Below are 60948 nucleotides of genomic sequence, written 5' to 3' on the forward strand. Positions count from 1 at the left end.
CATTCTACGGGCTAGCACAAACCTTATTTCCGAGTATGAAATGTACGGTGCTCCCGCAGTCCATACTACGACTCACCATACCTTTCATTTCCAGGCCACCTATTACAGAATCTAATCTAACAGTTCACATGGCATGCATTTGATTCATCAATTATTTTATCAACATGTTCATAACCATAGTCCACAGTTACATTTGTAATTCCAATGTCCAAAAGCAAATAAACAATAATATATCATAGATATTAATAATAAAAGTAATTTCGTTATCTTTGATATGTTCACAAGGTTACACCAACAATGATGATCCAATATCCACTCACTTTGACTATACTCTACTGGATCCAAAGACTGCTAGTCCATAAAAGTGCACGGATGCGCATCGCCAGGCAGACAATCAAAGCCTAGGTAAATAAATTAGAAAAATCACAATAATACACACCAAATTACCCTAGGATACTAAAGGTGACCTTGGTCTAGCCTTCAGACCAAAGTAAGACACAAACCTGCCATGACAGCAGTAGTAGTGGATTGGCACTGATCTATCCAATGGGCCAGTGGCAATGGACCAGTAGGCTGCTGTGGCTCAAAATCAAAAGGGGTTTGAGGATTTAGACCCAAAGGGTGCCTAGGTACTATTTTAGGTAATTGCAGAGGTTTGGATCATGTTACCCCACCAAGAGCTGCATTGGTTGATTGGTACTGGTCCATCCAATGGACCAGAGGGGGTTACAGTCACAGAATTGGAAAGGGTTCACACCAAGGGTTTTAGATGGCACTGCAGTAGTCCCCTCAGTGATTTGAGTTATGGTTCCATACCAAATTTGAGTTTGGTTGCCTGAAACATGTTTCGGGATGTCATATTGGCTCTAAACAGAGGTACAGTGCATTTTTTTCAGCTGGGATTTCATGCAAGACCCTATGCAGGGTATCACACACACCTAAAAGTAGGCCAGAGGCAGCACAGATCTCAATTTTTTGCGGTGGTCGATTCACAGTGGTTGACCCAATCGACCATTGCAATCAACTAGTGCATCAACAACTCAAAAATTTAAAAGTTTAAGCTGTTTTGGCCTGGATTTTTGGATCTATAGGTTGCATGGATGATCAGGACACATCATTGGGTTCCATGCATGCTAACCAACATATACATGGTGGAAATCCAAACATGCATGGAGGTTTGGAGCTTTCAACTCATATGGACATCATACATGAACACAATACAAAGATCTACAGTTTTATACATGTTTAAGAAGGCCCTAACAGTTCTGTTATTGTAGGTAGGCCATGAACTCATCATATAATTAAGTACAGAAATTCCTACACCTAGAATACTAATCTAAAGTTAGCTATGGGTGTGAGGATCAGCCATCCAAGGCTAGCAATGGCAGTAACAATGTGTGTTCCTCATAAGAATGATAGATAATAAGCCAGACATAGAAAATCCATGCATGCATGCAAAGATCCAAGCATATAAAGTTAGCAAAGCATGGTTTTCATTGTAAATCTCATGAGAATTAAGGCTGTACAGTAGGTTTCATAGTTCACAGCAGGGTTACAGCCATGGAAATTGGCAAGAAACAGTGGGGAAAGGCTGGGTTTGGGCTTACCTTGAAGGGTCCAAGTTTAAGGATGAGTTCTACTTCTTCCCTCCCTCTTCTTCCCTTCTCTTTCTCCTTCTCCTTCTCTTCCTTCTCTCCAACGAACTAAGCAAGGGAGGTTTTTGGCTGAGGGCTGGTTTATATATATACCCAGCTACTAAGGCCTGTTTGTCAATGGTGTTTTACGAAAAACACATTCTTGAAACCCATTCTCCCATGCAAATGGCTTCAAAGTGGGCCCCACATGATCACATTATTAGGGCAATATTTCCTCGGGTCATTCTAAGTACGGAGAGGTGATCCAGGATGTAAAACACTGGGCCCCACTCATCTGAAATGCATTCTGTGCAATATAGCAGTACTGATCGATCCAACTGGTTGATCCAATAGACCAGTAGGGATGGACCAGTAGGTAAAACCCTTCTATTTTTGAATTGGAGTCCCATCGAGGCCTGTGCCATGCCTAGGGCATTGCCCTCGTACAATTTGTGGCCATTAAACCTCGTTTAAACATTTAAACATGAATTTATTCCTGTTTTGGTCAAGTAGGGGTTGTACCTTAGGTTGTCCATCAATTTGTGTATGGAACAGCAACACAGGTCTGGTAGCTGCCTCCGGATCGGTAGGTATGATATGACTGGAGATTCCCCTTAAAAAATGATCACCGGGTCGGTGCACCATAGGTCGCTGGTGGGTAAGACCCAGGATCCATCCAGTTCCAGACCTACATTCGGAGTTCGGGTGAGGGTCCGGGCACAGATGTAACAAGAAAAATCCTACAATGTTTATTCCTATAGCAGAAAGACTACTTTGGTTCATTATTTTTGTAGATTTAACCAAAGAGTGCCTTATCTACTGCTAAAGAATACGTTTTCTATTCTTTAGGATTTTTGGACTTTGCCAAACAATTCTTAGATAGTCTAAATTGGCAAAAGTTCTTTCTTAATAACAATAATTTGACTCCGTATAAATAAAGATCAAGAAAGTCTCTTTATTATGTGAAACGTATTCTTTAGCAGTAGATAAGGCACTCTTCGGTTAAATCTACAAAAATAATGAACCAAAAAAGCACTCCTAGATGAAGTCCAAAAATTCTGAAAGAATAGGAAAAACACTCTTTGGCAAATCATAGAGATAAATAAGGCACTTTTTGATCAAATTCACCAGAATATGTGATTGTATTCACATAAGAGAGACATTATTGTGATCGTTATTCATTCTAGGGTTGACCACAAACACTATCTTAGGAATTTACATAGTATACATTCTGGGACAACTTTGTTCACTTCATATGGATGAGGTTGTGGCGACCTGTATGGGTATTTTTTTATTTTTTTATTTTTTATCAAAAACCTACACAGATCCTTCATTCGCAGCCTACTTTTTTTCGATTTAAATATTTGACATTTTCCATAACATTGGATTATATTGTCTATGTATAAAAAATCTAACCATGCATTGATTTGAGATTTGGTTTGATTTTATTTATTTATTTTATTGTTTTTTTTTTAATAATTTTATATCATTTTCTTACCGTTGGTTAATACATCCGTTAATTGCATTGACAAGGTTGTGATCCTCCATGTTTACCCTATCTTTCTTCGTCTTAAATATTTGACTATTCTCATAATGTGGATTTATAATGTTCATATATTTTAGAAATATCTAATCATGGGCTGATTAGATATCCGGTTCAATTTGTTTATTTGTTTTATTATTTTCCATTTATACAAAATTTTACCATTTTTTTACCATTGACAAGGTTGTGGCAATCGATGTTAGTTTTTTTATCTAAAACTCAGATCCTCCATACTTACCCTACCTTTACTTGTTTTAAATATTACACCATTTCCACAACGTTGGATTTATAATGTTCATATATCTTGAAAAAAAAATCTAATCATGAACTTATTGGAGATCTGAATTGATTTTGTATATTTATTTCATTCTTTTCCTTTCCTACAAATTTTTTTTACCATTGATTTAAAACACATGTGACATGTGTGGATATGGCTATGGCAATCAGTGTGGGTCTTTGATAAAAAAAATCAGTTCCTCCATGCTTACGCTACCTTTCCTTGTTTTAAATATTTGATCATTTTCATAATGCTGGATTTATTGTGTCCACATATATTGAAAAATATAATCATGCAACGATTGGAATTCTGGTTTGATTTTTTTATTTGTTTTATTCTTTTCCTTTCATATAATTTTTTACTGTTGGTTTAAAACACATGTTAATTGCATAGACACGCTTGTGGCAATCAATGTGGGTGTTTGATCTAAAACCCATATCCTCTATGTTTACCCTAGCTACCTTTCCTCATTTTAAATATTTGACCATTGCTATAAATTTAGATTTTAATGTCCATATAACTTGAAAAAATCTTATCATCCACTAATTGAAGATCTGGTTTGATTTTTTTAATTCATTTATTCTTTTCATTTCATATAATTTTTTATCGTTGGTTTAAAACACATGTTAATTTCATGGACAAGGTTGTAGCAATCAGTATGCATCTTTGATCTAAAACCCATATCCTTCATGCTTACATGGCCTACCTTTCCTCGTTTCAAATATTTGACCATTTTCGTAACATTAGATTTATAATGTCCATATATAGTGAAAAAATGTAATCATGCAATTATTGGAGATCGGATTTGATTTTTCTATTCGTTTTATTCTTTTCCTTCCATATAATTTTTAATCTTTTTCTTACCGTTGGTTTAAAAGACATGTTACTTGTATGGACAAGCTTGTGGCAATTGGTGTGGATCTTTTATCCAAAACCCAAATCCTCTATGCTTTCTCGGCCTACTTTTCCTCGTTTCAAATATTTGACCATTTTCATAACATTGGACTTAATGTCCATATATAGTGAAAAAATCTAATCGTTTAATGATTGGAGATCTGCTTTGAGAATTTTATTTGTTTTCTTATTTTTTCATATAATTTTTTATCATTGATTTAAAACATGTTTACACAAAATTATTTTGTTTAATATTTGTTTTTGGAAAGTTCTATTCATGTATTGGTTGAAGATTTTTTTTATTTGATCTCATTCAATGTATATCTGAAGGTTCTCTATATAAATAGGGATAAACTGCAACATTCTTCTCAGCTTCTCTTTTACTATTATTTTGAATAGTACTTTGTATTCTCAACATGCTGAATTTCTGGCGCATGTTGAAAGGCATTGCCATTGCATGTTATTTCACCTCTCCTAGTACACTTTAATTGGAGCGATCAACAAGCTTCTTTGTACACTACTCCTGGTAGCATATAGGGAAAGGCTGGTAATGGCTACCTTTTAGAATCCTGGAGCAGTGTAATGCTGAGAAACTTATTTATACCACTAGAGGAAAAATAACATGCAAGGGACAGTGCCTTTCCACATGTGTTAGCAACTTCCAATCATTATTTTCTACATTGGTTGTCAATAATGTCATCTCTATTTGTCACATGGTTTGATGAGTATATTTGTTTCATTCAAATATTGATCAGTGTATTTCCATCACATGGACCTTAGCTTTGACTAGTTGCTTGGTGTTCACTTCCACAGCTCCACTATGTGTGATACAATGGCAAAGCAAAAGTTTTTATAAGTGGGTTGAGTCCTGATTGAGTCAGGGTTTATTCCTTCCATTATTGGAAATTAGGAATTTTGGGCGCTTGAACTAAAGCTTGCATCCTTTTTTGTTAATTTACTAATGGGCAAGAGATCTCTTCTTGTTGTCACCTAGCCCTGCACTAGTGCAGAGCCAATGAGAGCTCATAGAGCAGCAACATAAAATGGAATCTTTGATTTTACAGGGGTGCGGTGGTAATTTAACATGTCCTTGTGTCTTGGCTTAGGAGCCACGCGATCGGGCAACTTTCTTTTCTCCTTAACTAATATATTGTTATTGTTTCATGCACTTTTTCATTTTTTTTTGATTGTTCAAGATTTATAACAAGATTTGATAAGACTGTGAACCAAACAAGAAGGTGACACTCGGAGGAATCAACAAAAAAATCCGTAACCTCAGATAATCGTTTGTACATGTATGGCGGATTTGTGTGTTTTACCCATTAGTGGAGTTATACCTAAAGTGGACAGCTCTTCAAAGCTTTCTTGATGTTACATATTCGAAAATTACTCACTATTATAGAGGGAAGAGAGGCAAATCCTATGGTTGACTTCCTTGTTAAATCAACTGCTAAATTTGAAGTCTCATCTCATCTTCCTTCTTGGCCTAAAACGGTTGAAGAGGATTTCAGATAAAAAGGCGCTAGGGACACCTAGTTTTTGGTCGTTTTAATCTATATTTCTGTTTTTGAGATCTCTATCTGTCAGCTAGTTGATCCCTTGTTGATGGCATAGCCGTAGGTGGGGCTTTGATCTAGTCAGTGTTCTTGTTTATGGATTTTCCAGGTTGTTTGTATTTATCATTTTTCTTTTTAATATATACAATCTTTTAGTAAAAAGAAAAAGAGTTCTACCTAAAGTTACTTGTTTTGTTTCATAGGATGATGGAAAACCTTTTTTATTTTTTGAACATGGGATCTCCTAGACCCGACCATGGTTTGTAATCTCGGGATAGGATCAGTTGATTCGCCCAGATCGAATCGGGATTTGTATGTTTTACCCATTAAAGGAGTTGTACATGAAGTTACTTGTGCTGTTTTATAGGATGAAGCAAATATTTTATTTTTTGAACATGGGATCTCCTAGACTCGACCATGTAATCTCAGAATCAGATCGATCAATTTACTCAAATTGGATCAGTATCGGCCGAGGCTGATCCTGGATATTGACCGATTTGATACCAATCCACTAATACAACCCAAGGATAAAGAGTAATAAAACAATAACAAAGACCAATACACACGCAAAAGGAGAGAGAGGCACATGGTGGAATATAGAATACTAACACTACCACCACATTTACTTTGCACCAATCCGTCTCTCTCACAAACCTTCTAAACTAAGATTGATTCCTTAAAAGAAATATTGTTACACTACTAAGGTTGGTTGAACGGTGGCCTAAGGACGTTTTAGTTATGAGTAGTGATTTGATTCCGATTTAAGGAGCTAAAAGAGCAAGGGGCAGGCCTAAATTGACCATAGGAGAAGTTGTGAGGAAGGACATGCATAGTCTAGGTCTTTCCTCTTTTATGTTTCACTTTTCTTTTGTTTTACATCATTCATTTGTCATTTCCCAATTTTCACGTCTCATCTCATTTCCCTCCCCTCTCTATCCTTATTAGATTGTTAAGCTAATATAGAAAGTTAAAATTAGTTCATATTTGGTTACCCTTTGATTCTTGAACAATACATAACGTATTATATATTGCAAACCGATATACCTATCTCCTTGTGGACATGGTGAATCAAAGGTTCGAGATTTTATCGGTGTAATATATCAACTGGTACAAGATCAAAGGGTGTGGTGTCACTATGAGCCAGCCCAAATCTTCATAAGGGGCCTCAAAGTTGTACCACAGGGTAAGAGAAACCATGAATATGCATATGCAATGCGGAAAGTGATTTTCAATTTGTGACTATTGACTGAGAACTTTATTCAAATAACTACTCTGGATCTTTGACTATTGACTTAGAACTTTTAATATCTTCATGTCTTTTTCAACTTGAATTTTTTATTCTCTACAAAACGAAATTGAGAGAGAATGAGAAATAGAGAGAGAAGCTCTTGAACCTTCAATTCTTTTTGAGATAGATAAAGCCTTACCCTAGTAGTCCAATAGTACAAACTATCTATCAAAATTTGGTGGTGCCAACCCACCAACAGCTCTTGAGAAAACTCATTCAATTGATGAGTACAAGCAAATTTCTCATTTCAGTCAATAGTTGCAGTGAAATTGACTCGTACAAAAGTCCTTAAAGACATAGTCAGTAACTATATCTATCCCAAGATATTATCATTAATTACCAAGGTTGTTAAAAACTCAAGTTGAAGAAGACACAAAAAGAGGGGGGGAGTGCAGAGACGCAATGAAGAATAGGAGGTGATTGGGAGAAGAAGAGGCATCTAAAGTTCTACTCACTTAACTTAAGGTCTTGGCGATCTCAAAATTGGGCTGCTATAGTTTATAGAAGCACTGGCTACTCTACCTTCAATAATGAAAACCACCCATATGATGATATAGTGGGGTTGGGTAGTAGGGGAGGGTGGGGACGCAACGAAGAAGAAGAAGAGGTGAGATGGGGTTTTACTCGTTCATTTACATGTTTAATTCCTATTTGTTTGTTTACTTGTTTAATTCATATTTTTTCCCAACCAAATTGGTATAATTGGAATTAAAAATGAATTGACTATAAGGGGAATGGAAACGATTCTGTTATATTGGATTTCAGAATTAAATAATAGAATTCTAATTGTTGCTTTTTGTGGCATTGCCACATACATGTAGCAATTACATTCCTACTATGGGTAGTGCAGCGAAATTCTGTCCATGGGATCCCATTCACCACAGGGCAGGAGAAAGAGGGCGAGGGCATCAAAGGGTATTTTGGGAACATACTAATTATAGGGGTTTGTGAATCCTTGGATGGTGGGTGAATCATATCCGGTCCGATAGATAGGTGTGACCACACGTTCCCTAACCACTTTTTGATGATTTCAAGCGTTGATTAGGGATAACACAAGAACTAGGAGACTCAAAACAGAATCCATATTGTTGCGTCAAGAAATCGTCGAGCGGTCCTGCGAGTGCCGTCACCTGCAAGTGGACCAAAGGGGTCAACAGAGAGAACCGGTGTGGTCCCGGCCTAGGGCTCTCCGATGCCAAAGTTAGATCTCCTGGCGCAAATAGATGAATAGTGATTATTCAGATGAGTTTTGATGTCCCCCGATGAGGTTGCGTACCTTGCCTTTTATAGTAGCATATGGCGGTGTATGGCGGTGTGGAGAGTCCCGTTTGATGGCGATTGTGCCGTTGAGTGGATAGAGGCCCTGGGTAGCGGGCTCCATCCACGATTGGCCATCTCCCGTGGGAGGGAGTGTCTGGTGGCATCGGATCCTTGGTGGATAGATACCGCGTGTGGTGATAACATCCTTGGTGCTTGAATCCATCCGGATGACGTGACCTCTAGCGGCGGTCTAGAGTCCTGGTAGTGACATGAGTCTTAACGATACGATCGGATCGTAGATGGGTGGCCCCCACCTCACGTGCCCACGATGTTGTGCTTGGGTGCAGCCGCGCTGGGTGAGGCTGCGCTGGATGTGTGGGCGCCTAGGTGAGGCCGCGCCAAGTGGTGGCCTCGCCGAGTGAGGCCGCGCCGGTGAGGAGGCCGCGGCTCGGGTGAGGCCGCTCCTCGGTGAGGAGGCGGCGCTCGGGTGAGGAGGCCGCGCTCGGGTGAGGCCGCGCCGGAGAGGAGGCCGCGCGGGTGAGGAGGCCGCGCTCGGGTGAGGCCGGCTGGTGAGGAGGCGCGCTGGGTGAGGCCGCGCCGGGAGAGGAGGCCGCGCCGGGAGAGGAGGCGCGCTCGGGTGAGGAGGCGGGCCCTGGTGAGGAGGCGGCGCGGGTGAGGAGCGCGCTGGGTGAGGCCGCGCCCGGAGAGGAGGCCGCGCGGGTGAGGAGGCCGCGCTGGGTGAGGCCGCGCCCGTGAGGAGGCGCGCTGGGTGAGGAGGCCACGCCGGGTGAGAGGCCGCGCTCGGGTGAGGAGGCCGCTCCGGGTGAGGCTGCGCTCGGTGAGGAGGCGCGCCGGTGAGGAGGCTGCGCTGGGTGAGGAGGTCGCGCCCGATGAGGGGCCATGCCCGAGTGGTGGCCGCGCCCGAGTGGTGCGGGACCCCGGTTCGTTCCCCTTAGCTATGGAGCGGGTCGCTCGTGACACGTGGCGGTCGTTGATTGGCCCGGTGAATATTTGATGTATCATTTGCCCCCACTCTCTTGGGATAGGATGTCCAAGAGAGTAGGTGTCTTGCATAGTGAGGGGTCCGCTGCGAATAGACTTTCCTGTGGGGTTTGCCTTAAATCCACTAATGAGGTAGGAGAGGTTGGGGTTCAAACCTTACCTCCTACACTTTTTCTTTTTATTTTTTGTAGGTATATGTTCCTTCCTCTCCCTTCTTCTTTCACTTCTCATTTCTCTTTCTTACTTTTTGTCTCCCCTTTTGCTCTCCTTTAATTCCCCCTTTTTGTCTTTGGTCTTCTCTTTGGTGCCCACCATGTGCTTGTTTTTGGGTCACCTCCACTAGTATCCATTTTACTTGATTTTGGGTCCTTGTGGTGGGGTTGTGTTATCTTGGTGCCTTGGTTTGCTTGGGAGGCTTGAGTGGTGCTTGGCTTGAGTACCTTGCCTCTTGTGACCTCTATCCCTTGATTGTGCCTCGTGGTGTGGCTACGCCATCGCCGTGTGCTTGCCCTTCCGCGCGGTCACCTTTTTTCTGAGGTAAATCGATCCCCACCTTTTTTTTTTTTGTATGGTGTCTCCTCGGTCTCGGTGAGGCCGCGCCTGCGGGGTGTGGCCGCGGTGAGGCCGCGCCCTGCGGATGTAGCCGCGGTGAGGCCACGCTGTTGGTGTGGCGCGCCGCTGGTGTGGCCGCGGTGAGGTCGCGCCCGCGGTGTAGCCGCGGTGAGGCAGCGCCGCGGGTGTGGCCGCGGTGAGGCCGCACCACGCGGATGTGGCTGCGGTGAGGCAACGCCGCCGGTGTGGCCGAGGTGAGGCCACGCCGCTGGTGTGGCCGAGGTGAGGCCACGCCGCGGTGTGGCCGCGGTGAGGCCGCGCCGCGGGTGTAGCCACGGCGAGGCCGCGCCTGCGGGTGTGGCCGCGGTGAGGCCGCGCCCTGCGGATGTGGCCGCGCAGGGGTGGCCGCACCCAGCTGGCCGCGCCTAGGTGTGGTTGCGCTCTGCCGGTGATGCCCGCCTATGGTGGCCGTGGCGTGGGTGTGATGGACCTCGCTCTTCTTCCCTGTTCTTCCTCTTGTATGTGATGGATCTGCTGTTTATATTTCGCGGTGGCATTCTTTTCATTTTTCTTGCCGACTTCGGGAGATTGCTTTCTCGAGTAAGTAGTTCGCTCCCCTCTTGTCCTTCATGTCATTCCGGGTGACCTTGGCCCCTGCTTGATCGGGGTTGGATCTTCGAGGAGCGTTCCCGGACGCCTTCTTCGTGGGTACTCCCTCCTCTATACCCTCCCCTAGTGATCGATGGAGGAGTGGGACCTTCTAGTGTCTCCGGTCCCCGTAGGGATCGCCAGCCCTCTGGGCGGCATCTCGCCGCCGGTCCTCGCTGATAGGTTAGGCCCGTTGCTAGCATCTTGTCACCTTCGACTTGGTTTCCCTCGGTGAGGAGTTCCATATTCGCCTTGAGGTCATGTTGCGTGCTCCTGGGCCTAGCAAGTATGCCTTCTCTCATCATGCGGGGAGATCTGTCTCTCACTGTTCATTTTTCCTCCAGGGCCTTCGCCTTCCTATCCCTCGCTTCGTCGAGGTTAGTGTTAGAGCATTAGCACCTCACCCCCTGGGCAGGTGTTGCCCAACTCTTGGAGGGTGATCTTGGGTTTCTATGTCTTCTTCGCACTTTGGGCGTGCCGCCACTATTCCCCTTTTCTCCCACTTTTATCGTTGAAGAAGGGGAACCATGGATGCTATCACTTTGCTCGCCGCGTGCTCAAGGGGTCCTATGCCTCGTGGAGCTTCTCACGGGGATCACTAGTCACGTGAAGTATTGAAGGGATCGCTTCTTTTTTGCCACGGTCCCCGATGCCCATTACGGATGTTAGGGAAGTTATCGACCTCAAGAGGGTCAATCGGGGCTTGAGCTGAGTGATTTTGAGGGTGACTCCCTCTGCCGTGCCTGGGTCGCGATCCGTTCCACGTCCAGGAGTTGGACTCGGAGGCCTTCTGTCTCTCTGGAAGTGAGTCCTGGTAAGAGTATTGTCTTTTGTACTTGATTGGCATGTTGGTATTTGAATGTATGTGTCATCCGATTGGTCGGTCGATCTATGTAGTGGATATACGTCCGGACTTCGAGGCGCTGTGGGTGTGGCGCTTCCGGGTGTAGCCGTGGTGGAGAGCGCTCGGTGTTAGAGGTGGAGGCTGCCTACGCTCGAGGGGTCCGCTGCGCGTCCTCTGAGGCGGACATGATGTCTTTAGTGGTCCGAGGTGACCCACCACTCTGTGATCCCTTGACCTTACGGTCGTCCCGATCCTGTAGACGTCTTAACCTTTTTTTTTTTTTTTTTTTTGAACTTGAGTTGTAACTACTATGACTTTTCTATGTGATCGCTTTTGCTTTTCTTTGATTGCCTTGTCTCTTGGTGATTGTTTGCGCTTTGATGCTCTCTCGACCCTTGATAGTCCTCGGATTTTGTAGTGACGTCGTGCCTTGGTGATCCTCCGACCTTGGGGTTAACGCCTTAGGCGTAGAGCCTCGGCGGTGGCATGGCGCCTTAGGCATGAAGCCTCGGTGTTGGCATGTTGCCTTAGGCTTGACGCCTCGGTGTTGGCATGTCGCCTTAGGGATGAAGCCTCAATGTTGGCATGTCGCCTTAGGCATAAAGCCTCGGTGTTGGCATGTTGCCTTAGGCATAAAGCCTCAATGTTGGCATATCGCCTTAGGCATGAAGCCTCGTGTTGGCATATCGCCTTAGGCATAAAGCCTCAATATTGGCATGTCGCCTTAGGCACGAAGCCTCGGTGTTGGCATATCGCCTTAGGCACGAAGCCTCGGTGTTGGCATATCGCCTTAGGCATGAAGCCTCGGTGTTGGCATATCGCCTTAGGCATAAAGCCTCAATATTGGCATGTCGCCTTAGGCACGAAGCCTCGATGTTGGCATATCGCCTTAGGCATGAAGCCTCGGTGTTGGCATATCGCCTTAGGCATAAAGCCTCGGTGTTGGCATATCGCCTTAGGCATAAAGCCTCAATATTGGCATGTCGCCTTAGGCACGAAGCCTCAATGTTGGCATATCGCCTTAGGCATGAAGCCTCAGTGTTGGCATATCGCCTTAGGCATAAAGCCTCAATATTGGCATGTCGCCTCGTGCACGAAGCCTCGGTGTTGGCATATCGCCTTAGGCACGAAGCCTCGGTGTTGGCATATCGCTTTAGGCATAAAGCCTCGGTGTTGGCATATCGCCATAGGCACGAAGCCTCCGTGTTGGCATATCGCCTTAGGCATGAAGCCTCGGTGTTGGCATATCGCCTTAGGCATGAAGCCTCGGTGGTGGCATGACGCCTCGGGCCTGAAGCCTCAATTGAGTAGTAGAAGAAGCCGAGTATTCCCGAATTTTTTCAATTCATCTTTGAAAGCGTAATGCCATCTCACTCTTTGTTGGTGGTGCCAAACTCATTTGTTGTTACTTCTGCGATAGTACTTCTTCAAGTATAGTGAGTTCCGGTATGGTCTACCTTCTTTCCCCGGAGTCTTCAAGCGATAAGTCCCTGGCGTATCCGCTTGGAGACTATGGTAGGGTCCTTCCCGATTGGGTGACAGCTTCCCGCCTTCGTGGCTGCGATACACTTGCCCTCCGTAGTACTAAATCTCCCTGGTGGAATAGCCTTTCCTTGACCCTGGCGTTATAGTACCTGGCGATGCGTTCTTGGTAGGCGGCGTTCCTTAGTAGTGCTCTTTCGCGGACCTCATCTATAAAGTCTAGGTTCGCCCCGAGTCCGTCGACATAAGTGCGTTCATTGAAGTGCGAGAACCCTATGGGACATATAGCGCAGACCTCTACCGGCGCCAATGCTTGATTGCCATATGCTAGGCGGAATGGGCTCTCTCCGTGGGCGTCCGTCTTGTAGTTCGGTATGCCCACAGACGCTTGGTAGCTCTTTCTACCCACTTGCCTTTGGCTCCTTCTAGCCTTTTCTTGACTCCTTCCGATAGCGTTACGTTGGTGACCTCCACACGACCATTGGCTTGTGGGTATGCTACCGCACAGCGATAGTCGATGTTGTAGCGGTGACAGAATGCTTGGAATTTAGGGTTGTTGAATTGTTTTCCATTATGCGAGACGAGGATCCGTGGTACCGAACTGTAGATGACGCCGTCGCGGACGAACTTCTCCATCTCTGTCTCTGTTATCTTGGCCAAGGGTTTAGCTTCAACCCACTTGGTGAAGTAGTCGATCGCGACGACCAGGTACTTTGCTTTCCGTGCTGCGGTGAAGTTGCCTAAGATGTCTAGTCCCCACATGGCAAAAGGTATGGGGTTGAGGATTGATGTCGGCTTGGTGGCGGGTAGATGGAGTCTTGGGCGAACAACGACATTGCTCGCACTTCTTGGCATATTGGATGGCCTCCTCTTGCATTCGTGGCCGATATAGTCCCCTGGCGGAGGATTTTGTAGGCTAGGGCTCGTCCCCCATGTGGCTTCCACATATCCCTCATGGACTTCGGCTAGGGCGTACTCCGCCCCCTTGGGTCCTAGGCACCGGAGTAGTGGTGCTGTTGCCCCGCTTGTACGAGTGCCACGTCTGGGACGATTGTACTTTGCAGCTCTCATCCCGATCTTCCTTGCTTCGGCCTTGTCTTACGGTAAGACATCGTTCGGGAGGTAGTTGAGTAGAGGGTCCATCCACTAGGTCCCTCCGTGATCTCGTTAACTGCTTTTCCTTATACGTTGGCTCATGCGAGATCTCAACATAGGATCGCGCTAGCCAAATTTGGAGTTCCTCATTGGCTAGGCTGGATAGGAGTCGGCGGTGGCGTTCTCCTCCCTGGGAACTCGAACCATCTCAAACTTCTCGAAACCCTCGATCAATGCTTGAGCGCGTGCTAGGTATGATGCCATTCTCTCATCTTTTGCGTCATACTCTCCATTCACACGATTCACCACAGTGGGAGTCGCTCCGGGTGGATAGGTGTGTGACTTGGATGGCTTTGGCCACCGGAGTCCAGCTAGTAATGCCTCGTACTCGCTTCATTATTGGATGCTTGGAAGGTGAACCGAAGAGCATATTGGATCTGAAATCCCTCGGGGCTGGTTAATATGAGCCGCGCCGCTTCACTGCCGCATTGCTCGACCGTCCAAGAACATGTCCCACGATCCGTGATCCTTCTCTTCGGGCTCCCCTGTTTGTGACTCGATCTCGGATGGGTACACTCGCAATGAAATGCAAGAGCCTGGCCTTTGATGGCTATCCTTGGTTGGAACCTGATGTCATGCTCACTTAACTCCACCGCCCATGCTATCAATCGTCAGGAGGCGTCCGGCTTGTGCAATATCTTCTTCAAGGGTAGGTGCAGAGGAATTTGTGATGGTATGGGCTTGGAAGTATGGTCGTAGCTTCCTGGCTGCCATTACCAATGCATAGGCTACCTTCTCGATCCTAGTGTACCTGGTCTCTGCATCGATCGGGACATGGCGCGTAGTAGATGGGCCTCTGGACTTTGTCTTCTTCCTTCAAAGGCGATCCGCCGACCGCGACAGGGGTGGCGGCTAGAGTGAGCTGCAACTCTTCGTTAGGTTCCGGTCGCCCAAGCAAGGGTGGGCTCTCTAGGTACTCCTTCAATTCTCCGAACGCCTTTTGGCACTCTTCCGTCCATGTGAAGTCCTTAGGGCTTGGAGGGTTCTTCAATGTTTTGAAGAATGGTAAGCACTTATCACCCGATCGTGACACGAACACGGAAAGGGCGGCAACCCTTCCATTCAACCTCTGCACTTCCTAACCGTTCGAGGAGGTGCCATCTCTTGGATGGCCTTGATCTTGGATGGGTTGGCTTCTATTCCACGGATTTGAGACCATGAACCCCAGGAATTTTCCGACGTTACACCGAAGGCGCACTGGGGGTTTAGCTTCATCTGGTTCCTCCTCGATCTTGTGAATGCTTCCTCTAGGTCGGTCAGGTGTTGGTTAGTGTGGACGCTTTTCACGAGCATGTCATCCACATATACTTCCATGTTGCGCCCGATCTGCTCCTCGAACATCTTGTTGACCATTCTCTCGATAGGTGGCCCCTGCGTTCTTTAACCCGAACGGCATGACGTTGTAGCAATAGTTCTCTTTGTCCGTCCGGAATGCGGTGTAAGACTCATCATCCTCATACATGAGGATCTGGTTGTATCCGGAGTAGCGTCCATGAAACTCGGCATCTCATGGCCGGCGGTGGCGTCGATCGATAGGTCGATCCGGGCGTGGGTACTCATCTTTTGGGCATGCCTTGTTCAGGTCGGTGTAGTCGACACACATCCTCCACTTCCCACTTGGCTTTGGTACCATGACCACGTTGGCGAGCCAGGTTGGGAACTTCTCCTTTCGATGAACCCTGATCGACTTAACTTCTCGACCTCCTCCTTGATTGCCGCTTGTCGGTCGAGGGTGAAGTTATGCCGCTGTTGAACGGGCTTCTGGTAGGGTCGACATGTAGTCGGTGTTCCGCTATGGAGCGTGGTATTCTGGCATGTCGGAGGTTGACCTTGCGAAGACATCCATGTTCGCTTGGAGGAGGTGTCAAGCCCTTCTTCTGCTCCTCGCTTAGGGCGAGCCGACTGAACGACCTTGGGAGGGTCGTCCGGGCTGAGGACCATGGGATGAGGTCTTCCACGGCTTTCCCCTTCTCTCGTCAGTTCATCTCTCAGTCAGCGATCATGCTCTCTAGGCGAGTGCCATTCCACGGGTGTTGCCATTATTCTTTTTCATGAAGGTGGCGTAGCACTCCCTTGCTTTCTTCGATCTCCTCGGACTTCGCCTACCCCGTTCTCGGTGGGGAACTTCATCTTGGTGAAGTGGTGATATGACTCCTCTAAGGATTGGTCGGTGATGGTCGCCCTAAGAGGCCGTTGAAGGACACCACGGACTTGACTACCATGAAATTTACCATGATGGTTACTTGTTGAGGGTGTATCCAGAAGGTGACGGGTAGCTCTATGGTACCTCGATGGAGGCGGTGGCACGAGAATCCATGGAGATAAGTGGGCTCCAGTTTGAGCTGGTCGTCCCCGAACCCGAATTGTCGATAGGCGTCCAAGGAGAGTACGTCAACGGACGCCTGTGTCTATCGATGCCACATGTACATGTCGATTGGCTACCTCCACTGTACTACCAGGGCATCTTCATGCGGGAAGTTTAGTCCTTCCGGTCTTCATCCGAGAAGGAGATCACCGCCTCGATCTTGGCTATCTTCTTTGGGCTTCTCGCCACTCCCACGAACCTGGCATGGGCTTTAGCTTTTACGGTGGACTCTTGCCCTGGTCCTCCAAGTATGGTGAGGATAGGAGGTCCCTTGGTGCCACTAGGTTACGTGGCATCTCTCCGCTCTTACAGGCGGTCTCTCTCTCGATCTGTTCTTCTTTCTTCTCGTCTCGGCTCCACTCTGTCTCGTCGCGACCTCTATCTCCTTGGCTCGAGCGGTTGTCACGTCTCCCCTTCACATACTTGTTCAAGCTTCGCTTTACGGTTGTTCTATCTCTGTCTTCAATTGATAGCACTCCTCACGTGTCGTGCCCATTCTCTTTGTGGAAGAGACAATATTTGTTAGGGTTTCGCTTCTCTGGCGCTGCTAGCATGGGTTGTGGCCAATGGAGTAGGTCACGTCTGGATCTGCATGAGTATCCCGGGACCTGGTGGTGTTCGATGGTGTGAACTCGGGGGTGCTTGCCCTCTCGCTTCTCTGCAGGCGCGTCTGTCCTCCTAGATGGGTGGTCGTTCTTCTCTTATCGGCGCTCTGTCCTCGACCTCTTACTCTTGTTGCGGTCATCGGTGCGACCTCTTATTGTCCTGTGGCTTGGCCTCGATTATTTTGTTCTAGCTTGTAGTACCTCGGCCATATTTGCAAACTCGTTGCACCGCTCCAGGAGTTCTTTCATAGTCCTGGTCTCGTGACGTGCGGTCCTTGATCAAGTCCGGTCCCTAATACCTCCTGCTAGGGCTGCATGTTGTGTCTGGTCATCCAGTCTCGAACCTCCGAGGGACTCCTTGGTGAACTGGTAACGTATTCCCGAGAGATTCCCAGGGTTCGTACCACGTTTAGTAGATTGACGGTGGTCTTCTTACGCTTGTGTTGCTTTGGAAACGGGTGACGGCTGCGCATAGCTCTGCGACGAGCATATAGATCTCGGTCGTGGCACGGAGAACCATGATGTGGCTACTCCCTTGAGGGACAGGGAATGCCCGAGGATACCACGTCCGACCCCATACAGGCGTCATCATGCCATTAAAGTAGTTGATGTGGTCATTAGGGTCGGTGGTACCCACAGAGTTCAAAGGTGGGTAGTCGAAACCTGGAAGGTAGTGTGGGTGACATGATCTTTGCCGAGAAGGGGTGTTGTCCAGGTATGGAATGTGTCTCGCCTTTGGTCTCGCTTCTTCAACCCTTCCAGCTTCTCATCCAGGTCGCGGAGTCTTTGATCGAGCTCCTCGTCCTTATCGCCCCCACGCCTAGCCGGACGTTCGGCTGCGACCCCGTTCACGCTCTCTCCCGGATGTCCCCTCTCGCCTTGAGTGTTGACGGGATGGTGAATGGTCATGCCGTGATGAACCTGTCGTGAAGGTGAGGGGCTTTCTTCTCTGTGGGTCCGGCCGTCGTGGTATGTGACTTTCTTCCGGTCGTCGTCAAACACGGACCTCCGGACCGATCTTTGCGGGCTAGACACCCTCGCCCTGGGTGTTGGCGTCCTCCCACGTTGGCGACCGTGGCGAGAGGTCTCTTGTTCTCTGGGATGCCGAGAAGGCTCCCCGCTGCGGAGTGGGGGTTGCTGTCGCGCAAGTCTCTCCGATCTCGCCCCGGGAGATGATCTCCTAGGGTTTGGCTCTGTTGAGGTATGGACTCCACCCTTGCTTTGGTGAAGTCCTCCAGACGGTGAGATGTTGCACGCTGCGTCGGTATTCTCGAAAGAGTCGTTGTTCATCGAGGATTTGTCGTTGCGGTCGTTGATCGACCCACGGTGGCGGAGCATTGGGGTCGGTGTCACCTCCACCACCACATCGTTGGCCTCGTCATTGTTGGGGTCGGCGATCACGAACTGGTCATTAAGGGGGATCTCCTCCTCCGGAGGACATGGTCCTGGTCGTTGGCTCTGCGGCGAGAGCACTCGGGGTGGTGATCCATTCCTTGCTCCGTTGTTGGTGGTGGTAGTCTTTCTTCGTGCCATTGAATGGATATGGAAGCGAGCTAGTAGCTGTAATGGCTAGCGTCGTTCCCACGACGGCGCCAATTTGTTGCGTCAAGAAATCGTCGAGCGGTCCTGCGAGTGCCGTCACCGCAAGTGGACCAAAGGGGTCAACAGAGAGAACCGGTGTGGTCCCGGCCTAGGGCTCTCCGATGCCAAAGTTAGATCTCCTAGCGCAACAGGATGAATAGTGATTATTCAAGATGAGTTTTGATGTCCCAGATGGGGTTGCGTACCTTGCCTTTTATAGTAGCATATGGCGGTGTATGGCGGTGTGGAGAGTCCCGTTTGATGGCGATTGTGCCGTTGATTGGATAGAGGCCCTGGGTAGCGGGCTCCATCCACGATTGGCCATCTCCCAGTGGGAGGGAGTGTCTGGTGGCATCGAGGATCTTTGGTGGATAGATACCCGCGTGTGGTGATAACATCTTTGGTGCTTGAATCCATCCGGATGACGTGACCTCTAAGCGGCGGTCTAGAGTCTGGTAGTGACATGAGTCTTAACGATACGATCGGATCGTAGATGGGTGACCCCACCTCACGTGCCCACGATGTTGTGCTCAGGTGCGGCCGCGCTGGGTGAGGCTGCGCTGGATGTGTGGCGGCGCCTAGGTGAGGCCGCGCCCAAGTGGTGGCCGCGCTGAGTGAGGCCGCGCGCTGGTGAGGAGGCGGCTCGGGTGAGGCCGCTCCTGGTGAGGAGGCGGCGCTGGTGAGGAGGCCGCACACAGGTGAGCCAGCGCGGGAGAGGAGGCCGCGCGCTGGTGAGGCCGCGCCTTGTGAGGAGGCGGCGCTGGGTGAGGAGGCCAGGAGGCGCGCTGGGTGAGGCCATGCACAGGTGAGGAGGCCGCACTGGGTGAGGCAGCGCTGGGTGAGGAGGCCGCGCTCGGGTGAGGCGCGCTGGGGTGAGGAGGCAGCGCTGGGTGAGGCCGCGCCGGGAGAGGAGGCCGGGCCCTGGTGAGGAGGCGCGCACGGGTGAGGAGGCAGCGCCGGGTGAGGCAGCGCCGGGAGAGGAGGCCGCGCTCGGGTGACGAGGCCGCGCCACGGTGAGGAGGCCGCGCTGGGTGAGGCCGCGCCACTGGAGAGGAGGTCGCGCTGGGTGAGGCGCGCGCCTGAGTGAGGAGGCCGCTTGGGTGAGGAGGCCACGCTCTGGGTGAGGAGGCGCGCTGGGTGAGGCGCGCCACAGTGAGGAGGCCGCGCTGGGTGAGGAGGCGCGCTGGGTGAGGAGGTCGCGCCCGATGTGGGGCCGCGCCCGAGTGGTGGCCGCGCCCGAGTGGTTGGGACCCCGGTTCGTTCCCCTTAGCTATGGAGCGGGTCGTCTATGACACGTGGCGGTCATTGATTGGCCCGGTGAATATTGGATGTATCACATATCCTATCTTAGCGCATCCATGTATCGTGGTTGTATACAATTTTACGCCAACAATTTGAGGTATCTATAGAAAACTACTCTTTGACTGAGATTGCATAACAAGCGAAAGTCAAGGAAGTGACTCTTCATTTTTTTTCCTAAGATGAGTAAAATATTATAAGAAGCTTGTTTAGGGTATTAAAGGAAAAAATCCTGTGATTTTTATTCACATAAGAGAAAGACTTCCTTGATTCTTATTTACATGGATCCAAAAAAACATCAATAAGATCTTATGATCCTTATTCACACAATAAAGAGTGTTTCGTGATCTTTATTTACACAGAGTCAGATTATTGTTATTAAAAAAGAACTTTTGGTAATTCTAGACTATCTAAGCATTCTTTAACAAAGTCCAAAAATCCTGAAAGAACGGGAAGCATACTTTTTGGCAATTCCAACAGTAAATAAGGTATTCTTTGGTTCAGTCAATAAAAATAATGAACCAAAAAAGCACTTCTTCGAAAAGTCTAAAATTTTGAAAGAATGGAAAAAACATTCCTTGGCAAATCATAGTGATAAATAAGGCACATTTTGTTCAAATTCACTAGAACAATCATAAATTGGAAAAGAACTCATTGACATTTTTTAGAGCAAAAATCTTGTGGTCCTTATTCACAAAAGAAAGAGACTATTTAAATCCTCATTTACTTAAAGTCAATCAAAACACTATCTTAAGAAGTTACATAGTAAACATTCTAGGGCAACTTTGTTCACTTCACGTCGACGAGGTTGTGGTGATAGGTGTGGGTATTTGATCAAAACCTCAGATCCTCCATGCTTAGCCTACTTTTTCCTGTTTTAAATATTTGACCTTTTCTTTTTCTTTTTTTTTGGGTAGAGACCTTTTCCATAACATTGAATTTATATTGTTCATATATCTTGAAAAATCTAATCATACATTGATTTGAGACCTGGTTTGATTTTATTTATTTGTTTTATTGTTTTGCTTTTAACAATTTTATACCATTTTCTTATCGTTGGTTAAAACATATGTTAATTGCATTGACAAGGTTGTGACAATTGATGTGGGTCTTTGATCCAAAATCCAGATCCTCCATGCTTACCCTATTGTAGGTACAACGTGCATTGATCGTAGGGCAACACCTTACGAGTGTCGCCTCTCTTTGGCATTAGTCCTTGTTAGCGACTCAAATGATGAAGTTGTGACGTGATATGATGTCATGTCTGTCTGGGGTGAGGGGAAGCACAATTTAATATAAAATGAAGGGAGTCGCCACCTAGGTTGTGAAGGGCCTAAAACCCCTGAAGAAGTAGCCAAATTCCTGGTTAAAGGATAAAGCTATGATTGATTCCATCTGATCTGGCCAGAGTATGGATAAGAGGTCAGATTACGAAGATAGGAAGGTTTTACGCACCCCACTCCGTCTGGATGAGCCAGTCTTTGTGCTAGATGCTAGAGTTTAAAGATTCTCTCAAAATAAAGTTTCTTGTAACAACATGCAAAGTTAATATACCATCATAATATCATGTATCATAAGAAATAAAAAATGCAAAGAAGCATATAGTGGTAAAAATTACCAAAATGTCCCTAGAGGGTAGAAATGCAGAAAATGCATATAAAGTCACATTTAAACATCACCACTGATTAAAACATGACTAAATACATTAAGAGCATGTATATGAGATATTCCAGATATTTAAAATACAAACAAACATAAAATGGTTATAATTACTAAAATGTCCCTAGAGGGTAAAAATGCACAAAATACATTTAAAGTCATATTTAAACATCACCAATGACTAAAACATGACTAAATACATTAACATCAAGTATGTGAGATATTACAAATATCTATAACGCAAACAAGCATAAAATGATAATAATTATCAAAGTACCCCTAGAGGGCAGAAATGCAGAAAATGCATGGAAATGATGTCTTATGCCTAAAAACATGTTTATTAATGTTAAAAACATGTGGCATAAGTGTTAGGGTCCCTCCGGGGTCCTAAACAATTTTTGGCCGCCAAATAACAAAAATGCCCCATGGGTAATATGGTAAAAAATGTCAAAACAAACACCGGGTGTTGCAGTCATCAAAAGTGATGTTAATCAACTTAAAGTGATAATAAATACCAAATAGTATTACTGTAATGAAGTTTCAGGCCTATAATTGATAAATTATCAAAATACCCCTAGAGGATAAAAATGACATTTTATGTGCAATTATGATGCATGATGGACATATATATGCATGAAAACTTCATAAAACACCTTAACAAATGTTAATATGTACAATAAAAAAGGCTACTTTGATGGCCTATATTATGCCAAATGCAAAAATGAAGTGAGGAGGTGAAATACTTGGATACAACCTTCAATGAGGATTAGAAAGAGAAGAACTTTCACCAACAGTGGCCAAACTCCTACTAACTGCTCTTATATTATATGAACTTCTAGTACTTGCCCCAATTGGATCTAAGTTTGATATGATGCATGCACAGGTAGGCCATAGGGCAAAAAAGATCACCCTTGATAAGGACTGTCAGATTGTCTATCACCTGCATACGCATAGTGAGTCAGAGGCTGTTGACAAGTCCCTTTGCTATACTTGTAAAAGCCAAGTGGTTTGACAAGTAAATATAATGTGCCTTCAGGCGAACCCAAAGGACAACGTCAGTGATTTCTCTCACCGGTGACTCCACAATGTACTAGATCAAAGGTTGTGGTTTTGTTGTGGCCTTGTGGGTTGTCCAAGCATACACAAGGGTCCAGACAACCACGCCACGAGAGTTAAGCTAACCATGCTGTGATCCATTCCCCCAGTATGTGTGGATGAGAAAATAACATAGCAAATATAAACAAACCCTAATCAAACAAGTGTATGCAACAAAAGTCCAAAGTCAAGAGTCTGATGTCCCCAGCGGAGTCGCCACTGTAAGAATACATATGAAAAAAATTGAAAAGATGGAAGTCGCCACCTAAGTGAGGGCCTAGGACCCAAAAAATTTATCTCTCCCTTTTCCATGCTCGGAGCAAAAACTCTATTCCCCCTCCCCTCTTTTGGCCATTCAATACCCTTTCTCTTTTATATGAAACCATTTTTTTTAAAGAAACTCAAAACCCCTCTTGCTATCAAAACTATCCTTTTGCCCACGTGAATCCTTTTTTTTGTTTTGCAAGAATTCGAGATTCTTTATTTATTTATTTATTAGGCAAACAGGTCGCAATACGTGGGTAAAAATAGGTTTGCAATACGTTGATGAAATTCAACCATTGATTAAATCAATTAAATCTCAACCGTCGAAAATTTTTATCTTAATTAACCGAGATTGCCTGTTACCATTTTTTTTTTATTATCTCAAATCTCAATATTTGCCACTGCAACTCCCCCTTCCGTCGGCTTCCTCCCCACTCCAGTCCACCCAATATCTCCGTTTGGCCATTTTTTCTACTTTCATACCCAAATAGATTAACAAGGCCAGCTTTTCTCTTTCTCAAGTGGTTGTAAGAAAAGAACTTCACCTTCTGATTCTAATTCGGAGATGAACTCCATTGAGACGCCATGGTTGATCACCTTGAGGAGCCCTAATTCTTCATAGGTCTTGACTAAGAGGGTCTTGACATCTAGTTTTGAGAACACAAATTCCAGACACAAAAGCAGTAAGTTTGCAGTCATTTATTAGAGAGAGGTTTTGAGTAGATCACCATAACGGAATAACTAAAAGTAGGGCAGCAGAGGAAAAATGAGGAAACCTCTGATGAAAGTGGGAATTGGAAGCTGGAGTTGGATTTAGGGGAGTGTTAAAGTTGAGATTGGTTTCCTCATGAGCGAAACCTCTGATGAAAGTGGGAATTGGAAGTTCATCTCCGGATATCATCTGCATATCAAATTGTGAATTTTAAGAAATTTAATTCCTAACAATGAACTGGTATGATGTGTTTCTTAACAATCTTTAGTTGCGACTGACACAATGAATCAAGAGTTTCTTCAAAAGCCAGTTAGGACTGTATAAACCCAAAACAAGAGCTTTATTATTATTAACTAGGAGCACGATATCTTCAACTTTTGATTCTGCCAAAAAGACAAGAAAAACCCCAAAACTCAAGCTGTAATCCAACAAATTAAAACCCCCTACAAATTCCTTCTTAGTTCTTTCAAAGATCGACTTCACTCTGTTTGAATCTCAGAAGAAAAAAAATACCCCCATAAAACATAAAGAGAATACTTCATCTTTATTTTTCTCTCCTTCATCCAAACTTATGATTTACAAAGGAGATCTAAAAGGGGAGAGAAATGAAAGAAATTAACTGCCGAAGAATCACAGAGATGTGAATGATGTACAATTTCGATGAAACAACATACATGGTTGGAGCGGCGTAGCATGTGGTGGGGGATGGGGTATTATGGAGGATGGGGAGACGGAGTGGGGGAGGGGTTTGCTACAGAGGAGGAAGACGAGGGGAGAGAGACTCTTACCGCAACAGCTGGGAACCGGTTATTAATTGGAAATTGAATGAATGGTTCAGATTAACTTAATGTAACATCGATGGCTATAATCAAAAGACGTGGGAATAAGTTTGCAATGCGTACGTTCCGCGACCACTCACCCTATTTATTATTATTATTTTTTATCTTTATTATTTATACCCTTGTAACCGAATTCTCTTTGCATCATTAATTTTTATTAAAGGAATAAGCCCAAGTGGGCCCCCACTTATGTGCTTGATTAACCAATCATAGAAGGTTTTAGAAAAATCATATTTTTTATTCAAAAAGGTTTAAGATTGACAAAAAGAGGACCTTAATTATGAGGAAATTCCCAATATATCCTCATTTAGAATGGTGAGGGATTTTAAACTTCGAAAATGTCATGCGGGTCCCTTGAGGTCCTGAGGGGTAGGGGTGTAAATGAATAGCCGAAATTCGTTTCCGTATCCGTGTCCGTATCCGTTTAGCACTATCCGAATCTGTCCAAAAGCTAAACGAATGCGGATACGAATAGGCTATAGCTATCCAAAAAACTATATTTACATGGAAATGGATAAAATATCTGATCCGTATTCGTGTCCGTATCCGTTTAGCACTATCCGAATCCGTCCGATAGCTAATCGGATGCGGATGCGGATATAGCACTATCCGAACCGAATCCGATCCGTTTACAGTCCTACTGAGGGGTTTGGTCATTTTAAGGTAGTGGGGTCAGAGTACAATGACTCAAATGCCCTTAAAAGGAAATGGGGTTGCTAAACTAGGTAAAGTCTTCTAAAATTGTGCCCAGTAGAGGACTAGAGGGTGACAAAGTTTAGGTGTCTACATCACCATAGTTAACTGTAAACTACTAATGGGGTGCGACTGATAGTAACTACAACAACAACAAACTCAGCCTTATTCCAACTTAATGGGGTCGACTACATGCATCCAACAGAACAAAGTGAAAATAGAGGTCTAAACAAAGAGGCGGAAATGAGAGATGGGGGTTAAGGTAAGTAATGAAAAAAAAGAAAAAGACAAATAAAAGGTGGAAAGTAAAAGAAAGATAAAAGATGAGAATACGACAAAAGAGGCACAACCTAGCAAGTTAGGTGAATCTTAACTAAATGGGATCTACTACATGGATCCTTTCCCTCTCTCTATTAGACTCCATCTGAGTTCATACTAAGTTAAAGACCAAAACTATACATGAGGCTAATAGTAGCTAGTTTTTCGAATTAGGGTAATGAAAAATAATTTTCAACAACACAGAGGAAGTTTGTGTAATTAGGTCAAAATACAAGGTGGCTCTGAAAATCCTTTTTACTGTTTTACGGGTAGGATTTTCAACTCTTCCCACTTCAACTGGAGGTCAAAATTATTGGCCGAAATTGGTCAGAATTAGCCGGAAATTAACAGAAATCGGTGGGAATCAATGTCAATAGACTGTATGGTCAGTGCCGATTTCGACCGATCCGACATCCGATTCCCATTTTCTAAACCCTGCATTGATCAACACACATTATGTTCAACCTTAGGACTCGGCTCGAGGGAGGACTACGAGAACAACCGTGATCGGAGAACCTGCCGCCCCGTCGGATTCCGTTCACCACTGCAACTGCAATCCGGCGCTCAGGTAAACCTCTGTTGCGCACTCTTTCTCTCAGTCTCGAGTCTCGACCGAAACAGTTAACAGAAACAGGGCCTCTGCAACAGCAAATGGCGTTGTCTTCTTACCCAGCTCTTCTCACTTTCAGAAGCCCAAAACTGTTACTGATCCTCGATACCAAACCTGTTGCAACTTGCAAACGGTGTGGGAAATTTGGGGATTACTCTGTCAAGAGTTTCCTCAAGCATATGGATCAAGTATTCAGTTTTGGGGACAATAAGATTATCCAGATTTCTGGATTCACCAAAAAAGTACTGGTGTTAAAAGGACTTGGCAAACCAAAGTCATTGAAGCAATGAAATCTGGTTGGAATGTCGGATTGCTTGGACTGTCATCCTTTTCCTCCGGGCGGGTGCCAAAAATGAAAAGAGAGAACTGATATGGGTTCATCTGTGTTAGAGGTTGATATGAGAGGCAGGATGGACAGTTGATCAAAACCCAACTTAGATGTAGCCGAACAACAACTGATTAGTCATACCTAAGTTATTCTTTTTTAATTTTTTTAAACAAAAAATAATTTAATTCCCACCATTGTGCACTCACAAACTAGTCTTAAGAAGGAGAATTTTCACCAAATTTATTCCCTATTTGCTCTAGGAAATAAATATATCATTCATCTCGTATTATCAAAGGACATGTTTAAACTCATAAATTACAGGTTGAAAAGATTTCTTCCAAAGAGGAAACAAGCAGTTGGCTTGAAACTATCTCATCAAAATTCCAGAAGAGATCATCTCCAACTCTTCCTTAGACACATTATTTGAACTTCCGTTGATAATTTGGATTGTATATCCAACACCATCATGATTCACTTCTAGAAAATTCATAATAGATCCACTAAAATGCTTAGACCATGACCCTGTTATGAATTAGAAGTGCCGAAGTGAAAATGTTTAGACGATGGAGTGACTTCTATTATGTTTATTCTCTTTCCTGTATATTCTTTGATCAAGAGCTGCATGATTGAGATTGAGAAGTGGAGGTTTTTCACACATAATGGCTTTCTCCAGTTCCTTTTACGTAAGTCCGCCCCCCCCCCCCCCCTTCCTTTTTTCTTCTGGCCTTTTGGATCCACCTCTTCATGTTGAGAGGTCTAGAACTGGTGATTGAATTCTTATTCATAGTCTAAATGAATACTCTCTTTGGAAGTTAATGATTTCAAAAGTGAAACAGGGGGTTCATTTTTCCCCGTCACACTTTACACTCCACGGAAGGTAATAATTCTAGGTTTTGAGGAATTACCATACTGATAGCAGTTTCATTTACTTGATTTGTTCTCTTTTATTAGTGTTTGGTTTAGCCATATTACTTGTAAAAATGGGGAGGAATTGCTTCAACCCTTTGCCTCCTAATGCCTCTAGTTGGATCCTCCTTAATGGCTGAATTGATGGGAGATGGCACTGGGTAGACATTATGGCATTAGGGGACTAATTCCATCTGGTGCATCATGAATAAGCATTCTTATGTTATAAGATAGATGTTCTAAGGTTAGTGAATCTGAAGATAACCATTTAGTTTATGTTGCTGCTTCATTGATTCAAATTTACTTTGTCATGAGAGAATTGATTGCTATGATTTATCCATTGTTGCATAAGTGAAAGCCAGCTTGTTGCTTCAGTTATGGCATAATTGAAAGCTATATCTACCTATAAACAAAGGTAGGAAGCTGATTAAAGCAAGCTAGGTACTGTATTCTTGATGCAAAAGGCTAGCCCTTCCTAGGTTCTTCCGGTTCCTAAAACTGTCAACTATTCTGCTTCATTCATCAATGGAGTAAGTATTCACTGATATGGGTTCATCTATGTTAGGTTGATATGGGGCAGGAATGCAGTTGATTAAAATCCAACTTAGATAGAGCTGAACAACAACTGATTATTCATACTGAAGTTATTATGCTTTGCGATTAATGAAAATTTTTTATTATAATTTCTATATCACTTACATGTTATGCACATATGCTAATTGATTTAAAACAATTACTACAAATATTAAAAATAACTCCCGAATTTATTTTTGGTAAACGAATAATTCCTGAATCTGTATCCAAACCCAAATTTTATTTTGCCTGCTTTTTTGATGGAATCCTTGAATTAACCCAACTAATTATCAAATAATTCTTATCCAAATAATTCCCAAATCTGAATTTACTAACTATATACAAGAGAGAAGGCATTCTGGGTGTCATCTGAATCGGATAGTCCATATCAGTTCCTGAATCAGAATAAAACCAAATTGACGCACTACCGCTGGCATATCTGAATATGCTTTGTTGCAGAAAGGGAAGAAGAAGATGGGAGACGTGGTGGAAGAACGACTCATGGAGTCCGTACACTCCACAGTCTTTAAAGAATCAGAAACCTTAGAAGGAACTTGTGTGAAAATTGAGGGTTACGACTTCAATAAGGGTGTAGACTACGCTGAGCTCCTCAAGTCCATGGTCTCTACTGGGTTTCAGGCCTCAAATCTTGGAGATGCCATTAAAGTTGTCAACCAGATGGTGAGTTTCAGCTTGTAGCTCCATTAAATCCCATCAAGATTGAGTCTTTTTCATTTTGTTTCTTTTTCTCATCTACCCTATTTTCTGCTTTCTATCTCTCAAATTTTATGCTACTTTTATCTAAAATTTTAAGCTGGCTTGAAGCTAGACTGGAGGCTCTCCGATGAGGTCCCTGCCGAAGGTTGCACTGAGGAGGAGAGGGACCCAGTATACAGAAAGTCTGTGAGATGCAAAGTCTTCTTGGGTTTTACTTCTAATCTCATTTCTTCAGGTGTTCGAGACACGGTTCGGTATCTCGTGGAGCATCACATGGTGAGTGATGTAAATGTGCTCTCTGTCTTTCTTTTACTGCTTCAATTGTGATTTTGTGGCTATAGAGAATTGATAGTTTAACCCAATTTACTGCTATACTGTTTGTTTAATGTTCTTTAAGTACATATAATAAAAACATATGATTAATCATGAAACTGGAAGCTGGAGTATTCATTGCATGAATAAGTGTTAAGTGGAAAGATCAATTTCTGAATTGGGACTAGAATTTGTGTTCCGAGACTATGAATTGGTTTGTGAGTGTAGTTAAATGCACTCTGAAACCAGATTGCAGAGTTTTGGTGATCCGGGATTTGTACACAAATTATTTGTACATTTCTGGGATGTGATAGTATTGGGTATCCGCAAACAGTGCTGTTTACTTTCACTTACAGACTGCTTAAATGGACGAGTTTCGTTTTTTTCTTTCAGTTACACTGTTGGGCTTGCTCCTTAACAATTGAAAGTAGGTGTCGACGCTAACACCCCCCCCCCCCCAACACACAAAAATCCTTGTGTCTGGATTTTTGTTTTTCCTTTTTTGGGGTTGGGGAGGAGTTTTGTCATTTTTGAAATCCTTTATCCAACTTTTACATCTATGCTGATTGTCCTAACTGTCAAATTGACCCAGTGGGTGTCAAATTATTGAATTTAGCTTCCGGTTCCATTAGGACCCATTAACCGCTGAGGTTAGAGTTTGTTAGGACAATTCTATATCGTCATGTCAACAAATGACATGGTCCTGGCCATGCCCCACTTCCCTAAAGAAATTCCCCTTAGAGACAGAAAATGGGATGAAATAAAAAAAAATCCAGGTGGACTTAAGATGAACTCTCTAGGAAACCAACAAAAGCTTTGAGAATCTAATCCGGACAGCACCAAGCAAAGCCAACCCAGTAGAAAAAACCCTCATGTACCAGCACAACAGCCAACTATCCAAGATCACCAAAACTTTGAAAAATAATCGTGGGAACTCCCAATATTCATTCACATGTGTCCAAATACTTAACACTGAAGGGAAACAGGGAATGGGGAATTAATTATAAGATCCATCTGATGCAGTTATGCATAGGAATTAGGACTCGTCTTTTTTGTAATTTTCTTTTATTATTTTATCTTTTGGTAGAGTCGTAGATGGAGTTAGAGTAGAGTTTGTTTCACTTTGAGTTCAAGATAGAATCAAACTCTATTTCATTTTCAAAATAGGAATAGGATTTCTTTTTTGTTTAATTCTATAAAAGAGCATGTACTCCCATGATTGGGATTAGAGTTTTTTGGAATAAAATTATATTTAGTTACCTGCTGTAGTGTTGCGTCATTGCAAGCTTTCTCTTCCTCAATAATTCTGGACTTCATCTTTTCCGTATCTCTTCTTCTAGTCATTTATTCTAATCTTTTCCTTTTTCTTCTAATCTTCTATCTTTTCATTGCAAGTAATCTGAGTTATATTACATTACAACTTCATAAACTTTCCTGCAACTGGCGACAATACCACATCTGAAAGAGACTCTTGCTAACCCAGTAGCCCCAGTTGATTGCCCTTGAGTTTTGGAGCATTGAATCACCACCCTAGGGCCATCCATACCTGAGAGATTCATACCCAAAAGCTTCCCTTGCTATGAGATTCAAACCTTTGAAGAAACCTGTAACTAAGAAGTTTGCCAGGTTTGATTTCAGGGATTAAATACTCCTTTTGGAGTTTACTATTTTTCCCCTTAAAGGATCTTGAACTTTGCAAGATTTACAGTTTTGCCACTAAACTCTTAATTTGAGTTATTTAATATTCGTATGGGTCCACAGCGATCCCAAGGTAGGGTTTCATGACCCAGGATTGCATAAGATGGAGCCTTGAAGAAAAAACTTGTTAGTTATCGTAGTTGTAATTGTATCATCAAGGACATAAGAGAAGTGCTAATTCTAAAATTGATTGCAGGTAGATGTGGTGGTTACTACAACTGGTGGTATAGAAGAGGACCTTATAAAATGTCTTGCACCCACTTATAAAGGTGATTTCTCTCTGCCTGGAGCTTACTTACGCTCAAAAGGATTGAACCGTATTGGTAATTTGTTGGTGCCTAACGATAACTACTGCAAATTTGAGGATTGGATTTTACCAATTTTTGACCGGATGTTAGAAGAACAGTCTACAAAGGTATTTATCCATACTGTTACTTCATTCATATTCAGTGGTTATTAGTCATTCATGATTGTTTGTCGCTTCTTTTTCCTGCCCCTTTAGTCACCTTGACATTTACCTGATTATATAAATTGTTTGCGGTGCCTATTTGTTCAGTAACAGAAATGCCGTTAAAAAGATCCCATTATGATTAATAACTTGTATAACAGTTGTTTTATTTTATAAATGCAACACATTTATCGCTCTAAGGGAACAAGAAAGGTGTCAACTAGCACAGGTGGTGAGGGAAGTGGCCTGTTGTTGCCATGCCCTAGGATCGAATGCTCCTTTGCTAGGGGAGGGTTTTGGTGGGTGGGGAGGGGGGGGGGGGTCAAGGGTGGGGAGATTTTCCTTGTAATTGCCATAATGGTTGTAATAAAAAGGAAAAATCATGTTAGCTAGGTTCAGTCATTCCATGTCAGGACAATTCACAATTTCATGACTTTTACTAATCAGGTCAGGGATCAACAACAACAACAACAAACTCTGCTTTATCCCAACTTAATGGGGTCGGCTACATGGATCCAAATCAAACAAAGTAGGTAAAAGTGAGGTCCAGACAAAATAAGGGAATGAAGAGATGTACAAGAGTGATGGGAAATGAGAAGTGAAAAATGAAAAATGACATATGACAATTGAACGGTGGAAAATAAAAGAAAAGTGACAGATTACTAATCGAATGCTCCTTTGCTAGGGAGGGTTTTGGTGGGTGGGGAAAGGGGGTGTCAAGGGTTGGGGAGATTTTCCTTGTAATTGCCATAATGGTTGTAACAAAAAGGAAAAATCATGTTAGCTAGGTTCAGTCATTCCATGTCAGGACAATTCACAATTTCATGACTTTTACTAATCAGGTCAGGGATCAACAACAACAACAACAAACTCTGCTTTATCCCAACTTAATGGGGTCGGCTACATGGATCCAAATCAAACAAAGTAGGTAAAAGTGAGGTCCAGACAAAATAAGGGAATGAAGAGATGTACAAGAGTGATGGGAAATGAGAAGTGAAAAATGAAAAATGACAAATGACAATTGAACGGTGGAAAATAAAAGAAAAGTGACAGATTACTAATCGAATGCTCCTTTGCTAGGGGAGGGTTTTGGTGGGTGGGGAAAGGGGGGGGTGTCAAGGGTTGGGGAGATTTTCCTTGTAATTGCCATAATGGTTGTAACAAAAAGGAAAAATCATGTTAGCTAGGTTCAGTCATTCCATGTCAGGACAATTCACAATTTCATGACTTTTACTAATCAGGTCAGGGATCAACAACAACATCAACAAACTCAGCCTTATCCCAACTTAATGGGGTCGGCTACATGGATCCAAATCAAACAAAGTAGGTAAAAGTGAGGTCCAGACAAAATAAGGGAATGAAGAGAGGTACAAGAGTGATGGGAAATGAGAAGTGAAAAATGAAAAATGACAAATGAATGGTGGAAAATAAAAGAAAAGTGACAGATTACTAATCAAGTCAGAGATCATCAGTACATAATAGTCCATTAAATGTTAGTGGCAATCATATATGCAGAAAGGAACACGTTAATTTTTCTATACTTTCACAATTTTTATTCTATATTCTGCATTCAGGGTGCACACCCACAAATACCATTCTGGCAAATGCCCACATCAAGTTTGAAAGTGGCTTATAGCTACCTCATTTGTTTTGTGATGAAAAGGCCATACTTCCCTTGCTGATAAAGCCTCCTTTCATTGCTCTCATTTTCTAATTTTGAAAAGAGTTAGCAAGTGATTGTACTTAAGTGGATTGTGGTACAAAAAATTAGAAGTAGGATGCTTTAACCATTTTTACTTGGGATGATAGGATTTCTAGATTCAACTCGTTTTGACGTTGCAACGGTCTATTTTATCATTGAGTGTTTAGCTATAAAATGACCAGCCTTTTCTTACCCCCCTCCCTTTCAACAGAATATACTCTGGACACCATCAAAGGTGATTGCTCGCCTAGGGAAAGAAATAAATGATCAAAGTTCATACCTATACTGGGCTTACAAGGTAAATAATCAAATTCAAATAAGTGTGTAAGCACCTGCTGAAGTATTTATGGTTCCATTTTTTTTCCTAGTGATCCTATGTTATCATCTTTTTTATTTAGTTTAAATTTCTCTGCACTTTTGAGTCCAAGTTTTCTTTGTTTATCTTCATTCTTCCTAAGTATATTGTGATGGAAAAATGATATATCTTAAATGGTTTAAATAATGGGCTATTTTCTTAAATTCTTTTTCCTTTTCTTCTGGAGGGAATGATTTTGGAGAAGATGTGAGATCCAATGTTTCCAGTATTTGGAAGTAATTCAAAAAGACTCAACTTTGTAAGTGCTTCGTAATGTGGTCCTAGATTTGAATTGTCAAACTAGGAACCAAACCAAGATCTGCTATCCAAAGGTGAACCTGTTTAGGGTTCAAACAGATGAAAATTGGCTAATTAAGGTTTTGGGTTTATGGAAGTTAGGGTTAAGGTTAGGTACTAGATTGGAGTTTTCCAGTGATGATTTAAACTGGGAAAAAAAAAAAACAATCCAGGAAGGTCTAGCTTGAATTGGCAGCAAGATATGGTGGATTAATGGAGTTTAGGGTTAGGGTTTGAAAAAGAGAGAAGAGTGGAAATACTAGGGTTTGGCTGGGCAGAAGGGGACCAGGTTTGGATCGAGTTCTCGATGCGGCCAGAGGAACACTCAATCAGCTTTTAGTAGGGTTTTGTTGGTTTAGGCTATATGCTGGTTGTGGGTGGTCTAGAAGAGAAGAAGAGAATGGCTATGGTTTGTGATTTGGGTTGAACTTACTTGTTTAATGAAGAACAAACTTGAAACAGATTTGTTGATGTAGAACGATCCTTGAAACCAGAACTTGAATGTAGGCAGCAATGGAGAAGACAAAGTAACCAAATCGAATCCACCGGCTTCCCACTTCAAGGTGTAAATCGGATCAAACACCAATTCCGTCAGCCTTGATCAAACACAAGACAAAATCTTATTGGAGAAGTCAAGTTGCAGTAGCAGCTTTGAGAGTTAAAATTTTCAAATTGTGAGGTAAGAAGATCCCCATGGTTTTCCTTGATTTAAAGGGCCAATAGGCCAATTCCTATTCAGCCTAGGAGTGGGGAAAAACCCCTAGCTGACTCTATTACAATTCACGTCCTCCCTATTAACCATGGGGAGGAGTGGATGACTTAAAGAGTTATGTGACCTACTTAAGTAGTCACATGACCACTAAACCAAATTAAAAGAAAATTTTCTAATTCCACTTAAATTGAACCATTGGTTCAAAAGGTTCAATGTAAAACACAAAACATTAAGAATGTACTTCCGTTGTGATAAACTGAGCCCTTCTTGCTTTGAGTGACCTCAATACCAAGAAAATAGCTAAGAACGCCCTAATCTTTAATCCAAAAATACTGCTGTAAATAAGTCTTAACATGTACAATCCCAAACAGGTCTTTACCAGAAACAATGATGTCATCAACATAAACAACTAGCAATAATTTTAGAGTCTTGACACCGAACAAAAACTGAGTGATGCGAGCATGGTTTAAAGTATCGACCGATACGATACTGACCGATATGTATCTTTTTTTTTATAGAAAATAGTATATCTTGATTGGTATCGTATTGTGTCGGCCGATACGGACTGATACAATACAATACAGACCGATATGTACCAATACTTACGATTTGTACGTTAAAGGTTCTGTGAGAGTTTCGATATGTATCGGCCGATATGGCTCGATATAGACCGATACATACCAATACAGTCAATACCAACCGATACACGTTGATACATCCATTAAAGGCCCATGTGACTATTAGACTATGATTTTGTTTTTGAGATCAGAGATTGAAGGAGATTTTAGAAAAAGGTAAGTTTCAGAAAAACTTGATCTTTGTGTTTAATTCATGGCTTTTAATCCTATAGTTTGCTATAAAACGATAGATTTGGATAAAACTAAGTTTATTGATGCATCAAACTTGATCATTTACAAGGATTTGTACTCAAATCGATGAAAGTCTCTTGTCTCGTTATACGTTGTTCTCCATTTTAGTGTTTTTGTATATTATACGTGTTATATATTAAAAGGGAGTACCCAGTGGACGAGGTTCCCGCCATTGCGGGGTCTGGGGAGGGTCATAATGTACGCAGCCTTCCCCCTGCTTTCGCAGAGAGGCTGTTTCCAAACTCGAACCCGTGACCACTTGGTCACAATGGAGCAACCATACTGTTGCACCAAGGCCCACCCTCTATACATGTTAGATATTGCTTATTTATATTGTGTTTTGCTCCAAAATTGTATTTCCATGTGTGTCTTGACCATTTCCATGCATATATGTAGCGTATGATACGTATCCCTTATACGATATGATACGATACGATACGATACGATACTATACAATATGTCTCTTAATATCACCCTTCCGATACCCGATACCGATACTTTAAACCTTGGATCCGAGTAACACTGAGAAAAGCCATATGCTGCAACAATACTAAATTTATCAAACCAAGCATGTAGGGGCTGTTTCAGCCCTTAAATGGCTTTGTGCAGCCTACAAACTTTCCGAGTACTTTCCCACTAAGCAACTTACCTTGGAGGTTGCTCCATATATACTTCTTCCTGTAGATTGCCATACAAAAAGGCATTCTTGATGTCTAACTGGTAAAGAGGCCAATTAAGATTAATAACCAAAAGATATAAGAATTCGTTGAGAAAAGAGAGAATGATTTGGCTTGTCAATGAGACAGAGGCCACCACTTTATTTATAATCTTGAGAATATTATAAATATGGTATGATTGCACAATCACACAATCACACAACTAGCACATTAAACATGTGCATAATGAATCTAGACACTACCTAGTTACATTACACACTTTACCAAGAGAACCAAACTAGAAGAGAACTGGACCGAACCAATCTTCAACACTTCAACACTCCCCCTCAAGTTGGTGCATAGATATCACACATGCCCAAGTTGGAAACAATAGGATTGAAGGTTTTAACTGTTAAGCCTTTGGTAAACACATTGACCAGTTGGTTCTCAGTAGTACAAATGGAGTGCAAATCAGACCATCTTCAATCTTCTCCTTGATGAAATGACGGTCAATTTCAACATGTTTTATTCTATCATACTGATCATGGTTATGAGTTATACTAATTGCTGCCTTGTTGTCACAGTAGAGTCTCATAGGTTCTTCAGGAGCTATTTTTAGATCTTGGAGGAGTTTCTTCAACCACACGAGTTCACAAACTCCTTGTGCCATCGTCTGGTATTCTGCGTCAACACTGGATCTAGAAACTACAGATTGTTTTGTTGCTCCTCCATGTCACCAATTCCCTCCAAGGAATGTACAGTAACATGAAGTAGGTTACTGAAGTAGATTGTCGGTCATCAACAAAGCCAGCCCAGTCAGCATCAGTAAAGGAATCCAACTTTAGACTTCCATTGTTGGAGAACAGGATTCCTTTCCCCTGGGGCTGATTTTAAGTTTCGAAGAATCTAATATATTGCTTCAAGGTGAATGGTCTTAGGATCATGAAGAAATTTGTTAACCACCCCACAACATAGGGAATGTCTGGTCTGATGGGGGAGAGATAGATAAGTCTTCCAATGAGGCGTTGGTACTTCTCTTCATCGATAGAGTCACCACCTGGGCTGCCTAGTTGGTGATTGACTTCGATGGGAGAGTCAATAGGTTAACACCCAAGCATCCTTGTTTCTTTCAGAAAGTCTAAGACATATTTTCGTTGGGAGATGAAGATCCCTTTGTTGGATCGGGCTACTTCAATCCCTAAGAAGTACTTTAGATGTCCTAGATCTTTAGTTTCAAATTCAACTACCAACTGAGTTTTCAGGGATGAAATTTCTGCTTCGTCATCTCCGGTAATTATTGTCATTCACATATACAATCAGTGAAGTGACTTTCCCATTTTTGTGTTTGTCAAATAAGGTATGATCAGGATTACTCTGTTTGTAGCCAAACTTGATCATGGCTTTCTGAAATCTACCAAACCATGCACGAAGAGATTGCTTCAGCCCATAGAATGACTTTCTAAGTCAACAGACTTTGCTAGTTGTAGTAGGTGAGTCAAAACCAGGAGGGATATCCATGTAGACCTCCTCAAGATCACCATTCAAGAAGGCATTCTTTACATGAAGCTGCTGGAGACTCCATCCAAGATTTGCAGCGCAGGATAACAAGGCTTGAACAGAGTTCATTTTTGCAACTGGAGTGAAGGTCTCCGGGTAATCGATGCCATAGGTTTGTGTGAATCCCTTGGCAACTAATCTAGCCGTATAACGAGCATTGCTCCGATCTGCATTTTGTTTTACTGTGAACACCCATTTGCATCCAACTGGTTTCTTCCCATTAAGAGAAGGTACAAACTCCCAAGTATCATTCTTCTTCAAGGCCTACATTTCTTCTATCATAGCATTCTTCCATTTTGGGTCAGCAATAGCCTCTTTCCAACCCTGTGGAATAGGCACAGAAGACAATGCAGAAACAAAGGCACGATAGGAGGGAGATAAAGATTCATAGGAGACAAAGTTAGAAATAGGGTGTTTGGTACAAGTTCTGACTCCTTTCCTTAGGGTAATAGGATGATCATCAGTGAAAGATGTATTACCTGGTGCTTGAGTTGGGGGACCGGCTCAGGGAGCGTAGGTGGACATGGTATGTTAGGGATAGCCTTTTCCTTTCTGTGGTAGGTGATAAGATCCTTGTGTTTAGTTGCAGGCTGGTAGCATTGATCTCATTAGTTTGCTCCCCTGAAGTCAAACAGTGTCTATGATGAAAGGAGATGAAGGATTCTCTTCTTCAAGAGTTTCCTCCTGAAGAGAAGACTGGTAATAGGGTTCATCCTCATGAAAAGTGACATCCATGGTATTAAAAAGCTTGCGAGAGGGAGGATAATAACACTTATAACCCTTTTGAGAAGTAGAATACCCAAGGAAGATGCATTTGAAGGCCCGAGGGTCAAGTTTTGATCCGGAGGGAGTTGAATTATGAGCAAAGCGGATGAACGCACGAGGAGGAAGGTGAGAGACAATAGTGGAATCAGGAAGCTCACTCACGGGAGTCTTAAAGTCGAGAACACTAGAAGGAACCCGATTTATAAGAAAGGCAGCAGTGAGAATAACGTCACCCCAATAATACTTTGGGACATGCATGGTAAACATTAGAGAGCGCGTGGCCTCCAAGAGATGGTGGTTCTTGTGTTCTTGAATACCATTCTATTCCGGTGTGCGAACACAAGAGGTTTGAGAGAGGATGCCATGAGTATAAAGGTACACTGGAGGAAAGGACCATCAAGGTACTCTGTCCCATTGTTACTTCGGAGAACCTTAACCTGTACATTGAACTGTGTCGGGATCATTTTATGGAAAGACTGAAAGCAGGAAAAAGCCTCAAAATTGGTACGAAGAAGGTAGACCCAGGTTATTCTAGTACAATTATCAATAAAAGTAATAAACCATTTATACCCATCCCGAGCAATTGTCCAAGAAGGACCCCATAGATTAGAGTGAATAGAGAAAATGGAATCAAACTTTTATTATCACTTGGAAAATAGGAAGAGCGTGTGTGCTTGGCAAGGTCACAAACATCATAATTAAAATGATCCAAGTTACATTATTTAACCAAAGAAGGAAACAAACGACACAAAATATAAACGGAGGGATGACCAAGATGACGGTGTCCATGATGCAACTATCAGAGAGTACTGGCTTCTCGAGTAATATGAGTTGAAACTAGTGAGGGAGCTGTAGTGAGACCAGGATCCGAATAGTAAAGACCATCCCGCATTCTACCAAATCCAATCGTTCCCCCCTTCGCTAGGTCCTGTAAAATATAATGGGTAGAAAAAAAGTGAACAAAACAATTAAGATCAGCGGTAAGATGATGTATAGAAAGCAAGTTGGCACAGAGATTAGCTATATGCAAAATAGAGGACTGGGAAATGGTTGTGGTGCAAGAAATAGAGCCTTTACTATAAATAGCTGAGAGAGAACCATCAGCCACTTGGACCTTGTCCTTACCCGAACAAGGGAGGCCCTCATCATACTAGGGAGACTTGCTGAAAATTACATGGCTGTCCCAAGGGGACGGAAAGGGAGGGAAAGCTGGTTCTGCTCGTCCTCAGGCTCAGGTTAACTTGACCGAAACTCCTGAGGTTACTGGTACTTCATCTATGTCTGCAGAACAACTTGCGACTCAGCTTAATGTAGTCCTAGATAGACAAGGGTCTACTAGGAGCCAATTGGATCAGGACCTTCTAAACAGCTAGCCGAATAGGGCAAAATTGAAGAAATTGGGTCAGATTTAGGTTTAGGGTTAGGGTATGGACAAGTGTGATAGATGATAAAGCTAGGCAGGCCTAGGAGAGTATAATGAGCTAGGTTAAGTTAGGTTTGAATGAGATTTTAAATTCCAGAAAATTAGGGTTTCGGGTTTTGGGGAAGAAGAAGACAATGGATTTAGGGTTTAGAGTAGAAATTTGGACTAGGGTTTCTGGCCGAGTGTTAGGGACAGTAGTAGGGTAGTTCGGCTGTGTTTAGAGTGAATTCTGATGACTGGAAGTGATGGATCTGTAATTAGGGTTTTGGGGAAATTAATGGAGAATGGGGGAATTAGGGTTTGAATGATGGTTTAAGGAAGACACTAAAGTCGAGTGGAAGGGTTATTGTGATGATGTTATGTCAGAAATTTGAGTGGATTTGAATGATAGAATAGGGTTGGACAGAGTTTAGATGATCTAGGGTTTATGGGGATCGATTGGGATGAAGTAGGTTTAGGTTGGAGGATTAGGAGAAGAAGGGTAGTTGCAGAAAACTGTCAATAACTTACTGGATATGCAGGTTCTTTAATGGCAGCTTGAGGAAGAGCTAGAGCAGGACCTCCCGATCTACAAGATGCAAAGAGTTGATTGGAGTCCACCAATCCCTTCCACCTTGATATGACTCACAAGGTCTCCTTGATATTACCCACAAGGCATACTCACATGGAGCTAAACAGCAGCAGCAAACAGAGTCGGTTTTTTTAGTCTGACTAATGTGGGGGAGCCTTCCCACTGTTTTTTTAATATAATAGGCCTAAGGGCTTGATTCCTAAAACTATTACAAGTCCTCCTCCTTCAGAAATCATGGAGGGGTCTGATTAAACACTTTAAAACAATTAATACACCTGAACTTAAAAGATTCCTAAGTAACCAATAGGATATAAGACCCTATCAGCCAATAGGATCATTTCACTTAAATTGAACCAAGTATGAACTGGTTCAATTTAAGTTTACAATTGAACTGAAAAAAACTAAGTATAGAAAGCAGAAAATAAACTAAGGCTAAAATAACTAAGGCTCCTAGCTATGGCCCTATGATTAGGGTGGCTTCTTCAGCTCATGGAGGCTTGGATCTGCATCAACTCTCCTCGACTTATAAACATTTATCTCCAATGAATGGGTGAAGTCCATGCGACGCTCCTGCAACTCGGGGCTAAGCTTCTTGACATTATCAGTATGACCTCCAAGTACTATTTTGGCTTGAAGAAACTCGTCCTCAAATTTTGTGGTGATGAGGGGGAAGCAACATGTGAGTAGCAGCTTTAACACTTCTCGAACAAAATTCTGGTGAAGCTAGAACATTAGGAATGAAATCTTCAAGGCGTGGAGACTTCTCTTCAAAGAACCAAGGTGGCATGACAAACTCTATATGTTCAACTTCCATAGAGTCTTCAGTGTTAGCAGCCTTCTCATCGAGCTCCACCTCTTCTAGAACAACATCTTGAATGTTATTGTCTTCTTGTGGAATGCTCTCAACCTCTTCTTCATCTTTTGCCACTTCATCCATCAATACTTGAGTAATAACATGAACACCTCGAGAATCACCACCCAAGTCTTCATAGTAACCAGCTAAGGCATCATCATCGGATGGGGGATAAGCAGAGAAACCAGGTTCACTGTTATCATCAGGGGTTTCATCTGCTTTTGCAGACACATTGACAGGTTTATGCTTTTGTGGGCATTCCCTGGCATAGTGTCCAATCTCATTGCAGTGGAAACACTTTTGAGGATCATTATTGTCCATGGGGGCTTTACCCTTACGATCAGCACATGGAGGAGCTGTAGGGCGAGTAGAACCAACAGCAGAATTTCCAGCTCGAGTGTAACTATTGTTAGTAGACTTGAATGCTGGAAAAGCTTTGTTGGTGTCGGCAGTAGAGGAATCAAACTTTCTATTGGCAGCCAATAATTCTTCAGCCTTCAATGCCTTCTCAAAACAGTCCCGAACATCTTTGACATCAGCTACTCCAATACCTTTGATAATATTAGCCCTCAATCCCAGTCGAAACCGAGATAACATCTAAGTAGTACTCTCTCTCGTGCCAGTGTGAGAAGAAAGACCATCAAACTTTTGCATGTTATCAGATACAGTCATAGTCCCTTGGCGTAGGGAGTTGAATTGATCTTGTACCTGTGCTCTATAATGCCTGGGCAGATATTTCTCCCTCAAATCATATCTCATATCAGCCCATGTAGTGGGGGCATGACCATCAAGTTCCATGTCCCTTCCTGCAGTTCGCCACCATTCCCGGGCAGGGCCAACCGGTTTGGTACGCGCCAATCTCATCTTCTTGTCTTTAGGCAAGTCATACCAATCAAAATAATCATCAAGAGCAGCAAGCCAGTCATAGAATACCTGAGGATCATGGTTCCCATCAAACTCCTTCAGCTCGAGCTTCACCTTCTGGGTGTCATACCTTCGATTGGGAACTTCTTCACTAGTGAAATAGGATCTCATGTACTCTTCAAAATTAGGTCTTCTAGGCTCTTCTCTGTTTCTGTCCCTGTCTTCTCTATGCCCATCTCTGTCATACCTGCGCCTGTCTCTGTGATCTCTGGAATGATCTCTATGATTTCTGGAGTGATCTCTGTGAGCTCTAGATTGATCTCTATGATCTCTGAATTGATCTCTGTGATCTCTGGAGTGATCTCTGTGAACTCTGGATTGATCTTTGTGATCTCCGGAGTGATCCCTGTGATCTCTGTGATTCCTCTCTCTTCCCAGAGTTCCATGTACTTTGGATTGAACTTGAAATCTGTCCTCTTCAAGGGGATCATTGCTGCCCATAATAGGTGCAAGCTGCCTTTGCTCTATAACTTGCAATCGGTCATGGATAGATTGCTGGTCTGCAGATAGTTTTGGAACATCTCTAGTACAGCAGCCATGGGGTTGATTGGGGGTGGCAGATTTGTATTGAGCACTGGATTGCCATGTTCATCCATGGCTCTGATTCCACTTAATGTAGTCCTAGATAGACAAGGGTCTACTAGGAGCCAATTAGATCAGGACCTTCTGAACAACTTTTGCTCTATAACTTGCAATCGGTCATGGATAGATTGCTGGTCTGCAGATAGTTTTTGGAACATCTCTAGTATAGCAGCCATGGGGTCGATTGGGGGTGGCAGATTTGTATTGAGCACTGGATTGCCATGTTCATCCATGGCTCTAATACCACTTAATGTAGTCCTAGATAGACAATACAATCGATCCCTACCATCAAATCTGGAATGGAACTATACCATCTCGAAGACATCGAATGCCCCTTTAGCCCGGGATGAGAGTAAGAGCCCTTGGTTTAATCTTTTTGTGTTATCTGGCTAGCTGTCCCTCACTCTGGCTCTTGGTCTATTGGTTGACCTTTTCATCCGCTTCCTACCCGGCTCAGCCACAAAGAATTTCATATATATAGGATCTCGTATGCGACTGTTCAATGTGACATACGAAATCAAAGCCAGTCACTTTCATGATCAATAGTGCGACAAAATGATTCCCTTTCTCGCTTAATTTGCATACTAGGAGCCAATTAGATCAGGACCTTCTGAACAGCTAGCCGAATAGGGCAGAATTGAAGAAATTGGGTCAGTTTTAGGGTTAGGGTTTGGGTATGGAAAGTGTGATAGATGATAAAGCTAGGCAGGCTTAGGGGAGTATAATGAGCTAGGTTAAGTTAGGTTTGAATGAGATTTTAAATTCCAGAAAATTAGGGTTTCAGGTTTCGGGTTTTGGGGAAGAAGAAGATAATGGATTTAGGGTTTAGAGTAGAAATTTGGGCTAGGGCTTCTGGCCAAGTGTTAGGGACAATAGTAGGGTAGTTCGGCTGTGTTTAGAGTGAATTCTGATGGCTGGAAGTGATGGATCTGTAATTATGGTTTTGGGGGAATTAATGGAGAATGAGGGAATTAGGGTTTGACGGTTTAGGGCAGACACTAAAGTCGAGTGGAAGGGTTATTGTGAGGATGTTATGTCTGAAATTTGAGTGGATTTGAATGATAGAATAGGGCTGGACAGAGTTTAGATGATCTAGGGTTTATGGGGATCGATTGGGATGAAGTAGGTTTAGGTTGGAGGATTAGAAGAAGAAGGGTAGTTGCAGAAAACTGTAAATAACTTACTGGATTTGCAGGTTCTTCAATGGCAACTTGAAGAAGAGCTAGAGCAGGACCTCCCGATCTACAAGATGCAAGGAGTCGATCGGAGTCCACCAATCCCTTCCACCTTGATATGACTCACAAGGTCTCCTTGATATTACCCACAAGGCATACTCACATGGAGCTAAACAGCAGCAGCAAACAGAGTCGATTGTTTTAGTCTGAATAATGTGGGGGAGCCTTCCCGTGGTTTTATTAATATAATAGGCATAAGGGCCTGATTCCTAAAACTATTACAAGTCGTCCTTCAGAAATCATGGAGGGGTCTGATTTAAAAACTTTAAAACAATTAAAACACCTGAACTTAAAAAATTCCTAAGTAACCAAAAGGATATAAGACCCTATCAGCCAATAGGATCATTTCACTTAAATTGAACCAAGTATGAACCGATTCAATTTAAGTTTACAATTGAACTAAAAAAACTAAGTATAGAAAGCAGAAAATAAACTAAGGCTAAAATAACTAAGGTTCCTAGCTATGACCCTATGATGAGGGTGGCTTCTTCAGCTCGTGGAGGTTTGGATCTGCATCATAGCTCCAAAGTATGATGTCTCAAATGGGTACTGCATCTTCTACCGTGGCACCTTCCACTTCACCTACCTCTAATCTTGCCTAGTCAAGTATATTTTTGGCCTCCCAATATTGTTAGAAGTTATGTAATAAGGGTAGATAGGAACTAGACTTATTTCTAATTGTGTATTTCCTCTTCTTTATCCTTTTTTACCTATTATTACCTCCCTAGGGAGGTGGATGTAATACTTTTCCTCATTATCATTGAAGTAATATAGATGTGTGGAGTGCTCTCTCTAACACAACACACATTACAACCGAAATATCCTTCTTCCCTTCCTCTTGTCTCCTTCTTCTCTTACTTGTTTATCTAATCTAAAATCCAACTTGGTATCAGAGCACTAGGGTTTGAGAGTCGTATTTAGCCCCTTTCTCTTATCTTTTCTTCTCTTTGAAACCCTAGGACACAAAGGGGTTCAAGGAGAAGATCTCTATGTAAAGAGTTGTTGAAGGAGCATGGAATAGGTTCGGTATAACCTATTTATGTAGTTGAAGATGCTGTTTGAACTCTGTTGAAGCTCCCTTGAGGTTTTGAAGCCCTTCCAGCCACTGCAGGAATTTCCGCCAGGCTCACCTTGCAGTCCTTGTTTCTCTTTCCCTTGGCATGGGTTTCAGCCTTAGAATGGGTCTTTAGAATCGCCCAAGGATGTTTATCAAGCCCCATAAATCCCTTCTTGCTGCTTGAAGGATCTATTAGAGCTTTTTCAGTTTTTTATGGCACCTCTGTTTCTGCCCAGGTAAAACCGAGACTACATATTTTCTGTGCTTCTTGTATTTGGACTGCAATATGCTGCTATCTTGCTGAGAAATGAATGGAACACCTTTTGTGAAGTTTTTAAGCTTGTTTCAGCTTGTGTTCCTCCATGGAAAATGTTAGGGTGATGTCTTGTAGAGATTATATGGTCTTTCTTCCTTGCTAAAATTTGATTCTTGTGTTGGATTCCACATTTGGGTTGAGTGTGTACTGCCCACTTCTTGTTGGTACACTTGTTTATGGTCAAGTGCTTTTTTCCTTACACTATGGGTGATTCCGAAACATCTGGACTTGGTTTGGCTGACTCACAGCCAACTCCAACGGTTCTTCCGCTTGTTTATGAGACTTCATACCTATAGATTTCTATTGTGAAGCTTGATGGTACTAATTACTTGAACTGGTCACATTCAGTGAAGCTTTCCCTTAGGAGCAAAGGGAAACTTGGATACATTACAGGGGCTATTAAAGTCCCAGAGCAAGGTTCTCCTGGCTATGATAAATGGGAGACCGAAAATTCCACAGTCATGACATGACTAATCTTCTCCATGAAGCCCGAGATTGGTAGAAGGTTTATGCGAAAGGAAACTGCCAAGGCAATATGAGACAATGTCTCTCAGACCTATGATAGGGTAGGTGACTCTGCCAAGGTCTATTAGCTTCACCAAAAGATTAATTTAATGAGGCAGGGTGACAGGACCATTTCTGAGTCCTACAGTGCTTATATTAGTCTCTTGGAGGAGTATGATCACTACAGGGACCTTTAGTTGACCAATCCAGAGGATGAATCAAAGTTGTACAACACTCTTGAAAAGGAGTGTGTCTTTACCTTACTTGGTGGCCTGAACCCTGATTATGTGCCAATCAGACTCCAGATTTTAGGCCGGTCCCCTCTTCCATCTCTTGATGAGGTTTGTAGCTATTTACAGAGTGAGGAGACTCGGCATGTGGCTATGGCACCAGCTCCAGCATCATCTCTTGAGAGATCAACCCTCAATTCTTCCTCTTTCCGGGACACTCGTGGTGGTGGTAGAGGCCAGGGGCCTAACTATGGGGAAGACAGAGCAGTAGAGACAGGTGGTGCTAGTGGAGGTGGCAGAGACAGGTTTAAATGTGATCATTGTGAGACATCTGGGCACACCAAGGATAGATGTTGGACTTTTTCATGGCCGTCCTCCTAGGACACGAGGTGGTGCTCGTGGTGGTCGTAGAAGGGGAGCTCGAGGTGCACACTCTGTTATGACTGAGAAAGATGCTACACAGGATGACTCTACTTTGGCCGATGCAGTTCGCAGGGTCATGTCACAGCTAAGCACATCTCCTACACCCACAGTGGCTAGCTCCTCTTCATCCTCAGCTTTGTAGGTTTCCACCTCAGCTTCTACTGCTGCCCAGTCTTGGGTCATTGACTTTGGTGCCACTGACCACATGATTGGTATGTCTCATTATTATGATTCCTATACCATTTTCTCTGGTAAGGATAAGGTTTGGGTAGCCGATGGCTCCCTTTCCTCCATCTCTGGTAAGGGCAGTATCCTTGTTATATCATCTATTTCTCTTACATCTGTTTTTCATGTCCCTAACTTACCCTTAATCTTCTCTCTTTGAGTCATTTGACAAAATCTTTAAACTGTTGTGTCACTTTTTTGCTTCTCATTGTCTTTTTTCAGGATTTGGTGACGAGGAGGATTATTGGTAGTGGACGTGAGGAGCAAGGCCTTTACCTTTTTGAGCCTTTTTTGCCCACAGCTCAGTCCTATGTGTGTGGAAGTAATGATAGTAGTTCTGTGGAGTCTGTTATGTTATGGCATCATCGTCTTGGTTATCCATCTTTTGTTGTAATGAGGAAACAATTACCTCACTTATTTTCTTCTATTGCTTCTCCTCATGTTTTTCAATGTGAGCCATGTATTTTTGCCAAGCACTGTCGTTCTTCTTATCCATATCATGGTAATAGAACTTATGCTCCTTTCCATATTGTGCATACTGATGTTTGGGGACCTTCCCCTTCTACTTCTTTATTTGGATATCGTTACTTTGTGTCCTTTGTTGATGACTTTTCTCGAGCTACTTGGACTGTTATTATGAAACATAAAAGTGATGTTTGTGATGCATTTAAGAATTTTTATCAAATGATTCTTATTCAGTTTGATACTCGAATCAAAGTTGTTCGGTCTGATAAAGGGGGAGAATACATGTTTGGTGGCCTCCAAACCTTCTTTACTAATAATGGTATTATCCATCAGCTAGCGTGTGTTGACACACCCCAACAAAATGGGGTTACTGAGAGGAAAAATCGCCATTTATTAGAGGTCACCCGTAGTCTCTTGTTTGGCATGCATGTTCCCAAGACCTTCTGGCCTGCAACTCTTCTCACTGCTTCCTTTCTCATCAATCGCATGCCTACCAAACTTCTTGATTTCAGATCTCCCTTAGACATCTTATCTCCACAGGCTTCTACTTTCTTTCTTCCTCCCAAAGTCTCCCTGTGTTTGTTATGTACATGTTAACAAATCTACTCGCACTAAACTTGATCTCAAAGCTCTTAAGTGTCTCTTTCTTGGGTATTCTTCTACTACCAAGGGTTACAAGTGCTATCATCCCTCTTCTCGAAGGTGCATTATCTCCAAAGATGTCACCTTCCTTGAATCTGTCCCTTTCTTTGCCCCTTCTCAGCATCCTCTTTAGGGGGAGAATTGTGGTGGAAATGAACAGACTGCTGAGGATTTCCTTCATTTCCTTCATTCTCCTCTACCTATCTCTCCTTTCATGCTTGATATTGGCAAACACAAGATTGTGGATGTGGTTGAACCTGATGATCAATCAGGTGGTGAAACAGAATTGGTTGTTGAAAGTGGTTTTGGTAATGAGAAGGGTAAGGAGAAGGATTACCACATTGGGTACAAAAGAGGTGAAAGCTTGAAGAGTAGGAAGAAGACCTACCAAGAATCCTATTTGGATCCACATCCTGAGATTCATTCTCCTCCATCAGGTGACATCCCTTCTACTCCATCTGATTTAGACCTTCCTATTGCTGTTAGAAAAGGGAAATGAGCTTGTACTAATCCTATAGCCCAGTTTGTCTCCTATGATGCTCTTTCTCCTACAGGTCTTGCGTTTATTGCTGCTCTCTCTACTGCTTCTATTCCCAAGAATGTTACAAATGCTATGTCTGACCCAAAGTGGAGACAAGCTATAACTGAGGAGATGATGGCACTTGAGAAGAATGGTACTTGGCAATTGGTGGACCTTCCCAGGGGACGTGTCCTAGTTGGATGCAGATGGGTCTACCCAATCAAGTATAAATCTGATGGTATTGTTGAGAGATATAAAGCAAGGTTGGTGACCAAGGGGTACATTAAAGTCTATGGAATTAACTATCAGGAGACATTTGCTCCTGTGGCTAAGCATAACTCTATAAGAGTTCTTTTATCATTGGCTGCCAATAAAGATTGACCATTATATCAGTTAGATGTGAAGAATGCCTTTCTTCATGGTGACTTGGAAGAGGAAGTGTACATGCAAACCCCACCAGGCTTCAAAATACTTTCAGTTGAAGGGAAAGTGTGCCTCCTTAAAAGGCATTATATGGCCTCAAATAGTCACCAAAGGCATGGTTTGAGCGCTTTTGGCAAGCCATTTTGAAGAATGGATATTCCCAGAGCCAAGCTGATCACACTCTCTTTACCAAGCGAGGCAATGGTACCATCACAACCCTCATTGTCTATGTTGATGATATTATGGTCAATGGGGATGATACTACTGAGATAGATAACTTGGCTCAACAGTTTAAAATCAAAGACCTATGTCCCTTGAAGTACTTCTTAGGAATTGAAGTATCAAGGACCAAGAGAGGAATCAACATATGTCAACGGAAGTTTGTTCTTGATCTGCTAAAAGAAACAGGGATGTTAGGTTGCAAACCAGCAAATTCTCTTATTGAGCAGAATCACAAATTAGGAGAAGATTGTGGTCCTTCTCTTGTTGATGCAGGAAAGTACTAAAGGCTAGTGGGGAAGCTTATTTACCTCTCTATAACATGCCTACAAATCTCTTATGTCGTGGGAGTGGTGAGCCAATTCATGCATGGCCCCAAGAGTGGCCACTTGGATGTTGTGTATCGCATTCTCAGATATTTGAAGTCTTTTCCAGGGAAAGGACTGTTGTATGCAAGGCATAATCACTTGAGAGTGGAAGGTTTCACTGATGCCGATTGGGCTGGATCCATTACAGAAAGGAGATCTACCTCAGGCTATTGTATCTTTGTGGGAGGTCATTTAGTTACATGGAGAAGCAAAAAGCAGCATGTTGTAGCCAGATCCAGTGTAGAGGCAGAATTTAGAGCTATGGCTCATGGAGTGTGTGACCTCATTTGGCTAGAGAGACTAGTTCAAGACTTGGGGTTTGACACTGAAGGGCCTATGAGACTCTATTGTAATAACAAGGCAGCCATCAGTATTGCTCACAATCCAGTGCAACATGATAGAACAAAGCATATTGAAGTGGATCGACACTTTATCAAGGAGAAGATTGAATCTGGCTACATTTGTACCCCTTTCGTGAAGACTGGTGATCAACTGGCAGACGTCTTCACCAAAGGGCTTACCTCCCTTCAGTTTAGTACTCTCTTATGCAAGCTGGGAATGCACGACATTTATTCTCCAGCTTGAAGGGGAGTGTTAGAAGTTATTTAATAAGGGTAGTATAGGAACCAGACTTATTTCTAGTTGCCTTATTATGTATTTTCTCTTCTTTATCCTTTTTAACCTATTACTTCCCTAGGGAGGTGGATGTAATACTTTTCCTTATTATCATTGAAGTAATATAGATGTGTGGACTACTGTCTCTAACACAACTGACATTACAACCGAAATATCCTCCTTCCCTTCCTCTTGTCTCCTTCTTCTCTTTCTCTCTTCTTCTTCCTCCTCCAACTCCTCCTTCTTCTCTTACTTGTTTATCTAATCTAAAATCCAACTAATATAGCTCTTCATGGCTTCTTGATTCTGGAGCCTCTGACCATAAGACTGGCTCCTCGGACTTGTTCTCTTAGGGTTTCAAAAAAGGAGCAAATACAGCATTGGTTGCTGTGGACCACAATGGAGAACCCAAAGAGAACTCTCAAGATAAAATAAATAAAAAACTGTGATAAACACTGGATCTTAGTTCTCTGATATCATGTGACAATACCAAAGCACTAATAACCAGCAATGCAAGAGAAGAAGAGAGAAAGAATGGAAGGAGGAGAGAAGTCAAAGAAGAGAAGGAAGTAATTCTGCCCTCGGCTTTGAGTTGTTATCCCAATCCATGGGGGAAAGCTATATTTATATAGAAATCAATCAGCTACAACTGATTCCAAAGACCTACTTAAGCTACACAAAACAATATCCAAAATAACCTTCACAAGCATAAAACAATACTACCCACATTAACATAAACCAAGACCACTATTCTAAACAAGTGTAATAGAGATAATAAGAATATTGTACTTGAAATTTTGACCATTTGATTCACCTTTGTTGACAGGCCAGTTATAATGTTGTGTGTAATGGCAAATCAAAGTCCGACCATTCGCAGGTGCAGACTACTGACAAGAAACCTAATGATCAATGATAATAGGGGGACGAAGATTGGGATTGGTTTCCTGGCCACCTACAATAGCCGAGGAAATGGGAGTCAGTGTAAAGGACTGGTCCCAAGCCTTGACCCCATCTAAAAAGAATATAAGCGATGTGGCTGAGGGCAAAGAAAAGAGGTTACATCAGTGAGTTGTAACCAACTTTGTTACAAACAGATTTACCAGCCCCTCCCCCCCCCCCCCCAAAAAAAAAATAAAAAATCATGTCAATCCATTTATAGGTTGTGAACTGCAATACAATTAGTCCGGCCAGACTTACAGTGGTACTTAAGGTAGAGTTCCAAAAATGATAGGTGTAGTGATGCTGGCATTGGAGGATATTTACAACTTGCAAGGCTTGGAGTACTAATGCAAGTTTTCTTTTCTTAAATTTATTGAAAAGATAAGGAAAACTTGTATTAGATATTACACAAAAGAGGTTGATATTCCCCAGGATGTGGAAACATAATGAACTGGGTAATACACACTAGGTTTCTACTGTTGGTTAATGCTGTTTTATTTATAGTTTACTGTTAAAGCAAAGTGTTTGTTAGATGAAGCCATGCAGATAATAGTGGAAGTTGTGCTGTCAGGCCTTTAGCACTTCGAAATTTTAAAAGATGAAACCATGTAAATGTCTGAGCAAGTGATTTGAGGTTAAACACCCCCATCTAATGGTTATGAATGTATAGATATCAAGGCAGGAATAAGTGTGCCAAGTACAAGACCCTTTGGGCCTACTTTCTGGAGTAATACATGCAGCTAGGGAGATAAATGATTTCTATTTAAATTTCTCCAAAATATCCATGCCATTTTGGTTTCTATGTGTGACATTGTTGACATTCCTTCTCAATGCTTTCACAGAACAGTGTTCCTGTCTTCTGTCCAGGCTTAACAGATGGTTCCCTAGGGGACATGTTATACTTCCATTCCTTCCGGAATCCTGGGTTAGTTATTGATGTTGTGCAAGGTAGGTCTACCCATCTTCATTTTTGCTTAATGCAAGTCTTTTGTATCATGGAAATTAATCCTCATCTGTTTAACAGATATAAGAGCCATGAATGGGGAAGCAGTTCATGCAAGCCCTAGGAAGACAGGCATGATAATTCTTGGTGGTGGGCTGCCCAAGCATCACATATGTAATGCCAATATGATGCGTAATGGTGCAGATTATGCTGCTTTCATCAATACAGCCCAAGAGTTTGATGGTAGTGATTCTGGAGCATGTCCTGATGAGGCTGTATCATGGGGAAAGATACGGGGTTCTGCTAAGACTGTTAAAGTATAATCTCATTCATGTTCTATTATTTCTGTTTCTCATTACTAGAATTAGCGATACTTGATCCAGGCAGACTCTGATCTTCATTCAGTCATTCCATTTCATCTTTTGATATTTCCCTTTATGCTTGTGTTTTTCAGTTTTCATTGATGGTTGTGACTATTTGCTCTTATATCTGGTGATGGAGTCTGGGGAGGGTCATAATGTACGCAGCCTTACCCCTGCTTTCACATTAGAGGGAGGGCCTTGGTGCAACGGTAAAGCTTGCTCCATTGTGACCAAGTGGTCACGGGTTCCAGTCTGGAAACAGCCTCTCTGCGAAAGCAGGGGTAAGGCTGCGGACATTATGACCCTCCGCAGACCCCGCAGTGGCGGGAGCCTCGTGTACTGGGTACACCCTTTTGATGGAGTCTCCACATGGCCTAATGCCACATTTGATTGGTTTTTGGCATTGATTGTATTGCTCTGGTTTAGTGATTGCAACCCCACTCTAACCAGATTGAGCCTGTCTCAAAGTGCACTTTAGGTTTTTCAAATTTGAATTCTCTGCCAAGTATTGTCATTATGATTCTTATTGTCTTGTCTGCTATATTGAGCAGGTACACTGTGATGCAACAATTGCATTTCCTCTACTGGTAGCTGAAACATTTGCTAAGGCGGCAAAAGAATTTCATGAGACAGATATCTAAGGAGCACTTGCCTGTCACCAGATGCATTATAAAATACCAGATAACTATCCAAGAAGTTCACAGAAAGTAGATGATATTATTTCTGCTTCCAATGGGCCCAAATTGGATTATGGGTTGGGAGAAAGTACCTCAAGTCTTGAAAGGTGTCAAATATATATTTTAGCCATATTTTATGTAAGTTTGTATTCGGATTGGTCACATGTATATGCAACAGACATGGTGCATAAGCACTTGGGAGTCTTCAACATGGAATTATCAGTGAACTGGATGTCAACGTTATTGCCTTTGGTAGAGTTTTGTTTTGGAGGTTTTGTTGTTGACAGGGTTTTAATTCAACAAACTGTTCATGTTCGTTTTAGGGAGGGGGTTGGGATAGGGGAGCGCACCAATGAGGGGATTTGGATCCTCTACAACTACTTGGGCGTACAGCTCCTCTCTAACCAGCCATCCAATAGCTGGGATGACTTGTATACGCATGCCACACCTGCCAACATCTGGGGATGCATGTCGAAGTTCTCCCCGCCATTGGGGAGGAGGGAGTGATATCATTTCATGTGAGAGATACATTAAAGTGACAGTGTACTCTGCCATGGTGTCGGAAAACCATTTCCCTTCATTTTATTCAATAAGGCAGGAAATAGTGAGTGGGTAACACCTGGACCTTAGAGGTGTCAATAAGTCGGTTTGGTCCGGTTTTGGTCGGGCTAAATCGGTTTTGGGCTAATAATGAGTGAATCTGAAGCTGAATCTGTAAGGTAACTTTGGTTTTGGAATTCATCTGGTTCGGCTTGGTTTCAGATTAGTACAGTTTCATGATGTCAGGTTAATACCGGTTTGAATTGGTTTGTGTTTTGTGTTTAAACCGATGTGAGCCCGTTACAAGGCTAATAGTACACTGGCCTCTCAAATGGGCTGGGCTTTGTGATCTACTCTTCTATTTTCTCAAATTGACTTTAGCCCTATGGACTCCCATTTGAGGAGTATTGAGTTTCAAGTGTGCTACGTGGGAGAATCCTTCCCGTTGTAAACGATTTAGATTTCCTAGTTTGTATCGGTTCCTGGTTTTGAATGGTTTTGGTCTCGGTTTTGTTAATTGTTTGAAGTAATAAGCTCATGAATGGTCCTTCATTGGTTTGTTAATGGTTCTTAAATGGTTTCCCTAGCTAGGGGTGTCAAAAACTAGCCCAAACCGGTAAAACCAATTGAAATCAACTGAAGAACCTGGACCAAATCAAACTGATCCTTATCAGTGGCTGAAAACTGGAGCGCATTGAGCCAACCGATAACTGGAATGAAAATTGAACCAAATGAAGCCGATAAAAAAGTCATTGCGTATGGAATTATGAATAGGTGAACTGATTATCCATTGATTTGTAACAATGATTCCATTGATCTCCTTGTTTTTTTTTTTTTTTTGGGTAGAAAGAAGGCTATTCATTCATGCGCGTCCAACGCCAAGCAAAGGAAATCAAAATACATAAAAGAGATAGAGAGCATGATATGGATATACGGAATCCAAAACCAAGGAGTAGAAATTGACCCGGTCTCACATGCCATTGACTGGGTCATCCAGACTAGGGGATGGGTCGCAACCACTTTCCAAGATAAAAAGCTGTAGACACAGCTTAAATTAAGAGCATGCACAAGCGTGCCACAAGAGGGGGCCCCATACGCGCCGAACAGTCCAACGCCAAACTGCCCACGCATGTTGACACGCACGCTGCCACAACCTACTTTCAAACAGACTTGCCGGATCGACCAAGATCTGCTGGATCGACGAGTGGAACTTCGACCGACGACATGAAGGCCACTAGAAACGTTGCCACAGCCTACTTTTGAACAGATTTGCAAGGATCTACTGGATCGGCGAGTGGATCCTCGGAGCCAACGATAGTCTCGGTGCCACCAGCATCTAGGTCGGCATCACCTGCAAACACACCAACAAAGAACAAAGAAAACCCTCCCTTGTTTGGGAGCCCCTCGGCATAATGGATAAAAACCATAACCAACCGTAGAACTAAGGTTGGATAGGGCAGAATGGGGAGCTTCAGGGGAGGGGAAGGGGGAGTGGGAAGGGAAGCTATATGACTAGCGGTGACAGCCATGGTGAGAATAGGGCGTAAGCGGGGCGAGCGCAGACTGAGAGCCGAAGCGGGCATGGAGGGAGGTGGAATAGGGTGGAAGGGGTGTGGGCACAGAGGTCGGTGGAGCAAGGCGGAATGGAGACGGGCATAGAGGGTGGTGGAGCATGGCGGAAGGGAGGGTGAGCACAGAGGGCGGTGAAGCATGGTGGAAGGCGAGGCGGTGATGATCCATGAAAGCGGGATGCTTTTCCAGGCAGGTTTGTCGTCGTTGTTGTCGTCGTCGACGGCGTCTTCAACTTCGTCATCAATGGCGGTTCCAAGGATCATGGCGGAAGGAGCAGAGAAGGAGAGGAGAAGTATGGAATGCACGCACTAAGGCAAAGGTATTACACACACAACGACGGAGAAACCCTAACTCATCTTCATCTTGGGAGAAACCCTAACACAACGGTGGAGGAAGAGAAACCCTAAATCAGAATCCTTAACTATGGAGGAAGAGAAACCCTAAATCAAAATCCTTAACAGCGGAGAAAGAGATATTAGAAATAAAAAAAAAAATGAAATAGAAAATAAGGCAATCCAAGAGAGGGTTAGGTGAAAATGGAATCACAGTGTGGGTATTGGAGTGGAGAGAAACGAAATAGAGGGTGAGGTGAAAAATAGGTGGGATTCAAATGGGAATGGGATTTAATGAGATGGTTTTGGTGATGGTAGTGTAAGGACAATGACATGGCAGTGGGTCACCACGTGGACTCCACCTCATCACCCTCTCTTTTGGGGGATGCTCCGAAGGAGTGGGAAGGGGTGAAATGAAAGAATGTAGTGTATGTCATGAAGTCGCCACCTAGAGGAGGGTCTAAGACCCAAAGATTGTAATGTCATGACTTCCATGCAATGCCCTTTTAGGGACAAATAGTCCGTTGGTCTGGGTACAGGTCAAGTTACGGTCCGGGGAGGGTATTAGGCACCCCAGTCCGCATGGACTTACCGGTCTTTCTATTGTTAGGCATAATGGAATGAATAACATGCTTTGGGGGTATGTAAAATGCAAGAAAAATTATAATAAAATAAAATACAAGAGAGGTAGAGAGACACATACCCGGAGGTTCTGCTGTAAGACAAGGATTAGTATACAGGAAATTAAGAACTCGAAGACCTAAGCATGAACGACTCTAAACTAGACATGACAGAATGATGGAAACCAATAATAAAGCATGAAAGTGCGTATGCATGGCATGTGAGAAGATTGATGAGAACAAATGCATGAAGGAGTCTTAGACTATGGGGGATGGGGGTCATGTGAAGATGCATGCATGCTAAAGGATAGGTTACAATATGAGAAAATGAAAATAGAGATAAAGAACAGAGAGAAGGGTGTGATCACCATCTAGAGAGATGGGATCACACTCTTTCAGGAGATGCAAAACAAAGACTAAGCGATTAACAACAAAACTTGACAAAATATAAAGAGAAAAGGGGTTCCTACCTAGTAGATGAGAATCGAAATAAAAGTGTGGAGTTTCCCTTGGTATAACTCGGAAGTTTTGTACGTTGAGCAAGTTTCGCCGCTTGTGGTGCCTTCTTTTGTCTCTTTGTATGCGAGCACTTCGCTATCAAGCCGAGATCACTGGATGGATGTCTTGGGACTTAGATCGTGAAGTTTCAAGTGGAGATTGTGACACTCAAGAGTGGAAGAGACAATAGGCTAAGGCCAAGTGAAGGGCCAAAGGCTAAGACTCAATGCTCTTGAATAGGGGAGTTGAATTGGGGCAAGCAAGCTCCAACTAGCATAGAGAAATCTAAGGACTGAAGGGTGTATTTATAGATGTAGAGGGGAGTGTGCACTCCCAAATTCATGTAGGGATCCTAGGTGTGATCCGAATTGTCCAAATGAGATGTCTTTGCATCGACGGTGGATGTAAAGTCAAGGTAAGGGACCAATGGGGTGTGGGCATGTGTTTAGTTGCCTTAGGGAACATTTCTTAGGGCCTAAGGGAGCCAAAAATAGGATGGGACATGAAAGGAATCGCAATCGAAGCTAAACATGGCAAGTTTGGTCTTCTCGGATTTGTAGATATTCGACATTGAAATTGCCCGAGTCGACATCGAAGTGGATAGGAATTGACATAGAGTGTTTGTTGAAGAATAGGACTCGACATCGAGGGTTGGTATTTGAATGTCGAGTGCCCTTAACTAAATGACGAAGTGGGATAGACAGTGTTCTGTTCGACAGTGAGAGGGCATGGCTTGATGTTGATGGCAAGTGGGTTCAATGTCGATTCGGGGCCTTTGAGTGTCGATCTGAGTTCCAGTGTCGACAAGGATGGTTTGGGCTGTTTGGGCCAGGTTTTAGGCTGGGTTCTGGCAAGGGGAATGGACAATTGGTATACGAATTCAGGCAGTGTACACTGACACTACATCCACAGATACACCGGCTCTAGGCCTTGGAGGGTACTCATCATCGTTACGAGAAACCTCCGAGGGGAAAGACAAAATGAGTTGTCTACCGGTAGGAAGAGGGTTTTAGAGTTGGTGGATTCCAGAAGTGGATTTTGGCTTTAAAAAAAAATCATCAGAAGAAGGGAAAGAGAAAAGGTAGAGAAGGGAGACATGATGTGCGGCCATTGTATGATGGGTAATGGAGGGGATGGGATTTTTATCGTCTCCGGTTCTGACACAGTTCTGTTCATCTAGTTCCTTGCCCCGATTAATGACACGTGGATGATTCTCATCTAACGGATGAATTTTAAAAAGCAAATTCATACAATCATTTACTCGATTTGTCTCTCCTCTCTCCTCTGTTTCCCCTCTTTTCGGCTCTCGTCTCTCTCCTCTCTCCACTTTTTCCCAAAATCGACGAAGAGCTCTCTCACAATCCCCAGATTACTGCCTCAAAATCTAGCAAAGGCGAGTCAAGGTGAGATCTGCAACCTTCGGTGGCACCGCTGCATACTAATTGTTGCCGCTACATAAATTCGTCACCGCTGCAACATATCGACGTAGGAGAAGTATGTGCTCTAAATACACTTTGGTTCGATACTTTCTCTCACTCCTCTCTCTCTCTCTCTCAACACCTCGTTTGAACCATGGTTTGCAACCTCTCGATTCTCTCTCTCTCTGTGTGTCCATCTCTCTATCTCTCTTCTCGCTATCTCTCTCTCTCTCTCAATTTTGTGTTCAAGCTTTTGTTTATAAAATTATAAAAAAATAATTTTTTTCATCTTCATTTTTGCAGGGAAAATAGAGGAGAAAGTTGAATCTTCGTCTTGCAACAAGGGTTTTAGGGGTTGCGGAAGTCGGATTGAGGTGTATCGAGGGTGAGATTTCAAAAAACCCTAATTTTAGATCTTCGGTCTGCTCATTTTCTTCTATCTCTCTCTGTAATTGTGAAATCTAGTATTCATCAGATTCGATTTTTTCTCTCTATAATTGTGACCATCATTTGGAAAAAGCTCATCTTGCTTGGGATTATAGACACTTATAAATATAACAATCATAGTCATCAGTGTTATATGTACTGAAAATGCTTGTTGATAATGCCCATTGCTACACCTTTAAACATGTTCTCTTGTTCTTGGAAGAACCCAAAGAAAAACTTTTTGAGCTCTGGACCTTTGTCACTACTAAGTTTAAGAACTGCTCACTTTCTTCTCTTAGCCATTGCTCACTTTCTCAACTCTCTCTCTGTGTAGTCTGAAAACTACGATCCAAGACCTCTCACGATCTGTCGTTCCTCTCTCCAAAGGGGTTTTAAGACTAGATTCTATTTTAGAAATAATTTAAAAACTGGTTGAAATAAGCTTCTGGATTTTGTGTTCTACCCTCAACATTTTTATATTCTGCCATGCAAGAAAAATTAGAAAAGACCAATCACCAAGTGCACTTTTTGAAGTCCTAACTCCATCCAGAAGGGCCCTATGGTATTAATCTTTAAATTTAAACTATTATCTAAGTTTAAGGGAGTAGTACAAGTATACAGATCAATGTGCTCTCCATGGAAAGCATTTGAGATTAGAGCAAGAGGATTCCCAAGTACTCCTGCATTCACCTCCCTCACCATCACAGCATTTGCATTTGAGGCCTAGTGTACAACTTCCCAACTCCAAGGTTCTCTTTAGTTACTTCAGTTCCAAGTGCCCAAAATGGGTTCCAAGCCATAAGCAATGGTGCACGAAGAACTGAATCCCCAACTCAATTAATGTATCAGAATTCCTCCCAGGGTGGCCTCTTTACATCCCGAAAAAGAATATTATTCATCTCCTCCCATATGGTGCAAAATAATTCCATGAGTGAGCCTCCATAGAAACAAAAAATTCAATATCATAAAACAGAGCTTAATAAGTTATATACGGCATTAAATTTACTATACTCAGCAGGAGCACATTTTCACAATTCAGATGGGTAAAATGAATTGCATTTCCTGCCTTTACACTAATGATCATGGGGGTAAACAAATTTCTTAGACTTGAATTTGACCTCTATTAATCAGGAATGGTTTGTGTGGCTTAAAAGGTTGTCCAATTGCCAAGAGATAAAGTGAGCAGTTCTTAAACTTAGTAGTCACAAAGGTCCAGAGCTCAAAAAGTTTTTCTTTGGGTTCTTCCAAGAACAAGAGAACATGTTTAAAGGTGTAGCAATGGGCATTATCAACAAGCACTTTCAGTACATATAACACTAATGACTATGATTGTTATATTTATAAGTGTCTCCAATCCCAAGCAAGATGAGCTTTTCCAAATGATTGTCACAATTACAGAGAGACAAAATCAAACCTAATGAATACTAGATTTCATAATTACAGAGAGAGATAGAAGAAAATGAGTAGACCGAAGATCTAAAATTAGGGTTTTTTGAAATCTTACCCTCGATATACCTCAATCCGACTTCTGCAACCCCTAAAACCCTCGTTGCAGGATGAAGATTCAACTTTCTCTTCTATTTTTCCTGCAAAAATGAAGATGAAAAAATGATTTTTTATTTTATAAACAAAAGCTTCAACACAAAACTGAGAGAGAGAGACAGAGAGAGAGAGAACCGAGAGGTTGCAAACCATGGTTCAGATGAGGTGTTGAGAGAGAGAGAGAGAGAGAGAGAGAGAGAGAGAGAGAGAGAGAGGAGTGAGAGAAAATATCAAACCAAAGTGTATTTAGAGCACATACTTCTCCTACATCGGTATGTTGCAGCGGTGACGAATTTGTGCAGCGGCGACGATTAGTGTGCAGCGGTGCCACCGGAGGTTGCAAATCTCACCTTGACTCGCCTTTGCTGGATTTTACAGCGGTAATCTGGGGATTGTGAGAGAGCTCTTTGTCGATTTTGGGAAAAAGTGGAGAGAGGAGAGAGATGAGAGTGACAAAAGAGGGGAAACAGAGGAGAGAGGAGAGACAAGTCGAGTAAATGATGGTACGAATTCCCTTTTTGAAATCGTCCATTTGATGATAATCATCCACGTGTCATTAATCAGGGCAATGAACTGGATGAACAGAACTGTGTCAGAACCAAAGACGAAAAAAATTCAGTGGGGATGTCAGTCAAGGTTTTGATTAATATAGGGTTTAGATTGGGGCTTCGATTGGGTTTGGATAGAATAGAAGCAGGGACCGAGGAGATGGAGGGAAGAAGATGGAATTGGTGATGGTATCTCGGTTGATGGAAAGTATGTACCTTTATTTACTATACAAAATTAGTTGGACAGTTAAATGAATGATTTAATTGGAAGGTTCATTTTGTGATTTCAATATTAGTTATCTTCTCACTGGTTATTTATCCATTGATTTTAGGGTAAATTATACTATGACCCCCAGAGGTTTGTCCTAAATACAGAGTGGCCCCCTGTGTTTCTAAATTATATAGTTAGCACCTTTAAGTGGACGCTGTTAAATAATAAAATGTCAAATGTCAAATTCTAACGATTATTACCAAAATTGCTCACAACTGATCATTCTAATTTTAAGATCAAACAATTTATGATTGCAGGGGCCCTCTTTCTTCCTTACAAGTCCCCTCTGGGAAAAAGAAAGAAATCCATTTAAGAACAAATGGTTAAACCATGTGTTGTTGTTGCTATTGAGTCTACTAGATGTCATCCTTCAAGTACCTCTATTTTACAACTTATTAGCCATAATGTAAACAAACTTTGATGTTCTCTACTAATATATATACATGAAATAATTAATAAAAAAAATGGTTAAACAAGTGAATGCTATAGAGAAATGCACTACAGGCTTGTAAAAAATATAGGGTGGAATTCTTGGTAGTGGGTTGGACGAGAGGACCACTGCCTAGCTCTGTTCACTCTGAACGGAAGAACCCAC

At 42.8% G+C, this 60948-nt stretch overlaps 1 protein-coding gene across 2 annotated transcripts; it reads left to right on the forward strand.

Annotated features, from left to right (window-relative positions):
• Positions 1-28374: 28374 nt before the first annotated feature.
• Positions 28375-52651, forward strand: LOC122657540 (deoxyhypusine synthase-like). 2 transcript variants are annotated; one of them, XM_043852273.1, is made up of 7 exons: positions 28375-28663; positions 28808-28975; positions 30906-31124; positions 33071-33157; positions 51447-51552; positions 51629-51864; positions 52461-52651. In XM_043852273.1, exons 1-7 carry the CDS (start codon positions 28457-28459, stop codon positions 52548-52550), a joined length of 1113 nt encoding a protein of 370 aa, XP_043708208.1. In that variant the 5' UTR covers positions 28375-28456; the 3' UTR covers positions 52551-52651. The 2 variants fall into 2 exon arrangements, with proteins under 2 accessions (XP_043708208.1, XP_043708209.1); XM_043852274.1 differs by having other exon boundaries at positions 28531-28663; positions 28812-28975; positions 52461-52649.
• Positions 52652-60948: the final 8297 nt, after the last annotated feature.

Source organism: Telopea speciosissima, chromosome 4 (assembly GCF_018873765.1).
Source record: "Telopea speciosissima isolate NSW1024214 ecotype Mountain lineage chromosome 4, Tspe_v1, whole genome shotgun sequence".
Classification (NCBI taxonomy): Eukaryota; Viridiplantae; Streptophyta; class Magnoliopsida; order Proteales; family Proteaceae; genus Telopea; species Telopea speciosissima.

Bases quoted from the DNA above. Each gene is read 5' to 3' on its own strand.
- LOC122657540 (XM_043852273.1), top strand. From the start codon at position 28,457: ATGGGAGACGTGGTGGAAGAACGACTCATGGAGTCCGTACACTCCACA. The intron at 28,664-28,807 runs GTGAGTTTCAGC...GCTGGCTTGAAG, and splicing joins TTAAAGTTGTCAACCAGATG to CTAGACTGGAGGCTCTCCGA. The intron at 33,158-51,446 runs GTAAATAATCAA...ATGCTTTCACAG, and splicing joins ACCTATACTGGGCTTACAAG to AACAGTGTTCCTGTCTTCTG.